The 59,380-nt window shown below is 38.4% G+C and overlaps 3 protein-coding genes, 1 long non-coding RNA gene and 1 pseudogene across 4 annotated transcripts; 2 read left to right on the forward strand and 3 right to left on the reverse strand.

Moving 5' to 3' along the window:
* The first annotated feature begins 7,098 nt into the window (after window positions 1–7,098).
* LOC143850634 (protein FAR1-RELATED SEQUENCE 7-like) lies at window positions 7,099–8,666 on the forward strand. The gene is made up of 3 exons (XM_077359858.1): window positions 7,099–7,707; window positions 7,819–8,129; window positions 8,249–8,666. The coding sequence occupies exons 1-3, from the start codon at window positions 7,099–7,101 to the stop codon at window positions 8,664–8,666; spliced, it is 1,338 nt and encodes a 445-aa protein (XP_077215973.1).
* Window positions 8,667–15,103: 6,437 nt separating this feature from the next.
* Window positions 15,104–17,878, forward strand: LOC143851891 (uncharacterized). The gene is made up of 3 exons (XR_013236545.1): window positions 15,104–15,576; window positions 15,776–16,024; window positions 17,420–17,878. It is a non-coding gene; the product is annotated as an uncharacterized LOC143851891 (long non-coding RNA).
* Window positions 17,879–19,681: 1,803 nt separating this feature from the next.
* Window positions 19,682–21,549, reverse strand: LOC143850635 (protein FAR1-RELATED SEQUENCE 5-like). The gene is made up of 3 exons (XM_077359859.1): window positions 20,574–21,549; window positions 20,071–20,463; window positions 19,682–19,797 (listed from the first exon to the last, which is right to left on the reverse strand). Exons 1-3 carry the CDS (start codon window positions 21,547–21,549, stop codon window positions 19,682–19,684), a joined length of 1,485 nt encoding a protein of 494 aa, XP_077215974.1.
* A 16,201-nt stretch (window positions 21,550–37,750) lies between these two features.
* On the reverse strand, window positions 37,751–41,621 carry LOC143850637 (uncharacterized; annotated as a pseudogene).
* Window positions 41,622–54,074: 12,453 nt separating this feature from the next.
* LOC143849316 (uncharacterized) lies at window positions 54,075–54,864 on the reverse strand. Its single transcript, XM_077358303.1, has 2 exons — window positions 54,638–54,864; window positions 54,075–54,554 (listed from the first exon to the last, which is right to left on the reverse strand). Exons 1-2 carry the CDS (start codon window positions 54,765–54,767, stop codon window positions 54,085–54,087), a joined length of 600 nt encoding a protein of 199 aa, XP_077214418.1. The 5' UTR covers window positions 54,768–54,864; the 3' UTR covers window positions 54,075–54,084.
* Window positions 54,865–59,380: the final 4,516 nt, after the last annotated feature.

Below are 59,380 nucleotides of genomic sequence, written 5' to 3' on the forward strand. Positions count from 1 at the left end.
GAAAATGAGGTGGGAAGAAGGCAAATGAGATAAAAAAAAGGGCGCTGATATTTCCCCTCCCATCTTGGAGACTATTCCCCCCTTGATGGTTGCAACACTGTAAATAGTGGTTAGTGTTTATAAGGAGTTGTTCAAACTCTCCCCACACTGGTTCAGGGTTGTCCAAATGTTGTTCAATGGATTGGATTCCATCTGGTTCATATTGAGTCATTGGATTGGATTTCATGTACGTTACTAGTGGTCGAGGATTGTTGGAATAGTGGGTCAAATTGTGTAATTATTGGTTGAAAGAGTATCAATAGTAGTTGCAACACTGTCAATAGTGGTTGCAACGCTGTCAATAGTGGTTGAGGATTGTTGGAATAGTGGTTAAAGTTGTGTCATTACTGGTTGAAAGGGTATCAATAGTGGTTGCAACACTGTGATAGTAGTTAATGTGTGTCAGGAGTTGTTCAAACCCTTTCCACACTGGTTCAGGGTTGTCCAAATGTTCTTCATTTGATTGGTTTCCAACTATTCATATTTTGTCATTGGATTTCATCTGCTTAATAGTGGTTCATAGTATTTGAATAGTGTTTCGTAGTTCTAAAGTGATGGTATAAAGCGGCTTTTCATCCCGCAAAGACTGTGCAAATGGTAGGGGCAAAGGCTTCTTTTATCTACTTGAAGGATGCTGTGTCATTCAAATATGTTGGGGGGACGAAGATGTGTTTAATTGTGAATCGCGAAATAAATTTCTTAGAATTTCAGTCTCTAATACACAAAAAAATTGGGACCAAAACAACCAAGGTTTCGTTATCTTTAAAATGACAATATGTTGTAGATCAATATTAGATTCAATATGACCTTTCGGTTTCCAATTTTTTTTTTCTTAAAATTGCTAATGTCTTTAAACTTACTGTTTAACTTAGAGTCGACTCTCAACCTACTGTTTATGTTAAAGTCAACTCCGGAGTCGACTTTGGCTCTACTGTTTCAAAAAAAAAAATCAAAGTCGACTCCAGAGTCAACTTTGACTCTACTGTTTCAAAAAATAAATTACACTTTTAAATTGTGTCCGGATTACATTATACAAAGCGATTCGTTTACAAGGTCGTCTACAATCAGTTACAAAATTTCAAGCCCATTTCAACTAATAAGTACAGAGTACAAATTTCAACTACTATTTCAACCAATTTCAACCAATTTCAACCACTATTTCGACCAATTTTAACCACTAAAACAGATTTCAACCACTATTTCAACACATTTCAACCACTAGAATAGTTTTCAACCATAAATGGGGTTCTTCTCCGTCGAAGGGGATCCACCGGCGTGGTGAAATGGGGTTTTCTTCTCCGTCGAATGGGATATAATTTTCGTAGGTTGATCCCAGCTCTCCGATCTAAATAGAAACTGCATATTATGCAACATCTATAGATTGGAGGGTTGCGATCATCCTATGGAAATGATATTTTAGGGCACAACCTATTTACATTGTGGCCCATCAAATGGATGGTTTGGATCATCCTATGGTGACGGTCGTACATTAACATTAAGGCCCAATTTTAGGCCCCACCAGTGGAAATGATATTTTGGGGTGCAACTCGCCGCAACCTTCCATTCTATAAAGGTTGCATAATATGTAGTTTCTATTTAGATTGAAGGGCTAGGATCAGCCTATGGAAATGATATTTTGGGATGCAAACTTTGTGGCCCATCAAATGGACGGTTTGGATCATCCTATGGTTGTTCATTGTAAAAAGTATGGGTAGGGTTCAAATGATGGGCCCACCAAAGGTTGCTGTTAGGAGAGAGAGAGAGAGAGAGAGAGAGAGAGAGAGAGAGAGAGAGAGTTGGGAAACGTGTATACTTTCCCCCTAAAAGGATGGTTTTTAATAGGTGAAAAGATGTGTGTAAGAGGGAATGTGCATGAGGGGTAATTCGGTCCTTAACAAAATGTGAACAGTGAAAGCACTTCTTTTTTGTCGTTTTCAACTTCCCACTGCTTTTTAAATAATAGTCCAAAAAACAGCTTTTTTGTCATTTTCCCTATATATATATATATATATACATATGAGAAAACATTTCCCACACACTTGTGTAGGTAAGTTACCTACACACTAGCTTAAAATACAGTGGGGGCCCACATTGTTTGGGTGATCCAAACCATTCATTTGAATGGTCCTCACATAGATAGGGTGTCCACAAAAAATCAGATCCATAGGATCATTCCAACCATTCAAACTATGGAGGCAAAAAATGGACTAATTTGTGAAGGTTTATACACGTCCATTTTACCTCCACAAATCGTAGGGTTGGAATGATCCTATGGATCTGATTTTTTGTGGACACTCTATCTATGTGAGGACCATTCAAATGAATGGTTTGGATCACCCAAACAATGTGGGCCCCCACTGTATTTTAAGCTAGTGTGTAGGTAACTTACCTACACAAGTGTGTATGAAATATTTTCTATATATATATATATATATATATATATATATATATATATATATATGAGAAAATGGTTCCTACACATATGTGTAGAGAGTTCTCTACACACTAGCTTAAAATACAGTGGGGGCCCACATTGTTTGGGTGATCCAAGCCATCCATTTTAAAGGCCCTCACATAGATAGGGTGTCTAAAAAAAATCAGATCCATAGGATCATCCCAACCCTACGATTTGTGGAGGTAAAATGGATGTCTTTAAACCTTCGCAAATTAGTCCATTTTTTGCCTCCACAGTTCGAATGGTTAGGATGATCCTATGGATCTGATTTTTTATGGACACCCTATCTATGTGAGGGCCTTAAAAATGAATGGTTTGGATCACCCAAATAATGTGGCCCCCACTGTATTTTAAGCTAGTGTGTAGATAACTTATCTACACATATGTGTAGGAACCGTTTTCTCTCTCTCTCTCTCTCTCTATATATATATATATATATATATTTAGGGAAAAAGGTTTTTTGAGGTATCGCTCACCGTGAGCAGCCCTCTAGATACGCCATTTCCCATAGTTGGTTGAGTCATCCAACCCATTGGTTATGTAGGTTATAGTTAGGGTTAGGGTTATCGGTTAGGGTTAGGGTTATGGGTTATGGTTATGGTTATGATTAGTGGAGGTTTTCAAATGGATGGCTGCAGATTAAACTCCTATAAATCGAATGGTTAGGATTATGGGATGGAGGAGGTTTCTTAGGGACACCCTATCTATGTGAGGTCCTATAGAATGAATGGGTAGGATGAGTCAAACAACCTGCAGGTGGTGTTTTATAGAGGGCTGCTCACGGTGAGCGATACCTCAGAAAACTTTTGCCTATATATATATATATAATAGAGAAGCTTCTCTAGTCCGCCGACCAAAAAACACAGTGGTCCCACATTATTTGGATAATCCAAAACATTTATTTGATAGGCCCTAGCATAGATGGGGTGTGCCCAAAAAATCAGCTGCATAGGATCATCCTAAACCTTTGATTTGTGGAGGTTAAAAATGGACAGATTTGTGGAGTTTATAAGCGTCCATTTTAACCTCCATAAATCGAAGGGTTAGGATGATCCTATAGAGATGGTTTTTTAGGCACATCCTATCTAAGCCAGAGCCCATCAAATGAATGCTTTGGATCATCAAAACAACGTGGGCTCACTGTGTTTTTAACCTCCACTGTCCATTTTTAACCTCCACAAATCGAAGGGTTACGATGATCCTATGGAGCTGAGATTTTGGGCACACCCTATCTATGCCAGGGCCCATCAAATGAATGCTTTGGATTATCCAAACAACATGGGCCCACTGTGTTTTTGGTCGCCGGACTAGAGAAGATTCTCTCGTCGGCCGACTAGAAAAACTTTCCTCATATATATATATATATATATATATATATATATATATATATATATAGAGAGAACATTTCCTACACACTTGTGTAGGTAAGTTACCTACACACTACCTTAAAATACAGCGGGGGCCCACATTGTTTGGGTGATCCAAACCATTCATTTGAATGATCCTCACATAGATAGGGTGTCCACAAAAAATGAGATCCATAGGATCATCCTAACCATTCAAACTATGGAGGCAAAAAATGGACTAATTTGTGAAGGTTTATACACGTCCATTTTACCTCCACAAATCGTAGGGTTGGGATGATCCTATGGATCTGATTTTTTGTGGACACCCTATCTATGTGAAGACCATTCAAATGAATTGTTTGGATCACCCAAACAATGTGGGCCCCCACTGTATTTTAAGGTAGTGTGTAGGTAACTTACCTACACAAGTGTGTAGGAAATGTTCTCTCATATATATATATATATATAGGGGAAAGTGATGGTGAGCGGTCGCTCATATAGCTTATATGCGCAGTCGTGTAATAACCGTTGATTAGAAACGATCCTGGCAATTCTCTCACCTTTTCAGAAACAAAAAAGAAAAACCCATTCGATGTTCTCTCTCATTCACTCATTCTCACCCAAAACCAGAGGCCATCTCCGACGGAGAAATCTCCCTCTCTCCGCACGGTGCCATCTCCGTAGCCATCGACGTTCTCCCTCTCTTTCTCGACAGATGCTATCCCCGCACGGTGCCATCTCCGTAGATGCGCCCAAAATCCGCCCTCCCCTTCCTTCTCGACGGTGAAATCTGCCATCTCCGCACGGTGTGGTCTCCTCCAACGAACCAGGCGTCGTTCTCCTCCCCAGGTAAGTTCTATATTTCATTTTTTCCCCTCTTCTAGGGGTTTCATTTAGGTTTTTTTTGTTTCTAGGTTTTTAACTGTTCCATTTTTTTTTTCTAGGGCAACAAAAACGGTGATGGATTTTTGACATTTTCTGGTTATTTTCTCCCTCTCTCTGTAAGTTCTACACAAGCTCACTTTCTTGTTGTTTTCTGTCTTCTTTGTCTAGTGTTTTTGGGTTGTGGATGAATAAATAAGTAGCCTTTAGAAGAATGGGTTTTATAGTTCTGTGTTTTCTGTCTTGTGTTTTTGGGATGTGGATGAATAAAAAAGGAGTATTTAGAAGAAGGGATTTTAATGCATTATCTTTCGTTGTGTATAAATGAATTATGGATGGATGGTCAGGTTTATAATGTTTGGATTTGATATTGGGTTTGAGTTTCAGTGTGATTCAGATGGGTACTTGATATGGGTCTCACGTGCATAGGCCCAATTATGGGCTGGGCCGAGTCTTGTAGTCTTCGAGTTTGTTAAGGTCTCTCTCTGAGATGAATGGGTTTTTCTTTTTTGTTTCTAGGTTTTTTTTTTGTTTCAGATCTTTGTTTTTATCTTATGCAAAGTATTATTCTTATGTAAAAAAATTGGGTGTTTTGTTTCTTATTATATTCTGCTTTTATTTGAAGGATTTTTCTTATTAAATTTATAACTACATATTTTGATGAGATTTGATGGTGGTTGCAAATTTACTTCATCTGCAGGACATTTTGTTCGGGGACATTCCAAACTTTAGGCAGATTCTAAGTGCATTTGAGTTGCTACCAATCTTAGAGGATAGTGCATATGTTGCTACCACTGTTAGAGGATAGTACATCTGTTAAGGTCTGTCAATTGAATTTTATCCAATTCCCAATTCTTTCAGACAACTGGTTCTGCTATCGATGGATGAATTGATGGCTTTATATTTTCTCTAGCAGGAGCTGAAAGGCTTCTTTGCAAACATGCCTTTGTTATCTGGTGGTGAAATCTGCCATCTCCGCACGGTGTGGTCTCCTCCAACGAACCAGGCGTCATTCTCCTCCCCAGGTAAGTTCTATATTTCATTTTTTATCTTTTTTTCCCTCTTCTAGGGGTTTCATTTAGGTTTTTTTTGTTTCTAGGTTTTTAACTGTTCCATTTTTTTTTATAGGGCAAATACGGTGATGGATTTTTGAGATTTTCTGGTTATTTTCCCCCTCTCTCTGAGATGAATGGTGTTGAATTTTTTGTCTGGTTTTGCTGTTTTGTTTTGTTTTTTTCTTGAGGAGAACGTGAATGTCGTGATTTTAATTAATTTTACAGTTATTATTTTTTTTCTTAAATGATCTGAAATGGGCTGAAACTATGCCATCTCATCCACGGTTTTTTGCTGTTTTTTCCTTCAAGTAGCTGAAGTTTCAATCTCTGCCATTTATTTTTTCCCTCTTCTAGGGGTTTCAGTTAGGTTTGTTTTTGTTTCTAGGTTTTTAACTGTTAGGGTTTTTCTGCTGTTCCTGTTGGTTATTTGGTGATTTGGATAGACCAAGCATTTCTATAGATTTGTGCTTATGTTTATGCTTCGTTTATTATTATGTAATTGACATTGATTTGGCTTACATTTTTTTTGTTTTATTTGATTGTCTTGAAGTGAAGGGATTGAAGAAGTGCACTCAAGTTAATGGATGATAGAGACTGTATAGATTTTAGTTTATCAATTGATGATATTGACGCTAATAGACTGATTATGGTTGGCGATATGTTAGGAAATGATGAAAGTGAGGTGGGATATATATCTGTTGATGAGGAGGTAGACCCAAATGAGGAGAGAGACCCAAATGAGGAGGGCGGTGTAGAATTTGTTGATATTGATGATGGTGGTGAGAGGAATCTGGGTAAGAAACCCTTTTTGGATCAGATATTTGATAGTGAAAATGATGCATACGAGTTTTATAATATGTATGGGTTGGCCACCGGTTTTGGAGTACGGAAATCATCAACTTATAAGTCGAAGATAACACAGAAAGTGATATTTAAGAGATTTGTTTGTGATAGAGCAGGGATCAAAAGCAGTAAAGCTAAAAATGTGGTGGTTGATAGAGTTGTGAAGCCACGTCGGACTGTCAGGGAGGGTTGTAAAGTGAAAATGGATATCTCATTAATTGATGGGAAGTGGAAAGTTAAAGCTTTTGACGATGTACATTGTCATGAGCTTACTTCTCCACTGAAACGACAAATGCATCATTCGCATAACAAATTTATCAAGACTCAGGTAGTTAAGAATTTGATGGACGACCTGAGTACAGCCTAAATCCATCCTGCTAATATTGCGAAGGCCATTAATGTTTCATATAAAGGATCAGGTAGTTATATAACGACAAATCAGGTGGTTTGCCATTTGAGAAAACAGAGGGTGAATAATATGGGGCAAGAAGGCGTTTTGGTAGCACAGAAATTCCAAGCGAAACAATCAGAGGACCCAAACTTTTTTTTCAAAATGGAGTTGGATATTAATGGTAACTTGCGATCAACGTTTTGGGCCGATTCACGAGCTAGAGATGCATATCTAACCTTTAGTGATGTCATTGTGTTTGATGTAACGTATAGGACGAACAGGTTTATAATGCCTTTTGCACCATTTACTGGAGGAAATCACCACAGGCAGAGCACCTTATTTGGATGTGCGCTAATAGCAGACGAAACAGAAGAGACATTTACATGGCTATTTGAGCAGTGGTTGGACTGCATGTTCGGGAGAGCTCCTGGTTGTATCATCACAGATATGGATGGGGCGATGCGAAATGCTATCAGAACCGTCTTTCCAAATACGCGTCACAGATTTTGCTCTTGGCACATCAGTAATCATTTACTTGAGCATGTTCCATTAATGCGAGATCCCACTAGTGAATTTCCCAAGGATTACATGAAATGGTTTTACACGAGACAAAAGGAAGACTGTGAGGTAGCATGGGAAAATTTGATTCAGAAATATCATATTGAGGAAAACAGATGGTTAGCAAAAATGTGGGATGTACGGACCCACTGGGTGCCAGCATATTTCAGGGACACATTCATTGCTGGCATGACATCCAGTGCGCGCAGTGAAAGCATCAATTCTTTCTTTGATTGATATGTCAATCAGAACACAAGCTTAAAAGAATTCGTAGAGCAATATGATAGGGCACTTATTGAACGTCGTAAAGCGGAGTCCCAAGAAGATTTCAAGTCTAAAACAACGAAGCCTGTACTTGTTTCAAGGAGCAAATTGGAAGAAGAAGCTAGTAAGTCTTATACGAAGACAATGTTTGACATATTTCAGGCAGAATTTAAGGATAGTATTGACTGTTATCATGAGAAGGTGGAAAAGAGTGGCATCGTGGCAGTATACAAAGTTGGATTAAGTGTTGATGAGAAGTGGAAATGGTGCAAAGTTGTGTACGATGAATCTGAAGGGTAAAGGCAACATGTGAGTGCGCGATGTTCGAGACGAAAGGAATTTTATGCAAACACATACTCCGCATTATGTCCAAGAAGCAATTGATGAGCATTCCCCAACAATATATCTTAAATAGATGGACAACTGGGGTTAGATATCGTGTGGATAGTGGAGTGTTTATGAGAGAGTTGGATAATAATGACGTATCTCCACTTCACAGATGGTGCCTAATAACAAAGTTTCAAACACTTCTAGATAGGTTTAAAGATAATAACACTCTTTTCAAGAAGGTGAATGAAACCCTTGATGCTTGGTTGTTGGACTCTGAGAAGGAGATGAGAGACAAGGAAGTTGATTTGGCAAACAGTGGGAGCGAAGTAGTAACCAACTTTGTTAGCCAAGGAGTTGAGATTTCTATTTGCGACCCCCAACCTATAAGAACCAAGGGCCGTCCAAAGGTTGCTACCCGGTTCAAATCCCCGATAGAAAAGTCCCAATCCCAACCAAAGCAGATACGAAGGTGTAAGAATGTGGAGAAATTGGCCATTACATGACAACATGTGGACAAGAAAATAAAAAGAAACAGAAGGTTTGGATTTCTTATGTCAACCTCTTCAATTTCTTATTCTTACTAATTGTCTTTATCAATGTTGTAATTTTTTCATTTTTCTTGCTTCGAAATAGATGACTTTAAGGGATGAGCAAGAGGATGACGAACATGAAGAGTCAATGCACGTGGATATTGCTTCGTGATTTTGCAGATTCGCGTAGGTATGTGGTAGCTTGTTTCGGTAATAGAATAATTGTTTATTGCTTCAATAGCCTATGTATATGAAATTTTGTTGATAAGGCAATGATAATTTGCAGGGAATTTTGTTGAGAAGGCAATGGTGAAGTTCACTTCCACATCGCATTAGTTATTGCCATCCTATTTTTTGTCTGTTTGAAGATGGGATCCTTTTTATCTTATCAAGATTGCTGGTCTGTATGCAAGTAAAAATCCTGCTGTGACAAGGGTGTGATAAATGGAAAAATTCACATGGTTGTGATATTTTGATGTTGATGGTTATTCTACTTGACTTTTGGTTGAGATGATTGATCCCACTTGTGTTGGCAAAGCCAGTACAGATGTTTAGAATTGGGTTTTTAATGCTCTTTCCTTTCTTAAAATTTCCAGTCTTTTTTATAGCTCTAGCAAGATCGGAACAGTTCTCACTCTGAATGGAATGAAAATCAGTTAATTGCCTTTTACACTGGAGGGCAGGGCTATCCCGAGTAAAAACGGGGATAGCCAATCGAGAGTCCCTAGGGATCACATTGTACCATTCCTTTGATACACCCTTAAATCTAATAAGAAGAGACTTGGCACCCAATCGAGCAAGAATCTCCATCAACATATCTTCACCGAAATTCATCTTCATGCTGCGAGGAGTAAAATTAACTATGTCAGTATCTAGAACATATATAATCTCGTTACAACACCAATTTGAACTAATGTTATTACTTATAATTTTGACTTCTATGTGAAACTGAGAACTTCTTAATACTTGATTCAATTATGTAAGAGTCTCTATTAACTTTTTTGGTTGTGAGTGAGGCTAAAGTTTCTATTAGCTACTAATAATATAAAGGGTTATGTAGGGTTTTTGGTTAAGCAAGAAACTACAAAAAACTGATGTAGTTTCGTTTAAGAAGAAACATACCACAGTTTGTGTGTAGTTTGGTTAAACTGAAACTTTCAAAACTAGTAAATCAGAAAACATGCGGCTGAAGGGTTGGAAAAACTAAGTACCTTAAACCAGATAACAATTAGATTTTGGCCACAAAGAAGATGAAAAACTAGAAACCCAATCTGTTTATGCTTGTGATACCAAAAAAGGATACCAAGACACAAGCACTGTTGTGTACAAACAGAATTTTATTCATCAAACGTCATTCTCTATTTGCAAACTTGAGTTTTTATATCCAAACTCTTAGACTAAAATTTCTAAAAAAAAATATACAAGTTCTAAACTTTAGGCCTTGGGCTAAAATTTCTCATGAAAACTTTCCTAAACAACAGTATCCTAGATCACTTACTAACGGATAGACACAAAAAGAAACAAGATAAACAACCCCACACCTCCAACTAAACAACACTGCCCTAGATCATTAAGTAACAGAGACACAAAAAGGATCAAGATAAACAACCCAACAACTGCAACTTTAATCCATTGAAGTTGGTTCTCAAAAACTTGGAAGCGTTTGCCTCCATGCACCTTCAATTCATTTGCATGCACCTTCAATCCGTCGAAGCGTTTGCCTGATTGCACCTTCAATTCGTATAATAAATTTACCAATGTGCCCATGTCATTCTTCAATTCGGCTATTTCATTCTTCAATTTGGCTATATCATCCCTATTCGAACCAACTTCATTGTCATCCATATCTTCTTTGCACCAACGGAAATAATTGCACTTCTTTGTACTTCCTTCCTGCGTGTTTTATAAGAGTTAGGAATTTGAAACTTCACATACTAGTAAAAATTAGAATTATTCACTGCTTACTTACACAGAAGAAGGCACAAGCGTAAAACAGGCGGCCTCTATTGCCATTCTCATTCGTCTGCGTTATTTGGATAGAAGCTTTCTTCTCACATTTACAATTTCTTGTAGCAATTCTGATACCACGTCTGCTAGAACTACTATTGCGAGAGGATGCCATTAATTGAGTCTCTCTGAATCTGCATAAAACCAATGGAAATATAATATGAACTACAAATAACATCAGACACAGACACAGAAGAAAAAAAATCACAAAATCCCACAAACCCTAAATCCCACAAAAAAAATCACTAAATCCCACAAATTCCTCATCACCATTGAAGCTGCTCGTATGGCCATTATTGTTTGAAGGAAAAATTATTAAAAAAATCAAACCTTCCTTTTTCCTTAAACCAAAGTAGTAATCATAAGAATGACAAGAAAAGGATGACATGGCATAGTTTCAGCCCATTTCAGATCATTTAAGAAAAATAATAATAACTGTAAAACTACTTAAAATCACCACATTCACATTTTCCTCAAAAGACAAAAAACAAAGAAAAAAAACAGAAAATTTGGACAAAAAATTCAACAGATCAATACCAAATCATCCAACAATTTTAAAAATATATACCAACCAAAAAAAAAGAAAAAAGAGAGAGATCAGAAATTGGTTATATATGATTACTCGATCGACCTTGTATTCCCCATGACGAAACTTCTCTTCCTTGCCATGGCCTAGTAACTTCCTCCAAGTCAAGGATATAAATAAAGAACCATTGCAAGAAGAGGTCTATAGAGCAGATACTACCCAATAGAAAATGAAAAGAGTACATCTAGTCAAACATGAAAGAAAACATTATAAAAAATTTCATAACAAAATAAATTTCTTCAAAAATTATATTACATCCAATTCAATCGGAGCCAGATAACAAAGGCCTGTTCGCAAAGAAGCCTTTCAGCTCCTGCTAGAGAAAATATAAAGTCATCAATTCATCCATCCATAGCAGAACCAGTTGTCTGAAAGAATTGGGAATTGGATAAAATTCAATTGACAGACCTTAACAAACTCGAAGACTACAAGACTCGGCCCAGCCCATTACTGGGCCTATGCACGTGAGACCCATATCAAGTACCCATCTGAATCACACTGAAACTCAAACCTAATATCAAATCCAAACATTATAAACCTGACCATCCATCCATAATTCATTTATACACAACGAAAGATAATGCATTAAAATTCCTTCTTCTAAATACTCCTATTTTATTCATCCACATCCCAAAAACACAAGACAGAAAACACAAAACTATAAAACCCATTCTTCTAAAGGCTACTTATTTATTCATCCACAACCCAAAAACACTAGACAAAGAAGACAGAAAACAACAAGAAAGTGAGCTTGTGTAGAACTTACAGAGAGAGGGGGGAAATAACCAGAAAATCTTAAAAATCCATCACCGTTTTTGTTGCCCTAGAAAAATAAATAAAAATGGAACAGTTAAAACCCTAGAAACAAAAAAAACCTAAATGAAACCCCTAGAAGAGGGAAAAAAAATGAAATATAGAACTTACCTGGGGAGGAGAACGACGCCTGGTTCGTTGGAGGAGACCACACCGTGCGGAGATGGCAGATTTCACCGTCGAGAAGGAAGGGGAGGGCGGATTTTGGGCGCGTCTACGGAGATGGCACCGTGCGGGGATAGCATCTGTCGAGAAAGAGAGGGAGAACGTCGATGGCTACGGAGATGGCACCGTGCGGAGAGAGGGAGATTTCTCCGTCGGAGATGGCCTCTGGTTTTGGGTGAGAATGAGCGAATGAGAGAGAACGTCGAATGGGTTTTTCTTTTTTGTTTCTGAAAAGGTGAGAGAATGGCCAGGATCGTTTCTAATCAACGGTTATTACGCGACTGCGCATAGAAGCTATATGAGCGACCGCTCACCATCACTTTCCCCATATATATATATATATAATGTGTGAGGAAAGTGAAGCTACACACTCGTGTAGCTAACTTAGCTACACCGACGGCTTAAAATACAGTGGGCCCACATTGTTTGGGTGATCCAAACCAGTCATTTGATAGGCCCTCACATTGATAGGGTGTGCCCAAAAAATTGGCTCCATAGTATCATCCCAACCCTTCAAACTGTGGAGGCAAAAATGGACAGATTTGTGAAGGTTTTTACACGTCCATTTTTTCCTTCACAAATCGTAGGGTTGGGATGATCCTATGGAGTTGATTATATGGGCACAAACTATCTATCTGAGGGGCCCTCAAATGAATGGTTTGCATCACCCAAACAATGTGGGCTCCACTGTATTTTAAGCACGAGTGTGTAGCTACACTTTTCTCTTTCTCTCTGTGTGTGTGTGTGTGTGTATATATATATATATATATATATATATATATAGGTTGATGTTTCTAGTCGGCCGACTAGAAAAGTTTTCTCGCCCGTCCGCCAAAAAATCAGTGTGGGCCCATAGTTTTTGTGTGATCCAAAGCATTCATTTAATAGGCCTTGACATGGATAGGGTGTGCCCAAAAAATCAGCTCCATAGGATCATCCCAACCCTACGATTTGTGGAGGTTAAAATGGATGGGTATAAAACTTCACTAATTTGTCCAAATTTTAGTTCCACAAATCGAAGGGTTAAGATGATCCTATGGAACTGATTTTTTGGGTACACTCTATCTATGTCAGGGCCTATCAAATGAATGCTTTGGATCATCCAAACATTGTGGGCCCACTGTGTTTTGGGTCGGCGGACTAGAGAAGGTTCTCTAGTCGGCTGACTAGAGACACTTTTCTCATATATATATATATATATACACACACACACACACACTAAGCAGCTAACTTTCCACTGTCATTCGCCTTTTTTTCAAGAATATTTTTTTGGAAAAGGTTTTCTCCTAGAAAGTCGGTTCTCAACCGCTAACTTTTAATCTCCCGCCTATTTGTCATCCCCTACTAATTCATCGGCTAACATTTATCCTTTACTAATTCAATTTTGATTTGAACAAATTTTGCCGATGATATGCTCCCTATTAATTCGGCTTTTCCAACTACCTAACGTTAGAGGGAAGAAATATTCCCACTAACAGTCACCCCCTACTAAATCGGGGCTATAATTTATCCCTTACTAATTCAATTTTGATTTTCAATTTCCTAAAGATTTTGCCGCCGACATGCCATTATCCTCTATTAATCTGGCTTTTCCAATAACATTCAACCATTTCAATAGCGCCTCCTCCGCTGGACGTTTTCCTTGAAGCAACAGGACAATGGTCCATGGGCCTAAGCTTGACCTGAAAAAGGTGTTCTATATTTTCTTTTGAGTTTGCCATTCACCTTTTTTTTTTCTTTCATGTATTATTTCTTCCTTTTGGATTTTCATTTCTTCGTAGATTTTATGGGTTTGCATTTTTTTAATAAGAATCCAATGATGGAAGACAGGAAGAGCGTGGAGGAAGGGGGTGGACAAAAGCGAAGGATGAGTTGCAGTTTTACAAGATAAAAAAAGGACGAAAATCCTCATAACCTTTCCTAATGAAAAGGATGGAGAATGCATAAACTCATGGGGCGATTCAAGTCCACGTGTGAGGAGACCGACGGATTAAGGGGAGAGAGTGTTTTGCACTTAGGTGAGACCCAAAGCCTATTTACAGAGGAGAACTCAACCTTCTAGGAGATTCCTAAGTTGCCCATGTCCTGCCATCCCAGTTCCTATATGATACACAAATTAAACATTTCCCATAAGGTGCACAAATTAAACATTTATTTTCCGTGGGGTGGCCGTTGCATGAGAGAGCAGCCACCTCAGATGAGTAAATGAATATGACAAAATCTGTTCCCACGTTGTGGGCCTCATTGTTTTACACCCATGCTATTCATGGGTGTAAAATAGTGGAACCCACGTCATCAAAAAATGTGATGCAAATTAGTGGGTCCTAACTAAGAATAATTTTAATTTTTTTTTAAAATCTATAAACTAAGTTTGTTGGGGTGGTTCCTATAGCATGGGCTCATAAACTAAGTTTCTTTTCCTGCAACATTTTTGACACATTTGTAATGAATCATTTACTTTTTGGTCGCCCCATGCATCGCATGGGTTGTCCCACTAGTATATATATATATATATATATATATATATATATATATATATATAGAGAGAGAGAAAAGTGAAGCTACCCGGTCGTGTAGCCAAGTTAGCTACACCACAACGCTTAGTTAGTGTGGGCCGTCCGATGAAACCTATCTCAGCCTTTAATTTAAAAATAAATAAAAGCGCTAGAAAACGAAGAGCAAGAGGAAAACCCAAACCCACCCTTTTTTCTCCACCGTACGACAGAAATAACGAAGGAGAAAACGAAGAGCAAGAGGAAAACCCAAACCCACCCTTTTTTCTCCACCGTCCGACAGAAATAACGAAAGAGAAACCGAAGAGCAAGAGGAAAACCCAAACCCACCATTTTTTCTCCACCGTCCGACAGAAATAACGAAGGAGAAAACGAAGAGCAAGAGGAAAACTCAAACCCATCCTTTTTTCTCCACCGTCTGACAGAAATAACGAAGGAGAAAGCTTCAGAGAGGTAGAAAAACCCAAACCCACCATTTCTTCTCCACCGTCCGATAGAAAGAACGAAGGAGAAAGCTTCAGAGAGGTAGAAAAACCCAAACCCACCCTTTTTTCTCCACCAACAGAAAGGGCAAGGGGTTTGGGTTTTTTTGCTTCTTTTGTGTAAGAGGAAAACGAAGAGCAAGAGGAAAACGAAGAAACCCATCTTAGCCTTTCATTTAAAAACCCTTTTTTCTCCACCGACAGAAAGAGCAAGGGGTTTGGGTTTTTTTGCTTCTTCTGTGTAAGAGGAAAACGAAGAGCAAGAGGAAAACGAAGAAAACCTCCAACGAAAGAGGAGAAAACCTCCAAAGAAGAAGGTACGGTCCTCACTTTTCTACCTTTTTTAAGCTTTCTCCTTGGGGTTTTTTTTTTTCTTAGGGTTTTCTTTCAATAAATGTATTATTCTATATCTCTGAAGCATTTTTACCCCAATATTTTTTTGCTTCTTCTGTGTAGCAAAGCAAATTTTTTTTTTTTGTGGTTTTGTATCTTAAACAAAACCTTAAAAGGCTTCAGATCCAGTAGAAAATGGGGAGTAAATGGAGGAAAGCAAAAATTGCTCTAGGGCTAAATCTGTGTGTTTATGTTCCTGGAACAATTGTTGATGCTTTGCCGGAATCTGACGCCGCCGGGAGATTTTCCGACGACACTACGGTTTTTCCGGTGACCGGAAACTCAAATTCCAATCCATCAATGCCGACTACGCTGATTCCGTCATCGTCCGGCCTCCGGTTATCGAAAGCTGGTAGCAGATCATCCTCAAAGGTACGCCATTTTAGGGTTAGGTCATTTCATAAAAAAAATATGAACATAGGGTTAGGCCGGGGTTTGATTTTCTAGTTATTTTTTTGCTGTATTTGTGTTTTTGACGTGATTTTTCCAATCATTTCATTTTAGGGTTTCTCTATTTAACTCTGATGTTTGTTATTTTTGTATCATATACACGAGAAACTACTATGGGATTTTTTCTAATGATTTTAGATTTTGGAAAATGATAGAGATTTTCCCCAAATTTTTTTTGCTTCTTCTGTGTAGCAAAGCATTTTTTCCCAATTTTTGGTTAATTTTTTTTTTTTTTTGCTTCTTGCTGCTCATGAGAGGGATTGCATTATTGGCGTGGATTTTAGATTATAAGAGAACCAAAGCAAAGCCTATCAAGTGAACAGTTCAGATCAGTCAAAGGTGGGATATACTGTTGTATTACAATAAGGTCAGGCCTTAGCAAAGCACTCCTCTCTAATCCTCTTATTTATGGGGATTTTCTTGATGAAAATGTAATGCACGTCCTAATGTACTCTTATTCGAGAAGCTGAACACAAGGTGCTTTGAGCAAGACACCTAATAGGTATAAATTAATTAGTGCATTTGTGGGCCCAAGATTTAAACATTTCCTGGTATATTATCTGGCTAAAGAGCACTCTCAAAAGATATGGTAGATCTATTAACTTAATAAATAAGGTTAGAACTATATGGTAGATGATACCCTAAATCTGGGAGTGATACCCTAAATCTGGGAGTTTCTTGGTTGCATTTCGAAACCCTAAACCTGTTATTGAAAAAAAATTGTGTGTGAACCTGTTGTTGGTAAAAAAATTTGTGTGATACTCTAAAGCTGAGGGTTTCAATAATCTTTTTGTTTAGTTGGTGCCAAAAAATTTCTTTAGTTATTAGTAACATATGAACTTCCACACACCGTTTGGATGGGTTTTTTGGGTTAAAAGTATCTTTGACCACTGGGGTTGTTACGTGCCTGTCGGCCCACATGGCTTTCTCCTCAACGCCGAATGGCATACCCCAAAATTGGTGTTTTTTTGTGGAAATGGAATGGGAGCGGCATTTGAAATGACTCAAGATTCCCATTCAACTGCCCGAGGCATTGGAGAGGATGTTTCAGGGCAGAAAAATAGTAAATGTGAAAAAAAAAACAACCATGGCCACAATCACCATCGTCTCTCGCGAGAACTCCTCCCCCTTCCCCTCAACAACGAAGCCGACAAGCAGAAAGAGGAAGGCCAGCCCGGTAAGTTTGGTTTTTCAGTTTTAAGAGGATGGCTGTTATTCTGTATATGTGGACTTTATGGATGCAGTAGTGTTGCTTTCCGTACTATTGTTGTTGAGCCTTTCTCAGTTATGTAGTTATTTTTAATTGTATTTGTGCAGGTTAATGGCGAAAAAAAAGTTCTATGTGGTTTTTAAGGGAAGGCAGGTAGGTGTATATGACACTTGGCAACACTGTCTTGTTCAAATTAATGGGTTTAGTGGAGCGTGCTTTCGTTCCTATACGAGTAGGGAGGAGGCAGAAGCTGACCTTAATGCGTTTTTCCACTGCATTAGTGGGCTTAGCAAAGATAGGAAAGAAGAGACCAACATTCCCGGCGATTCTCAAGCCTCAACAAGTTCTGCTGTGACCAGTTCCTCTTCCACTTAGGTTTTACTGTGATGTTTGTTACTATGCTTTCCAATTACCGCAGTTTACAGTGGAGGAACATCGCCTTTGAAGGACTGCTTTGTTCTTGCATCAGCTGGGTGTAGCATGTTTATTTCTCTGATCTTAGGTATTGTATTGGCTTGGTTTATGTACATTTAAACTTTCTGATCGTAGTCACGGATCTTATTTTGCATCGTGGGTTGTAATTGATGAATGTAATCAAACAGTAGGATGTGCTTTTTGTTCTTAGTATGTTTTGTAATCAAACTCTCGAGGAGTATAAGTGCATCTGAATGAACTAGATCAAATAGGTCAGTTGATCTTTCATCTGAATAAGAGTAATCATAGGGTCTGATATTTAGGATCACCCTGTGGAGGCCGATTTATACTGCGGCCCAACAAATGAACGGTTTGGATCTTCGAACAAAGTGGATTCAAGTGATTTCTTCCTTGAAATATACATCACATGAATAAACATGCTGAAGTCATTGTGTTCTCAATTCAAATACATGTGAACTGTTATCATAAAACAGCAAAAGCTGATCGCCAACAAATATGCCCCGATTAAATTAACACAGAAAGTAAACATTAACTTAATGTGTAATCAAGACCGTTGATCATATAGATACATCAGGAGAAGACTCACATGGTATAGATCGCATGCCAGATTGGCATCTTATACGTACGATAAAGAAGTAAAAAAACAACGGTGTGGATAGGATCATCTAATCAACGTGTTCCCAATGGAAATTACAGTCTCCGTCAGATCAACGGACCTGATCAGCTGATGGAAGCAACAAATAATTGGTTTTATTGATAATTAAAGGATATAGGTATTAGATTAATTATGATTAAAGAAAGCCTCTTATCTTAGTCTTATGAATTAAATTAGGGAAAGCTGATGGAAGCAACAAATATTTGGTTTTATTGATACGAATAGGTTTTAGAGACTATTCTTTATCATTAATAAATCATTACCATTTGACAAAAAAATAAGGTTTTAGAGTCTAAAATTCAATATTTCGTGATTTGAAGATTTCTAGGAATGGCATCAACGATTTTGATACTGACACTACTCACTTGGTTTTACACTTTTTAATACATGTTTTTGGCCCCTTTTCCTAAGTTTTGCTCTTGGTTCATGCATATAGAGTTTTAGCTTTTTGTGTATTGTCACTCTATATCAGGTACCATAGTTGTCAGAGGTTTTGATTTGGGTTTTATCATGAAGAATAGACTGGAGCAAGGCTTTTGCTTTAATGAAAGAGACGACACATAGTTTTGAAATTTCTCATCACTTACCTGTTAAAAGGCAAAGACAAGATAAAGGTCAATGGGACTTTACATGTGTAAACCCTTCCAAGTTGAACAGATTCTGTATATGCTAGAGTTGAAAAATCATTGAAGATTCGTGTGGTGACCATGGGAAATGATTTGTATACCACATACACAGCCTTGCTTTTGAAGGTGTGTCCCCTCTTCTCTGGGCTCCTTTGTTTGTTTGCTCTTACATCTCATTCGAAACTTTAACAGACTATGAGAAAGGTTCTGAACGAGAAGGGGTGCACCAAGCTAAACGGGGTGGTGTGATAAAATTAGAGGCATTCGCTCCCCCTCCTCTTTGGGGACTTTGGGAGAGAGCTATGAGTCCATTTCCTCACTCCCACTAGACTAGAACATTGACAACTTAATCTCGGATAAGGATTAAATAACTAACTCTAACAGCTTAAGCTTTGAAGTAATTGGATCTTAATATCAATTCCAAACCCATGTGATTGAAACAACCAATTACTCCAAAAGCTTAAGTTGTCAAAGGCATGTAACACCAAAAATCTGTATCAACAGAGCCATGTAACGCCAAAAATATGTATCAACAGAAGCACTACTACCAGAAGCATTACATAGTTGTTGTATCAACAAAACAATTTAATTGTTCTATCAAAAGAACCATTTCGTTGAACACTTCAAACAATGTAATTCTACTACCAGAAGCATTACAGAAAGCCCATTTCATAAAATCTCAATAGAACCATAATAGCACAACAACTATAACAGCGGATAATTCCAGACAGCTGAACTGATTGGACGACCTCCGCTTTTACACCATCACCTGCATGAGATAAAAGTGTGATTAAGAATAATGAATATATGAAAATAAGAAATTAAAACAAAAATAACAAGTTCTACTTGAACATCTGATACAATCCTATCCTTCAATTTTTTCGAATACTATCAGTTATCAGAATAAGAAATGAAGAAGTTGTATTATTACCAGGAAATTGAATGATTGATTAAGAAACATTCTCCTCCCCTTCCTCATGCTCCTCCTCTCCCTCTCCTTGTTTGCAAGTAGTAATATAATGCCCTTTTCCTCCACATTTACCACACGTTCGTTGCCTCGGCATCTCTTTAGACTTCTCAACACCAGATTTAAACCGTGTGGCAGTCTTAGGCCGACCCTTGGTTCTCACAACCATGGGGTCGCGAATAGAGATCGCACTTGATTCTCTCACAAAATTCGACTGTACTTGGCTACTAGTGTTTGGCAAAACAATTGGGTTCTCTCTCTCATCCTCTTCACCTTCTTCACCTTCCGCACACCATAAATCTAAACTTTCATCCACCTTCTTGCTAAGGCTCTTTTTTTTTTGAAGTTTATCTAACACTCTGTGAAACTTCGCTACTCGGTACCATCTCTGAAGAGGACTTCCTTCATCATCATCATCACCTCCTTGGCCTGTAGCCACCCCACCACCCAAATGATGTCTTGCTCTAACTGTCCATCTATATAAGATGTATCGCTCGGGAAAAGTAAACGTTTCTCTCTCATAATGCGTAGGATGTGTTTGCATAAAATGCCTTCGGTCTCAAACATCGCACACTGACATGTAGCCTTCACACCTTCCGATTCAGATTCCTCATAGACAACCTTGCACCATTTCCACCTATTCTCATCGCTCAATCTTACAAGATACTCTGAAACGGTGTCATTCTTACCCAACTCCTCATCCCAACAGTCGGTGCTATCTTTAAATTGTGCCTGGAATATGTTAAATATTGTACTGGTATAAACTTTTGATGCCTGTGATTCCAGAGTGCTCCTTGTTTTCAATACAGCACTTGAAGTTTTAGACTTGAAATCTACTTCAGATTCCTTATCACGCCGATCTGTAAGTGAGTTATCGTATTGTTCCACGAACTCTTGTAATGTAGTGTTCTGGTTCACAAAACCATCAAAGAAAGCATTCATGCTTTCGCTACGTGAACTCAAAGTCATGCCGGCAGTGAACGTATCTCTAAAATAAGCCGGCACCCAGTGTCTTCGTAGCTCCCACATTTTTCCTAGCCAACTTTTTCCATCAACATGATGTTTATGCACTAACTTCTCCCATTCTGTCAAACAATCTTCTATCTGTCTCCTGTAAAACCAATGATTGTACTCCTTAAAGAATTCATTAGTGGAATCTCGCATGGCAGGAACATGCTCGATTAGGTGCTTATTAATATGCCAAGAGCAAAACCGATGCCAGGTGTTTGGGAAAACAGTTGTAATTGCGTTTCTCATCGCAACATCCATATCGGTAATAATACAACCTGGAGCTTTTCCAAACATGCAATCCAACCATTGCTTAAATAGCCAAGTGAATGTCTCATCTTTCTCATCGGCTAGAAGAGCACATCCGAATAAGGTAGACTGCCTATGGTGGTTAACACCAGTGAATGGTGCAAATGGCATCCTATACCTATTCGTCTTGTATGTAACATCAAATACTATCACATTACAGAATTTTAAGTAAGCTTCCCTTGCCCGTGAGTCAGCCCAAAACATCGATCTTAAGTTTCCATCAACATCCAACTCCATTTTAAAGAAGAAGTTTGGATCTTTTTATTGTTTCTGGTGGAATTTTGTGGCTATTTCGACTGCTTCTCTTCCCATATTGTTAGCCCTCTGTGCTCTCAAATGAGTGACCACCTGATTTGTAGTGAGAGCACTACCTGATCCATCACATGTAACGTTAATTGCCCTTTTAATTTGACTAGGCCCCAGTCCAATCTTATCGAGATCGGTCATCAAATTTTTACATGTGGCATTCTTATGAAATTTGTTGTGCGAATGATGCAAACGTCTCCTCGGTGGAGAGGTAAGTTCGTGAGTATGATCCTCTACAAAATTGCTAACTTCCCACTTCCCATTTTTCAGTTTGATTTCCATCTTTGCTTTACAATCTTCTCTTACAATGCGACGCCTTTTAACTTCCCTACCCTCCTTTCTCTTATCTTTATCGTATCTCTTTCCGTCTTTATCACACACAAATCTTCTCCATATCATTTCTCCTGTTTTCTTCGACTTGATGATCCTACATTTCCGTATTCCAAAGCCGGTAGACAACCCATATGAATTGTAAAAATCGTATGGAGCGTCCTCACTATCAAACTGCTGTTTGTCCACCGGTTTATGAGGTACATTGCTCCCACTCTCAATCAGAATGTCCTCCTCAACACAAGCCACAACACCCTCATTGGGATTTTCCACATCCTCCTCAACACCAACCAAAGAACAATCATTATGAATTTCATCCTCCTCAACAGAAACCAAACCACCATCAACTTTATCATTTAATAAGCCACTGGGTTGCGACAAAGAATCATCCATAAATAATCTGTTGGCGTCAACCTCATCAATAGATAACCCCCAAACATTCGACAACGAATCATCCATTACACTGAAAGTCCAAACAATAATAGTTCAGCAACATTAATTCAAACTAATAAGAGAATTTTTCCATCTTTTTATCACCAAACACACACAGAGAGACATTTAAGATGAAATTTTCCGGAAAACCGCAAGAGTAACTACACAATAACATGATGCACAAGATGCATGCACTATAATTGTAAACCAAATTAAATTTGTAGATCTAGAGCTTTGGCAACTCAAATTATGATGTAGATCTAGAGCATGCACTGTAAAAAGGGCATTTCATCCAAGGCCAAACAGTGAAATACAAGAAAAAAGCAGTAACATACAAGAAAAGACTTTATTACACATCCACAGAGTGTAAATGCTTCAGAGATGAAAAATGCTTAAGGGATGAAAAATGCTTTAGAGAATGTTAATGCTTCAGACATGGAAAATTCTTCAGAGACTTCATTTGCTTGGACAAATTGCTTGTAAAAAAGACTTCATTTACACAATGAGATAAAAAAGCTCCAGAGATGAAAAATTGCTTCGCAAATAGACTTCATAGATGAGAAATGCTTCAAAGATCGTGAGATACACAGACAGTAAATTAGATTAAGAGACACTTGATTATGAGATACACATCTGGAAGGCCCTACCAAAATTATAGACTAAATTACAGCCCTCCAAAAATCATAGAGTAAAAATTATAAATGCCTCAGAAAACCTGAAAATATTAGATTCAGAGAGTAAAAATTTCAGCTTACGATTACGGTTTCACGAAACCTAAGGCCTGACCTTATTGTAATACAACAGTATATCTCACCTTTGACTGATCTGAACTGTTCACTTGATAGGCTATGCTTTGGTTCTCTTATAATCTAAAATCCACGCCAATAATGCAATCCCTCGCATGGGCAGCTCGGCCTATCAAATAGAAGGTTCCAATTAACCAAAAATTGGGAAAAAATGCTTTGCTACACAGAAGAAGCAAAAAAAAATTGGGGAAAAAATGCTTCAGAGATGTAGAATAATACATTTATTGAAAGAAAACCCTAAGAAGAAAAAAAAACCCCAGCATTGATGGATTGGAATCTGAGTTTCCGGTCACCGGAAAAACCGTAGTGTCGTCGGAAAACCTCCCGGCGGCGTCAGATTCCGGCAAAGCATCAGCAATTGTTCCAAGAACATAAACACAGAGATTTAGCCCTAGAGCAATTTTTGCTTTCCTCCATTTACTTCCCATTTTCTACTAGATCTGAAGCCTTTTAAGGTTTAAGATACAAAACTAGAAAAAAATAAAATTTGCTTGGCTACACAGAAGAAGCAAAAAAATATTGGGGAAAAATGCTTCAGAGATGTAGAGTAATACATTTATTGAAAGAAAACCCTAAGAAGAAAAAAAAACCCCAAGGAGAAAGCTTAAAAAAGGTAGAAAAGTGATGATCGTACCTTCTTCTTTGGAGGTTTTCTCCTCTTTCGTTGGAGGTTTTCTTCGTTTTCCTCTTGCTCTTCGTTTTCCTCTTACACAGAAGAAGCAAAAAAACCCAAACCCCTTGCTCTTTCTGTCGGTGGAGAAAAAAGGGTTTTAAAATGAAAGGCTGAGATGGGTTTCTTCGTTTTCCTCTTACACAGAAGAAGCAAAAAAACCCAAACCCCTTGCCCTTTCTGTCGGTGGAGAAAAAAGGGTGGGTTTGGGTTTTTTCTAACGATTTTATTCTTTTTAAAATTAAAGGCTGAGCCTTGCTCTTTCTGTCGGACGGTGGAGAAAAAAGGGTGGGTTTGGGTTTTTCTAACTCTCTGAAGCTTTCTCCTTCGTTCTTTCTGTCGGACGGTGGAGAAGAAATGGTGGGTTTGGGTTTTTCTACCTCTCTGAAGCTTTCTCCTTCGTTATTTCTGTCGGATGGTGGAGAAAAAAGGATGGGTTTGAGGTATCCTCTTGCTCTTCGTTTTCTCCTTCGTTATTTCTGTCGGACGGTGGAGAAAAAAGGGTGGGTTTGGGTTTTCCTCTTGCTCTTCGGTTTCTCCTTCGTTATTTCTGTCGGACGGTGGAGAAAAAAGGGTGGGTTTGGGTTTTCCTCTTGCTTGGGTTTTCCTCTTGCTCTTCGTTTTCTCCTTCGTTATTTTTGTCGGACGGTGGAGAAAAAAGGGTGGGTTTGGGTTTTCCTCTTGCTCTTCGTTTTCTCCTTCGTTACTTCTGTCGGACGGTGGAGAAAAAAGGGTGGGTTTGGGTTTTCCTCTTGTTCTTCGTTTTCTAGCGCTTTTATTTTTTAAAAAATTAAAGGCTGAGATGGGTTTCATCGAACGGCCCACACTATCGGACGGTGGAGAAAAAAGGGTGGGTTTGGGTTTTCCTCTTGCTCTTCGTTTTCTAGCGCTTTTATTTTTTTTTTAAATTAAAGGCTGAGATGGGTTTCATCGGACGGCCCACACTAACTAAGCGTTGTGGTGTAGCTAACTTGGCTACATAACTGGGTAGCTTCACTTTTCTCATATATATATATGGGCTCATAAACAACAGTCCGAAAAATCCGTCGCATGATTTCTTGTACCATCATTATTGGATGGTTCCAAACTATGATTCTACACAATGAAAAAATTGCTTGGCCATAACTATCGCTGTCAGAAGGACTCCATTACGAAAAATAATTTGGCAAAAAAAAAAAAACAAAAAAAAGGTTGTAGTGTTTCGCTAAGTCTAGGTAAAAGGTATAAGTGAAAGCGAAAACAATAAAATCATTAAGATCCGTGTTTTGGGGAAAAAATGCTTCAGAGATGTAGAATAATACATTTATTGAAAAAAAACCCTAAGAAGAAAAAATAACCCCAAGGAGAAAGCTTAAAAAAGGTAGAAAAGTGAGGACCGTACCTTCTTCTTTGGAGGTTTTCTCCTCTTTCGTTGGAGGTTTTCTTCGTTTTCCTCTTGCTCTTCGTTTTCCTCTAACACAGAAGAAGCAAAAAAACCAAACCCCTTGCTCTTTCTGTCGGTGGAGAAAAAATGGTTTTAAAATGAAAGGCTGAGATGAGTTTCTTCGTTTTCCTCTTCCTCTTCGTTTTCCTCTTGCACAGAAGAAGCAAAAAAACCCAAACCCCTTGCCCTTTCTGTCGGTGGAGAAAAAAGGGTGGGTTTGGGTTTTTCTAATGCTTTTATTCTTTTTAAAATTAAAGGCTGAGCCTTGCTCTTTCTGTCGGACGGTGGAGAAAAAAGGGTGGGTTTGGGTTTTTCTACCTCTCTGAAGCTTTCTCCTTCGTTCTTTCTGTCGGACGGTGGAGAAGAAATGGTGGGTTTGGGTTTTTCTACCTCTTTGAAGCTTTCTCCTTCGTTATTTCTGTCGGACGGTGGAGAAAAAAGGATGGGTTTGAGTTTTCCTCTTGCTCTTCGTTTTCTCCTTCGTTATTTCTGTCGGACGATGGAGAAAAAAGGGTGGGTTTGGGTTTTCCTCTTGCTCTTCGGTTTCTCCTTCGTTATTTCTGTCGGACGGTGGAGAAAAAAGGGTGGGTTTGGGTTTTCCTCTTGCTCTTCGTTTTCTCCTTCGTTATTTCTGTCGGACGGTGGAGAAAAAAGGGTGGGTTTGGGTTTTCCTCTTGCTCTTCGTTTTCTAGCGCTTTTATTTTTTTAAAAATTAAAGGCTGAGATGGGTTTCATCGAACGGCCCACACTATCGGACGGTGGAGAAAAAAGGGTGGGTTTGGGTTTTCCTCTTGCTCTTCGTTTTCTAGCGCTTTTATTTTTTTTAAAATTAAAGGCTGAGATGGGTTTCATCGGACGACCCACACTAACTAAGCGTTGTGGTGTAGCTAACTTGGCTACACGGCCGGGTAGCTTCACTTTTCTCATATATATATATATATATATATATATATGGGCTCATAAACAACAGTCCGAAAAATTCGTTGCATGATTTCTTGTACCATCATTATTGGATGGCTCCAAACTATGATTCTACACAATGAAAAAATTGCATGGCCATAGCGGTGAGAGAAACCTCTTATGAGGATTAGATAAACAATGTAAGCATAACAAGTCCCCCTCAACATATGCATAAGATAAATTTAATAAGCTTTGGCATACATGTACATGGATTATGGACAATCTAATCAATTTCATACTTCTCCCCCTTTTGGCGTAAGCAAAAAGGAATGATACACAATTAAGCACAATATCAAGGCATCAAAGATTTCAATCAAACTAGATGCTCTCCCTAGGTTCTTATCATGAATACAAGATAAACAATGCATATCATACAGGACAAGAGCACAACAACATAGAAACAAGATATCAAATATCCATTTAGTCTATGTTGGGAAAATTCAACGAGAGTTGACATTTTAGCACAATTTTGGGTGTGATAATACATAAAATATGAAAAATATTCATATACACCCAAGACCCAATCAAACATGAATAATATGGCATTATAAGGCTTATAATATACTTATCTTGAAGGAAATAATCAAAATTTGAAGTTTAGCATAATAAGCCCCAAATTATTTGAATTCCTATTAGAATCTTATCATGAGGTCATGTGTAGTTATAGACTCATCATGATAAGCAAGAATAGATATAATAAAAGTGAAGAACCCCCCCTTTTGAATTGTCATGCATATGGTTAACTTTTAGCACATTTCATGACATGACAGTGAGGTATATCATCGGTACATGAGTGAAAAGGTAAAAGCACACATGATAACCACTCAACTTCATACAAATTAGGATGAGCAAGTGTAATATACTTTTATGAATGAGGATCAACAATGATATTAAGGTTTTAGCACAAACCTCAAAAAGTTGATCATGAAACCCTTTTTTATATATTAAAGATATGCAAGTTAAAGCACAAAATATGTGGAGAAAATTAAAATGGACAATGCACACAAGTCATTATGGTCCATATGATTATAAATATAACACTGGTAAGCTTTCCCCCTTTATCTTTGTCATTGGCCTTAGGTGATACCTATATTGCAAGGCATGACCTGACACAATAGGCCAAAGGTATGAAAATGAATACATGGCCAACAAAGAAACTTATCATGATTATATATACTAAATAACTTTAGAAATACATGATAAGGATGTCTAATTATAGAAAATAAGATAAACAATTCTAAGAAAGATCCTATGAAAGAGATTCCAGGGAATACACAAGGTATACTACTAGAATGGAAACTTATCATTGGAATGACAATTACCACATATTGATATCAAAATGATACCAAATGAAATCAAATAGATGATCCAAGGTAAGTATGAAGCCTAATAGGATATGACTTTAAAATCTAGGTTATGAGCTTACTTGTATTAAACTCAAAATACACAAACAAGCACAAGACAATGCCAAACAACCCATATGGAGCAAAAATGCTCCAAGTGAGTAAACTTTATCATATGAGGAATGATATATACATTTAGAATCATATCATAAGACATAAAGAACAAGATTAACTTTAAAGCTCCCCCTTTGAGAACGAATCATGCAATGCATGAATCCAAAGGGTTGTCCTTACATATAGACTCCAAGAGATTTTAGATATAGTTTTCAAAGATACCAAGTTAGACTCAACCCTTGGGCTACAAAGACACTCTACTCTCTAAGTGTCGGTTTATCATGAATAAAATTATAGCCATAGTCTAGCTCATAATGATAAACAAGTTTAGCACAAAGGATTTTTAATTTTTGGCTCATGCTCCCCCTAAGTGTGATATTATTTGTATAAGTTCATTTTTTTGCTTCCCTTGAGTATATATCATATATACTAGATAGGAAGATCACATAACAACATATACCTATCCATGTTTGAGATGATGGCACAAGGCCATATGATTAAGTGTTTTAATTAGATGAAGGTACCGTCTCCATCTTAGGAACTAAGAAGGATAAGGGTACCAATTGAGTAGCTTTTAAGGTTAATGTTTGACATCTCATACATGCGGGTGCCACACAAAACAAGGGGTGATAACTATAGAATATATATATATATATATATATATATATATAAGACTCAATTCTATAGAACTTAGACATAGAGGATGGACTATAAGTTCTAATATCTAAGAGAGACATCCATGGCTCATGAAGGTGAGAGTAAACCTCATGAGAGAGATAAGATGCATATCAAAGCATCCATGGGTAGTCCACAATGTTTGGACAAGATAATCATGACAAATGATGTGCAAGGTCCAAATATCTACATCCTATATCCACAACCACCCATGTAATGACAGCATTAAGCACAAAGTGCATAATCCTATAGGAAAACCAAAATGTGTGGGAGACACATGTTCCCATCACAAAGTATAGGGTATCAACACCAAGGTGAAATATGTCCAAATAAGATACTAGATTCATAAGATGTTTTTAATTTTACTTAAATACATTGAATCTAGACCATTTTTAATTTTTCTTACAAAATATATTCTATAAGAATCTAGGGATGGATCCAAGGATTCTAAGGATAAATATCAAGTGAATAAACTACCTTGGACACATGCATTCCAAAAAGAATTTTCAAGATTATATGCTCCAAGTGAGTAAACTTATCATATGAAGAATGATATACACATTTAGAATCATATGATAAGACATAAAGAACAAGATTAACTTTAAAGCTCCCCCTTTGAGAAAGAATCATGCAATGCATGAATCCAAATGGTTGTCCTTACATATAGACTCCAAGAGATTTTAGATATATTTTTCAAAGGATACCAAGTTAGACTCAACCCTTGGGCTACAAAGACACTCTACTCTCTAAGTGTCTGTTTATCATGAATAAAATTATAGCCATAGTTTAGCTCATAATGATAAACAAGTATAGCACAAAGGATTTTTTATTTTTGGCTCATGCTCCCCCTAAGTGTGATATTATTTCTATAAGTTCAATTTTTTGCTTCCCTTAAGTATATATCATATATACTAGATAGGAAGATCACATAACAACATATACCTATCCATGTTTGAGATGATGGCACAAGGCCATATGATTAAGTATTTTAATTAGATGAAGGTACCGTCTCCATCTTAGGAACTAAGAAGGATAAGAGTACCAATTGAGTAGCTTTTAAGGTTAAGGTTTGATATCTCATACATGCGGGTGCCACACAAAACAAGGGGTGATAACTATAGAATATATATATATATATATATATATATATATATATATATATATGAATACTAATAAGACTCAATTCTATAGAACTTAGACATAGAGGATGGACTATAAGTTCTAATGTCTAAGAGAGACATCCATGGCTCATGAAGGTGAGAGTAAACCTCATGAGAGAGATATAATGCATATCAAAGCATTCATGAGTAGTCCACAATGTTTGGACAAGATAATCATAACAAATGATGTGCAAGGTCCAAATATCTACATCATACATCCACAACCACTCATGTAATGACGGCATTAAGCACAAAGTGCATAATCCTATAGGAAAACCAAAATGTGTGGAAGACACATGTTCCCATCACAAAGTATAGGGTATCAACCACCAAGGTGAAATATGTCTAAATAAGATACTAGATTCACAAGATGTTTTCAAGTTTACTTAAATACATTGAATCTAGACCATTTTTAATTTTTCCTACAAAATATATTCTATAAGAATCTAGGGATGGATCCAAGGATTCTAAGGATAAATATCAAGTGAACAAACTACCTTGGACACATGCATTCCAAAAAGAATTTTTAAGACTATATGAATAATTTATATTACTTGTAAAGAGCAAGCTTCACATTAGTCATGAAAAAATATCCAATTAAAACCTTTGGAAATACATATACTTACAACTCATCAAAGGCTTTACATATAATAATAACCATTTAGGTATAATAGGAAAGTCTAGTGATAGTGTAAAGGATAACTAGGTGCACAAAGATTTTCAAATACATTTTCTCACCTAGGACATAAAAAGTTGTCTAAGAAAGGATTTAAAACAATTTTTCTAGACATGACATTTAAGCACATAATTTTGCTAGAAGAAATAAATAAATCAATTCAAGTATATACTAATCTAGCAAATGCCATTTTTATCCAAATTAAAGTTCAAATATGAAAGATATACTCTGATGGGTTTAACTTAAACTCATGGGCAATGAATATGTTGATATGCATGTAAGATCAATCATAGTTTTCACATAAGTGTTCTATTGTGGTTTTACATGTGGATGAGTACTAAGTGAAAAATGATCTAAGTCTTAGTGAGTGCACTTAGAGTAGTATATATAGATACACAAGAATCAAACAATATAAGTTTATTGTATCTATAAGTTGTTTCTTTAAAAAAAAATTGATCTTTAAAACACATATGAGGGTAGATGCAAGGAAATAATAATGTGACATCTAACACCCAAATAAACTCATGGGATAAGGCATTTAAGTTCAAGATTAACTAGATACATGGGAATCAAGCATTTTACATCTAGAAGTATACATTCCATAGAATTTGACAATTTTAGCTCAAACATAAACTAGACATCAAGTGAGATATCTAAGGAACATTTTCCAATAGATATAACAATTTAGTGCGATGTGTAAAAGTCTAATACAAATCAAGTTTTAAGCATATAGACTTTGGATTTTCAAAAGATAAACATTCAAGCATAAAATATGGATACATGGCATTCATGCAAGATAGACATTTTTGTATCCAGACAACCATTTTCATATGATATAAATATTGAAGCACATCCCTACATTTACTGAGTTATAAATAGATCAAGTAGGGGGTTTTGGAACCCAAACCATCTTGGGTCCATGCAAGTTTATTTTATGAAGAAAATCATCTTTTCTAATCCACACATACTTGCAAGATTTCACAAACCTAAGTCTACACATAGATTTGTGATGACCTAATCTACCACAATAATCACATGAATCATAAGAATAGGTAGATGATGATCTAGATGAACAACTACAAGAATGCATAGGTACACAAACATGTTTAGCATTCATTTCTTGTAGGGATTTGTTTTTCAACTCTAGACTTTCTTTTTCTAATTTTATCTCTTCAATTTCTTCTTTTAGAATATTTAGTTCATGCGATGTGTTTATCCATAGTTTCTCTTCTTTTGTTTTTAATTCCTCTATTTCATTTTCTAATTTTTTGTTGTTTTCAATTAACTTCCTTCTTCTTTAAGCAAATTTTGATAGTCATTTTCAATTTTCAAATTCCTTAGAAATTGAGTTGAGAGGGTTTCTAAGTTTTTGATTTTTGGAGACTTCAAGATTTAAGGCATCATTTAGTTTCTCACATCCATCAAGAAGTTCATCAATTGTAAGAGACTCATCCTTATCATTATCTTCTTCATTGTTGTTTTCTAATGTCATAAAATATTTTACATTAAAAATATTTTCAAGTGAGGTCCATATTTCTTTGGCATTTTTACAATTAGTTATTTTATCAAACATATGAGAAGGTAAGGCACAACATATGGCATTCATAGCTTTTGAGTTCAAGCAATATAATCTTTTATCATATTCACTAATTCTCTTAGATTTGAAGTTTAATACAAAGTCATTTTCAATTACTTTTAATAATTCACTATCTAGACTCTTAAGATAAGACCTCATACAGATCGACCAAGATCCATAGTCGGTTCCATCAAAACAAGGAAGTCTAGAAGCCATTAGGTTGCCAATATAGATATTTTCTCTTCAAGAAATTTGAAAGTTCAAAAAATCTATATAAGAGCCTTTAGCTGTAATACTAAGTGAAATTTCAATAGGCAACCCAAGAGGGGGGTGAATTGGGTGTCTTTAAAAAAAATTATCCTCTTTAAAAGCTTTTGCAAGATTGGTTAGTTTTCAAAAGCTTAAGTGGATATTTTCTCTTTGACCTTTTTAATAAACACTTGTTAGGTGACTTTTGAATACCCTAGTTGATTATTTACTTTTTAATCTTTTTATCAAAATAATTGGTGGATGATTAAAGATTACAAATATAATGTAAATCCCAGAACAAGATAAATGAATAAGATGAATGGTTTCTTTTTAGCCTTTTATCAAACACTTAGTAGAAGGTTTATACAAACTTAATTAACAAGATTAAATGGGCTAATTAGCAAGGTACTAGAGAAGAAAGTTAATTACCAATGCTAACTACTCACTCAATTCTAAGTGTATAAATGCAAGCACAAATAAGAGTGAGGGTGAGAGACAGACAAATACCACACAAGAGACACGAAGATTTATAGTGGTTCGGTCTTAACCCCAAGACCTACTCCACTCTTCTCAAGATTTGTCTCCTTGAGGAATCCACTATCTTCCAAGGAACTTATATACGGTGTTCCTTTCGCCAAGTACAATCTGAGCGTCCAAGCTCCAAGGGTCTTAAATACGGCGCCCTTTGTTGCCAAGTTTACAATGAAGAAGAAGATAGAAGCACACTCTTTAGCCTCTTGAAGGATTTATACAATGTAAAGCTCACAAGAATCTCTAAAAAATAATTACAACTAAAGCCTAATCCAATCTCAAAAGAATTCCTCAAGATCAAAGCACAAGTGAGATGGAGAGAGATTTTACCCAAAAATAATGGCCAAATGATTTTCAAGAGTTTAATTGAGTTGGAGAATGTTCATCTTTTATGGACCCTTTGAATGGGTATATATGAAGTCCCAACTCTATATGACCGTTTCAGGGGCAAAATAGTTATTTTCGGGTCAAACAGTCAACTAGCCGTTGGACCTCTAACGGCTATTTTTTTTAGTCCAGGGGCTGTGGACCCCGATCCGAGAGAGGCGGGGGACGACCCCCACAAGAAGTCTCTCTGGAATCATCCACGTGAATGGAGAGCTCTACCAAGGAACTCTTGAAAGAATGTGCCTCTCACAGCATTAGTGGCGATGTAAGGTGAGATACCTCTCGATTCGGGGACTAGCCCAGATTCGAGACATACCTTAAACAAAGAAGAGTCGTCATTCAAGGAAGTGGGCCCTGGATCCCATACTATGCTATGTTGCAATGGATAACCAGAGATATAAAAGAAGGTTCGTGCCTGGTTACGAATTTGGAAGGTCCGAAGAGCACCTCATCCGCCCAAGTGCAAACACCTGGTCTCTTATGCCATTTACTTATTAATTTTGAAGAGTTTTGGGCGAAAGTCATGTGAAATGGGAACATATATCTCTGAGAAGACGTCTATCTAATCATGCATGTCTCAAAGATGGTTAATAAGCACACACGAAAGAAATAAAAGAAGTGTCACATGTGACCCCAAATTTCACCCTAGGCCAGCTTAGGGTCTCACCAAGGTCCTTGCAAAATTTTGTCAAAATCCGAGCACGTTTGCCTAGCGAACGAGCTAAGACAGTGTCGTGGTGCAAGTTCAGAAGGGGGGTGAATGTATCCAGGAAGAGGGGCGAATTTATCCTGCGAGAGCCGAATCAAGGCTATAATGAGACACGATTTGTAGTGCGCCTACCAAATTTTTACGCATTGGGGCGCCTATCAATTGGTAGTGTGGATATCGCAACCCTCTTTTGCTATAAATATTCACTTAAGCTATCATTTAAAAAAAATAAAAAAGGAAAGGTTTCTCTAATCTAATTAGAAAAAGAGAGAGAGAGAAAGAGAAAAAGTTTTCCCCAAATTCCAAATTCCAAACCCTAATTCCCACTTTCTTTTCTCTGATCACATTCCACCTGAGCCTTCTTCTCCGGTGAAAGCTACCGGAATCCGGCCCAATCTTCATCAATATCATCATTTGCCTAGCTCCGGCCTATCTCTTTTCCTCCGATTAAAGATCGGTTGGAGGAGATTTTATCTGAAATTCAAGTTTAGAGCACATCAGAGCTGGAATTTTAAAGAAGAAGCTAAATCGCATAGGTGTGGATCTTCTCTTAAAAGAGTGATAGTTCTTCACAATATTGGTTCAGGTAGACATTTTTCCTAAAATATTCATTTCAATGCTCAAATCTCTTGTTAATGATGTTGAATATGCTGATAAATTTGTGTTAGCATAGATCTTTGTACATGAGAATGTATGAAAGATTATTTGCAGTTAATGATTTTGATCTTTGTGGAGTCGTTGTTTAGAAAAGATGATAGGTTGGAAATTAAGATTGTTTTAATTTTCCATATAGCTTTAGTGAGATGTTATGATACTCAGATTTTAAAAAAAAGAAAGAAAAAGTCATTTGAAAACTCTTAGATCTAAGAAATATGAAAAAGTTTTGATCTAATTTCTGATTCTATTGGCGAATGAATCATTGATTTCGAGCTTAGCATAGTTGTTTGGAGGAGATCCTGTTAATTGAAAAAAGTACTCTTCGGGTATTTTTGTTAATTTGTTTCTTTGCTTAATCTTAAGTTTTCTCTTGAATCTTTTGGGCCTCTGTTTGTTTTATGATTTCCTTTAGCCTCAACAAGATTACAAAAATGAATTTAAAATTTCTTTGATAAAGATTTGCAAAGTGATAATTGAAAGTTTTTTTTTCGAATTATCCTCTTTAATATAATTCTGTTGATAACGTGGATGATCTGCTTCATCTGATTGGAATCATTTTTTTTTAGTCTCAGAGAAGCTATGCAATTTTGAATCATTATGATTGTATGTAGATCAAGAAAAACTCTTTAAGTGTTTGCAGGCTTGAACATTTTTTTTTTCATATGGTTGATGTTTGGACTGATTCGAGAAGATTTGATTTGAATTTTGAGCATTTAAAATTCGTCAAGTGATTCGGATTTAAAATAGATCCTAAGTTCAGTGATCTCTAAGTTTCTTTCAATTTATCTCTCGAAATTCAGATTTCAAGTTTTGTGCATAGTGTTTTATGATTCAATTTCTTTTTATTTGCTTGCTTGTGTTCATAATGAGACTGGATGTATGATCTGTACAGATTTATGATCTCCGTTTGAAATTCGTTAGTAATCATCTTTTGAGTTGTGGCCAGTTCATAAATTGTAATTTTGATAGTAGAGATTGACCTTTAAAATGTGTCCGTATATATATATATATATGCCTTTGTACATGACTGCGTGTATGTATGTGCAGGTATATATGTGTGTGAATATGCGTGTATGTGTTAGTGGCTGTGTGTATACTTGCAAATGTGTATGAGTGGGTATTAACACTGCAAGTTGTGTAAATTTAGTTTTTCTTTTAACTGTTGTATTACCATTTGTATAGTTCAGTTTTCCTCTTAACTGTTTGCATTATTAAGTGTAATAGTTCAGTTTTTCACTTCACCTTTGGCATTGCAGGTTACACAAAATTCACTCCACACTCTGTGTTAATATTAGCCCATTCACTTACACTTTATATCTCAGTCCATGTTCTGTGTTAATAGTTCAGCCCCTGTTTTTTAGCATAATTCAGTCCCAGTTTTAGCACAAAACAGCCCCTGTGTTTTAGCATAATTCCGTCCCAGTTTTAGCACAAAACAGCCCCTGTTTTTTAGCACAATTCAGTCCCAGTTTAGCACAAAACAGCCCCTGTTTTTTGGCACAATTTAGCCCCGGTTTTAGCACAAAACAGCCCCTGTTTTGGCACAGTTTAATCCCTATTTAGTGCCTTGTTTCTATCCCTCTCTTTAATTAATGAGTTTACTATCTACTGTCATAGAGGGGGTTGTTGAAGATTCTTTAGGATTGCAAATTACTTGGTCAACATTATATTTTATAAAAAAATTGATTGAGTTCAAGGAGCATAATGATTCTTAAAGCATGGTGGAAATGATTTTTAGAGAGGATTATTCCTCATTAGCTCAAAAAAAAAAAATCATCAGACATCATTTCCAAGTGACACAGACCTCATACCATCAGTCCTACTTGAGAACAAACCTGTCTCCTTGATTTGATAGGGTCCTAACTCACTGATTTGATGGGGTTTTACACAAACACGGGAGGCTTAGGGCACGGTCAAAATGGGGTGTCTACAGGGTGCTTTCTCGGAGTTCCGAGAAAATGTCTCAGAATTCCGAAACTGAATTTCCAGTAGGATTTTTCGATTTTGTAAAATTCATATCTCCTTCGTTTCTTATCGGATTTCGACGTTCTTATACTCTAAGGATATGAAAAAAATGAGAGCTATCTGTTAAAAATATTTTTTAAAATATTTGAAATTTTTTTAAATAAGTTTTGATAGGATTTAGTTGCTGGTCCAGGTTGTTTCTTCGAAACTCTGTTTTGTTCAATGTTGTGTTGAATGCCATATGGGTCCCAACATGTTGGTACACCACTATGGCCATTCACTTATTCATTTAAGTCCTTAAAGGGTGTGGTAGTCTCTTTGAAAAATATATTTTAAGGGGTTTTAAGATGTGCCTTGATCAAGAGAAAACACAAGGGAGAATGGTGATACATACTACTATTCTAAGTACTCTTTTGAACTTCTCTTGAGCCAATCTTCATTTGATCTTCAATGAAGTGTTGGGATTACTTTGGGATCTTCAAAGGTGAGCTTTGCTTTGACTTCTCCAGTTGTGGTACAAGCTCCTTGGTCCTTTGCATTGGTTCTTGATCCTTTTGGCCTTTATGATCTTCTCTGTATGTTCAATGTTGATGTGGATGATGTTGAGCTTCTTCTTGGTTGATCCTCCAAGGTGTGTGATGCAAGCCTCTCCTAGGCTTCTTGGACTAAGGATCGGGAGAGTGACAGACACACACTCAAATGCTCAAGAATTCGGATTCAAGAAAAACAAACTTGCGCAAGTTCGGTAAAATGAGCGTATCTCCCTCGATATAGGTCGGAATGACTTGATTCAAAAGCCAAAATTTTAAGGACTCAAAGATCTACAACTTTCCTGACAAAAGTTTGCTCAGAAAAATACTGGAAAGGTCTTTAAATGGTGATAGAAGTGGATGAATGCGAATGGACAGGTTTCTGAAAATAGAGCGGGGCAAAATAGAGAAAGATAACTTCAATGGCTACTCTTCTAGGTTGCCAAGGAAGATAGGTAACATCAATTCTTCTAGATTGATGGTTGCAACTCTTCAAGGATGCAAACAATAGGGGAAAGCTCCTACTCTTCAAAAAAGGAGTGAAACTCTTCTAGGTTTCAAGGAAGAACTCTTCAAGGTTCAAGGGAAAATGCACTAAGCAAATTTTTCATTCAAATATTCAACTAACCCCATTACATATGTTTGATACTCTTTAAATAGATAAATACATGAGAAAATTCGTTCAAACTAGTCCACTAACTAGTTTAGGGACTCACATACATCATTAATAGTTTTAGGAACTCTAAACACATTAACTAGTCAAAGCTAGCAAACATAGTCTACCAAAATAGCCATAACTCTTCAACCATTGAGCCAAATTAGGACCATGAATATCTGTTGGAAAGATAATTCAAAGACCTACAACTTCCTAGTTAAGCATTTGCTCTGATTCGTCCATCTAGAGGTCCAAAAACGAACTCCAAAAAGTGGTCAGACTCATTAATGCGGGACTCCAGCTCGATAAGCGTGTCCATGGTGGTCTTTATGCTTAATGGATTCAAGTTGGACATAGACCTTGTGTTGGGCTTGGATGCGAGCTGACCTTCTCACTTGCGTAGGATGGTTCATCTGGGCTTCAAACTTGTCAACCTCATGGGTTTGGGTTGCATCATTCCCCCATTGTTTGAAAGAATTCGTCTCTGAACTCGAGGTATCATCATCAGTGGAATCTCCCATATAAGGTGTCAAATGGCGGACGTTAAACACATCATGTATCTTCATATGGGAAGGAAGCTTGAGACGATACGCATTGGGATTGATGCGTTCAAGTACTTCAAGTGGACCAAGCTTTCTATCACTAAGCTTGTTGTAGCTTCCAACGGGGTGACGTTCTGGTGGCAAGTAAGCCCAAACAAAATCTCCGGGTTCAAATATGACTTCACGACGCCTCTTATCAACAGCCTTCTTATAGGTCTCAGATTTACTTTCCAGCTTACGATGAACATCTTCATGTATAAGCTTCATTTGAGATACAAAATCTTCAACTTGGACAATGGGCTTTTCAGCAAATAGAATAGGTGCAAGATCTAGTGCTGACTTGGGTTGTCGCCCATAGATAACCAAGAAAGGGCTGCAACCTGTAGAACGGTTCATCGAACTGTTGTAAGCAAATTCTCCAAGTGATAGGCGGTCTTCCCAAGAACGAGGATTGTCATCAATCAAGGTTCTCAACAAATTTCCCAATGATCGGTTTACAACTTCGGTTTGCCCATCAGTTTGAGGGTGGAACACAGTGCTATACTATAGTGTGGTCCCAATACTCTTCCATAATTGACGCCAAAAGTGACTAAGGAACTTCGTGTCTCGGTCTGAAGTGATGGTATTTGGTACTCCATGCATTCTGAAGATTTCTTTGAAAAATAAGCTAGCAATGCGTGAGGCATCCATAGTCTTTCGGCAAGGTATGAAATGTGCCATTTTGGAAAATCTATCAACGACCACAAATATGGAATCCATTCCTCGGTGTGTCCGTGGCAATCCAAGGACAAAATCCATGGATATATCCTCCCATGGTGCATGTGGTATAGGCAAAGGCAAATAGAGACCGGCATTTGTAGTTTGTCCCTTACCAATTTGACAATTTCGGCATCTCATAACATAACGATGTACATCCCGTTTCTGATGTGGCCAAAAGTACTTTGCTGAAACAAGTTGGAGAGTTTTGTCACGACCGAAATTACCTTCATTATGTATCTCACCAATCACCTTTTGCCGAAGAGAGCAATCCGGTACACATAAGCGATTTCATTTGAAGAGAAAACCATCACATAAGGTGAAATCAGCAAGCTTCTCATCTTGAGCATATGATATGAGTTTGGAGAAGTATTCATCCTCCATGTATAGCTATTGGAATGAGTCAAAGCCGAGCACAGTAGTGCGCATGGTATTGATCAAGCTTTTCTTTCGGCTGAGAGCATCGGCAACCTGATTTTGTACACCCGCCTTGTGCTTGATGTTGAAGGTGAAATCTTGAAGATATTCCGCCCATTTTGCACGCCGAGAATTTAGCTTTTGTTGACCTGAAATGTACTTCAATGCTTCATGGTCAGTGTACAAAATAAATTCTCTATGGATTAGGTACTGCCTCCAATGCTCAAGTGTGCGAAACAAGGCATAAAACTCCAAATCATAAGTACTATATTTGAGTTTGGCACCATTCAACTTCTCACTGAAGAATGCAATGGGACGTCCTCCTTGACTTAGAACTCCTCCTATGCCGGTTCCGGATGCATCACAATGAACCTCAAAAATGAGGTCGAAGTTGGGAAGCGCAAGTACCGGGGCTGTACATAACTTTTCCTTGAGTTATTCAAAGCTTCTTTGGGCTTCAATGGTCCACTCAAAAACACCTTTCTTCATACAAGAAGTGAGTGGGGCAGCAATAGAACTGAAGTGTGCAATGAATCGTCTGTAGAAGGAAGCTAGGCCATGGAAACTTCGAACTTCATGCCCGTTTATTGGGGTTGGCCATTCTTGGATCACCTTGATCTTGGCATCATCAACTGAAATCCCTTCTCTTGAAATGTTAAATCCAAGGAATAGGATTTGTGACACCATAAAGTAACACTTTTCAGGGGCTGCAAATAAGCGTGCTTGCCTTAGCAAGCGTAACACATCTTGAAGGTGCTGCAAGTGCTCATTAGTAGTCTTACTAAAAATCAAAATATCATCAAAATAAACAACCACAAAACGTCCAAGATACGGCTTTAGAACCTGTGTCATGAACCTCATGAAGGTGGAAGGTGCATTAGACAATCCAAATGGCATGACTAGCCACTCAAATAGTCCATCTTTGGTCTTGAACGCCGTCTTCCATTCATCTCCGGGCTTGATTCGGATTTGATGATATCCACTCTTTAAGTCTAACTTTGAGAAGATGGTGGCACCGGAAAGTTGGTCCAAGAGATCTTCAAGACGAGGGATCGGAAAGCGGTATTTGATGGTGATTTTTTGATGGCTCTACTATCAACACACATTCTCCAAGTGCCATTTTTCTTCGGCACCAAAAGGGCTGGAACGGCACATGAGCTGAGGCTCTCCCTTATGAAACCTTTGTTCAATAGTTCCATGATTTGCCGTTGTAGTTCTTCATGCTCCACTAGACTCATCCGATAGTGAGCTAGGTTGGGTAAAGATGCACCGGGCAGCAAGTCAATTTGGTGCTGAATGTCTCTCATGGGGGGAGGCCAGAGGGAAGGTCTAATGGAAATATATCTTTAAATTCGTCCAAAAGAGGCTTGACTTGGTTCGGAATGATTGGTGCAACCACATATCCAATATCGGACTTGTTAAGTAAGATGTATATAACACTAACCCCTTCCATAGCACTCTTTACATCTTTCATCACAAGAAAATTAGAGGATGGGGAGTTTTCAACCAAAGGAGTTTGAATTGGTTCTTTACTAGGTGCTAAAGTAATCTTCTTTCCTTCATAGTCAAAAGAGTAAGTGTTGCGATACCCGTCATGGATTGTTTTCTTATCAAATTGCCATGGACGGCCAAGGATGATATGACTACAATCCATAGGTATAACATCACACCATATCTTGTCAAAGTAGATGGAAGCAATAGAAAGATTGACAAGACAACGTTTGGAAACGGTTACCTCCATGCCTCGCTTTAACCAAGACATCTTGTAAGGGGTTGGATGTTCTTTCAACTCCAATTTCAACTTGCTTGCCGCCGCCTCAGAAATTACATTTTCACAACATCCGGAATCAATGATTAATTGACATACCTTTTCAGAAACGGTGCATGCCGAGTGAAAAATGTTGTTGCGCAACCAACGATTTCCAGCTTCTTGTTTTGGAGTTAGAAAAATTTTCCGCATCATAAGGAACTCACCGGTATCGGCATTAAGCACTTGCTCATCCTCCAAGTTACTCTCATCATCCTTTGGGTCAATATCAGTTTCTTCACCCGGATCATCAGATTCATTTTCCACAAGTAATGCTTTACCCGCTTGTCGCTTCCGACAATTGCTAGCACGATGTCCTATCTCACCACATGAATAACAACGCATACCGGTTGTAGAACTTTGACCGGTAGGAGGGGGTTGATTAGAACCCTTGGGCGGGGCAGAGGCTTTGTTGATGCTATTGGTGTGTGCACTTGTGTTTCCGGCTTTGGTGGTGCCAACCGAACCTTGAATTGCTCGATTTGTGAAGGATGTGGCTTGTTGCTTTCGAGAGCGCGAATGCTCCACCTTGAAAGCTCTTTGGTGTGCATCTCCCAAATCCCAGATGTCAAGAACATCAAGGGTATCTTGGATATGAATTTGAAGGCCTCCCAAATACTTGTTCACGAGCATCTCCTCCGGATCTTGAATATTGTTGCGAATTACCAACTCATTGAATTCATTGGTGTATTGTTCCACCGATCACGTACTTTGCCTCAAATTTTGGTACCGTTGGTACAAATCCCTCTTATAACCTTTGGGAAGGAAGTACTTGCGGATCTTGTCCTCCATCTTTCTCCATCGAGTGATAGGATCTTTACCGGCGGAGTGGCGGGTTTGCTTCTCACGTCTCCACCAAGCTATGGCCTTGCCTCAGAATCGCATGGCAATGATGCCAACACGACGCTCTTCCGGGACATTTCTATGATCAAAAACTTCATTCACAAGTGTTAACCAATCAATGATTTCATCAGGGGAATCAGTTCCTAGAAATTCTGGAATGTCTCTCTTGATTTCCTTTTCCCAATCCGGTTCTCGAACACCTTGTGTGTGGGGTTGAGGGCGCCTACCTTGTCGCAAAGATTGAACACTTTCTGAAGAAGAAGAATCACCATTGGTTCTTCCGGATCTGGAATGGGGTGAAGGATTGTTTGCTTCAGCACGAAGACGTTCAACTTCTCGAGTCAAATCATTGATTTGTTGTTGCATATGCTGCTGCAAGTTTTCAGCAAGTGTGTGTACTTCATCCAAGGGGATTGTTCGACCACCTCGACGTCGGGCTTGTCTTGGAGGCATTGTCGTCTCCTCTAAAGCTTTGATACCAAAATGATGCAAGCCTCTCCTAGGCTTCTTGGACTAAGGATCGGGAGAGTGACAGACACACACTTAAATGCTCAAGAATTCGGATTCAAGAAAAACAGATTTGCGCAAGTTCGGTAAAATGAGCGTATCTCCCTCGATATAGGTCGGAATGACTTGATTCAAAAGCCAAAATTTTAAGGACTCAAAGATCTACAACTTTGCTGCAAAAGTTTGCTCAGAAAAATACTGGAAAGGGCTTGAAATGGTGATGGAAGTGGATGAATGCGAATGGACAGGTTTCTGAAAATAGAGCGGGGCAAAATAGAGAAAGATAACTTCAATGGTTACTCTTCTAGGTTGCCAAGGAAGATAGGTAACATCAATTCTTCTAGATTGATGGTTGCAACTCTTCAAGGATGCAAACAATAGGGGAAAGCTCCTACTCTTCAAAGAAGGAGTGAAACTCTTCTAGGTTTCAAGGAAGAACTCTTCAAGGTTCAAGGGAAAATGCACTAAGCAAATTTTTCATTCAAATATTCAACTAATCCCATTACATATGTTTGATACTCTTTAAATAGATAAATACATAAGAAAATTCGTTCAAACTAGTCCACTAACTAGTTTAGGGACTCACATACATCATTAATAGTTTTAGGAACTCTGAACACATTAACTAGTCAAAGCTAGCAAACACAGTCTACCAAAATAGCCATAACTCTTTAACCATTGAGCCAAATTAGGACCGTGAATATCTGTTGGAAAGATAATTCAAAGACCTACAACTTCCTAGTTAAGCATTTGCTCTGATTCGTCCATCTAGAGGTCCAAAAATGGACTCCAAAAAGTGGTCAGACTCATTAATGCGGGACTCTAGCTCGATAAGCGTGTCCATGGTGGTCTTTATGCTTAATGGATTCAAGTTGGACATGGGCCTTGTGTTGGGCTTGGATGCGAGCTGACCTTCTCACTTGCTTAGGATGGTTCATTTGGGCTTCAAACTTGTCAACCTCATGGGTTTGGGTTGCATCAGTGTGTTTTGTCCAAGTGTGCTTTAGCTCATTTGTCCATTGGTTGGTTCAGCTTCAAGTAAAGGCCATCTGTGTGTGTTGGTGCTATCATGGATTAACCTATAAGTTTCCTGTCCATAGCACAACACTCAAGGCAAACAATTAGTCCATAAACGACTAATCAATTTGAGTTTATTAATCATCAAAACAAGGTGATTGAATGAACCCATGTGAACCCTTGGGCTAATAACAACCCCTACTGAACGAGGTAGTGGACCGATCTATCATGGCTACATACGAGTTTCAAAACCCTCGCTGGCAGATTTAATGGGATACCTTAACATAGCTAAGCTAGGGCACACGTGAGCAATTCACATCACCACATTCCAATTGGACCGAATTATTTCGATGGAAACTTCATAATGCTACAACCATGCATAAAAATGGCCTACCAATGCTTGATCCATGATTTTTTAACAATAAAAACATTTTAAAAATGCCTCAAGATAATCCATGTACATCTACATGATTTCAAAATATGTTACAACTCTTCAATTAAGAATGAGTCCATAAGCATGATTCAAAAAACATGGATAATGCGCAAGTATAGAAAACATGAGAAAGGAACACTGGTATATGATGCCAAGTTACTTACCTAGATGTTGATCAAAGTTTCCCCATTGTGCTAAATCTCAAGGTCGCCACAAAATATCACCTAAATCAAGATTATTCCAAAGGACAATGTTTTGTGTACTTAAACAAGTCATTTGGAGCAAAACTATGCCCTAAAAATCCCGGAAACAAAAACCCTAATTTTAGGTTTTAGTTTGTAAAATTAGAGATTTTGTCTCATAACTGGAGATACTAGTTTCGGGGATTTTGTGTCCTGATTTTTAGTAACTTCACCCTCATCTCCGGTCGGAGATGCCGATTTATCACGAAAAAAGAAATACTGGCTGCCAAACTTGCCCTTAAGGCTTTTACAATCCTAGATTATACAATTCATGTAAGGGTTTTGTCTATGTCCAACATGAGACACTCCAATGGACCCACATTTATCTGTCTGTCTCCAAGGTGGGTCCTAGAAATTTCAGCCTTGCTGAATGGATTTCCATTGAAGAAAAGATGGGATTGGTCATGTTTTCCTCGAAACCGTTTGTGTGAATACAGTCATGAATTCACGACTCATAGTGTGATTGCTATCATTGATCCATTACCCTTTCAAACTACCAAAGTAAACCACAATCTGCCTAACCCTTATCATGAATCTTCTGACTTCAAAAAAGTTCATTTCCAAGGCCTATATCCAAGGCGAGCATTTCATTTTTTTTATTTGAAAAAGACCAATTTTCAACTAAAATTCGAGTCCAGAGAACAGCAAAGAAAGCTAATTCCATTGTGATCTGAAATTCAAGAAAAAAATTATGGGTGTGTGGATGTACACCCAAAATGCAACGTGGGACCTTTTAGTCCATAATTTTTAATTATTATTATTATTACTAGTTGTTATCCTCTCCTGGAAAAAAATGATATGGAGACCAAGATTAGGACCTAGCAGAGGACCTGCAATGAGAATATGCCATGTGTTCAATAAAAATTTACTTTTTCATGATTTGCCTAAAATTAAGGGCTGGGTCACGTCACTTGAGATGTTGTGGCATGAATCAATTTGCTACGTCCCCTTTTAGGTCCTATTCTCGGTTTCCCTAGTATTACTCCGCCTCGTTTGCCAACCATGAAAAAATATTCCATGCAATAATCGTGGGCCCAAGTGTGTGAGAAAGCAGAGGAGGGAGAGGGAGAGACTTGAGTTTTGGTGGTTTTTAGGAGCTCTTCGTGCTCTCCTCTCTCCCATCCTCTCAAGTATGTCGTCCCTCTCTCGCCCATCTCTCACAACTAGCTAGCCCCACAAATGTTCCATGGAATTATTTTCAAGGTTGCCAAACATGGCAGTAGAGATTTTTTATGCCATGATGGGTGCTCCATCAATTGCTGAGAAAACCGATAGGAAATCTATTGTAAATGGTGACTTGGTTTTTCGACTGCCGATGGACTACCTTTCGCCAGTCAAGTGCACCACTGATGTTGACATTGGTTGGCTTAGGTCAACCATTATGAAAACAAAGTTCCGTTTTAAAAGTGTTTTCCATATGATTATATGCATATAGTGTAGACTGTAGAGTATCCAAGAGTCCCTCATACACTCTTTAATGGAATGGCTATTCCAAGAAAGCAAAATGAATAGATCGAAACATGCCCCTTTTTCTCCCTTGGGCGACCCGCCTTGGAGTGTAGAAAGAGTAGTCGTAAACATGGTTTTAAATTTGAACTGAAATCCAAAATCTCGGACTGAAATTTGGATTTCGGTTGGGACCGAAACCGAAATTCAGCGAAAAAAAAAAATTTGATGGAATTTTTTTGAAATTTCTAGCAAAATTTCACTAAATTCAATTATTTTTAACAATATTGTATTTTTCCGAAATTTTGGCCGAAATTACCAAAATTATAGCTTGTTATGGTGTACCAGATTTTGTCGAAATTTCGTGATTTCAGTTTGGGTGAAGTCCGAAATACATACCGAAACCGAAATTTAAAACCATGGTCATAGATACATTTGAGCGGATGGCCTGGGGAAGAAAAAGGGGGCAAATATATCATGAAATGAGTGAGAGAGAGAGAGAGACCCCAATTAAGTCTAAGTCAAAGATGGCGGAGAGAGAGAGACCCCAATTAAGTCTAAGTCAAAGATGGCGGGTTTTAATTTATCTTCATGGGGCAAAGAACAAAGAAAATGAGATAGGGAGAGATTCCAAGGCGTCAAAGATGGCGGCCTTATCTTCCACAAAAACAAAAGTAAAAGAGATTAGAAGGGTTAGTGTAGTCAGTGTCACATTGAATTAAGGACACTCCATTTTTATTCACTAGAACACTTTACAACCGTTGGATTTCTTGATGAACGAGCCTAGACCGTTCATCTTTCTTTTTGATTGTCTACCTAGGACCCGACCATGATCCCAAGACAGGCCAAACATAAATACTAAAGCACCCAACGAGAGAGTAGAAAACAAGAAGCACCAATGAAAATATAAAAAAGGCTACTGATATTGACACTACCTTATTTTGTTAATTGCACTTCTGAAGGCCTTTTTGGAAATTGTGATAACCTTTGAGTACTGATTAAATAGTAAAAGGCACGCACTTATCCAAACATGGTAGTGCTAATATCGGTCACCTAGAAAAGGTCAAAACATGTACACGGCTCCTTATATTAATTAAAACCTTATACATGTAAAGATTTTAAAACTATGCCAGTATATATTAGTGAATATTCACGAGGACCAATGTTGAAGTGGTATATGTAGAAGAGTTAGCATCACGGTACGTCTTGTGACTAGGTCTAGAGACATGCCACGAGCGTGTCGGGTGGCCATTCTCATGTGATGGAAGTCTTGCAAACATATACTTAAAATATTAATTAAGGGAGATGATTTCAACACTCTAATGTTTTGATAAGCTGCGTGCATCATGTTGTTGTTTAGTATTTAAAGGGCTTCTAAGAGCTTTTTAAGAACTGTAAAAATCCTTCCGACAGCCCTTTAAATGCTAGACGATAAGATGCTTCGCCCATCTTATCAAAACTTTGCAGTTTTGATATCATTTCCCTTAATTAATTACACTATATAACAAAAATAGATTAGTTAAAACCTTATAAATGTAATTTTCTCAAATAGAAACTAAATACTTATTAGTAAAAGAGGGAATGACAAAGGTTATGAAAAGTATTTTAGTTGCGAAAAAAAAAACTAACAGTAGGAAATGTATACAAGTAGTGGCAGAAATATTCTCCTCGTTAAAATTAAATAAAAAAACCCGTGCTAAAAATATATTGCAACGGATGGTAAAGAACCGTCTCAAATGTTTATAATTAGCGACGGAAATATTGATCAGTCACTAAAATTAAATATACCTGTGTTCAAAATGTTTTGCAACAGAGAGAACTATTGCTAATGAAGAGTTGTAGCGACACATCAATTTTTTCTTTAAAATTCAGTAAGAAAAAATCATTAATTTAGGTTATTAAACGATAAAATGTTTTCTTGTTCTTGAGGCGGACTATAAAAAAAAATGCCACTAATGAAGCTAGCGTTGTAGCGACAGATTCTGTCAATTGTCACTAGTTAAACATCTTTTGCAGACTGAACTTTTCTAACCGTCGCAATTATTTACTAATAACAACTAATATATTTTCCGTCGCTATATATAATTTTTAGTGACGGATTTATAGAGAAGGTTTTTCCCTGCCGCCAAAACTTGTTTTTCTTTAGGGTTTCGACGACTTTTACTATATAAGTTAAACCATGGTATAATAGAGTATATACTAATCTATAGTAATAGGAAAATGATATGCAGACCGAGAGTACCACCGATGGAGAGACCAACAATGAGAATGTGCCATGTGTGCAATAAAAAATTACTTTTTTGTTAATTTTCCTAAACCTAAGGCATGCTCACGTCACTTGTGGATTTTTTCTGGCGAGAAGCCATTTGTTTAGTCCCCTTCTCGGTGGTACTGCTGGTCTTCTTAAGGTATTTATTAAAGTTCTAACAATCTATAAGACATTTTCCTTCATAGAGAAAAGAAAAATGTGTACATTTATAAGGTTTTAATTGCTAACATGAGGAGGAGACATCCAAGTATAAACATTATACTATCTGTTTGGATATACATGCACACACATTATATAGTGTTAATGAACCCGGCCCTATCGAATGGTCAGTTCTTTGAATATCTTCCGCAAGAGAGATCAGTGTGTGGTCTTCACCTTTTTTCCCCATTTCATCCTGCTCTGAAATGGGTGGTTGGTGTTCAGATAATGGTGCAAACGGGCCCGCATGATCACTCGAGTCAAAAGCGCGCACTTAAAAAGTTTGGCATCCAACAAAACGTTAATCTTTTGTGTAAGATAATTTTAAGAGAATTAGATAAGACAAGTGGTGTAGATAAGACAAGTTATGTTGTTGGCAAATACCTAACTATATGAGAATCCAACTATATATCAATACCATTATGTACATGCATTCACATGATTACAAAGATGTAAGGTAGATGAGGATGGAGTTTGACCTCTGATATATTATAAAGTCTATTGGGGGCAATGGATCAACTTCAATTTTAATATCCTTCAAGGACTATATGAAATTATTTTAACAAGGGAAAATATATAGGGAGATGATATTTTCACCGCCCATTACGCATGTGCCCCCCTTCGCATGCGTAATGCTGGGGTGAAAATATCATCGCCCAATATATATCCCCCCTCTTTAGGGGTGGCCAACCGGTTCGGTGCTCGGTCCTTGGTAACTTTTTAGTTCGGTTCTCAGTTCCCGGTTCCCGGTTTCATGAACCGTAAGACGTACTGAACCGAACCTTAGTACATGGTAGGGCCGAACCGAACTGGACCAAACATAATCGGTTCGGTCTAGTCCGGTTCTCTGGTTCTAATGGCTAAAAACATATTAATTAATATAAATGATCTTCATGCAATATGGTTAGAACTTACAAATTCTACAGCCTGTGTGCACAATGACAATACTTTCAAATCACCAGATATCTTCAATAATACAACACCAACAAAAAAAATTATATATATATATATATATATATATATATATGAGAAAACTGTTGGTGAGCTGTTGGTGCGCTTAAGTTGCTATAACGCCTCCCATTGGTGCGCTTAAGCGGGACCCAGCGGGACCCAAACATTTAAACGAATGGGAGGCGTTATAACAACTTAAGCGCACCAAAAAAATGGTGAGCTTAAGCGCACCAACAGCTCTCTCTCTCTCTCTCTCTCTCTCTCTCTCTCTATATATATATATATATATATATATATATATATATATATATATATATATATAGAGAGAGAGAGAGAGAGAGTTTGGTCTTCGGTTCCAGAACTGAACCAAATGCATTATACTCGTACTCGAACCGAATAAGTTCGGTTCTTCATCAGTGGCACCGACCCATACGCAAAGTATTTTCTAAACAGTTCGGTTTGGGTTTTTTTACTCAGGTCTGGTTCGGTTCTTCGAGTCTGGTTTGGTTCTGGCCACCCCTACCCCTCTTTCTTATTCTGTTTGGTTGCCTCTTTAAAGATAAAGAAATTTGAAGCGTTCTTCTCTTTACATTACACTATTTCATAAACCCAAATTCTCAATCATATATATCAGTATGTAAAATACAGGATTTCCAATCCTACCAGGAAAATGAGGGGAACACATACTCAATTTAAAGTAAGTAAACATAATTCCATGTTTGGGGTTCATGGATACATATAGAATTGTATCGAAAGCCGTATTGGTTGGTGCCCCCCTAGGAGTGCAATATATATTGGTCTGGTTGATTTGAGCTTTTATCAGTATCGTGTATGAGACAAATGTATGAAGGGTCATATTCTATGGTTATGATTCTAATAGATATGTCTTTTTCATACAACTGAAAGAAATTACCGAGACAAAGATGGGTTGCTAAGAACATAAAGGAGGTAGGATGGGCAGTTGGTCAGATCTAGTATGGATTGTACATAGACGATAGTTGGAGTCGATGGCTGACCCGAGTTTATGGTAACAGCTCAACCCGAATTTCCAAAACTCAAACAGAGTTGCACCCCTGGTATTAACGACCATGTTTGGGCAATAAAACGTTGTAAGAAAGCCCATCTGATAAGATGTGAGCCCTAACTACGTTTGGATTATCAGAATTAGGATCAAAATCAACATCATATTATGATTCATATTCCGAACTCCCGATTTAGATTGCAAGAAAAACATTTCCGATTGAAAGATTTTTCTTTGCGATTTTTTTTCCTTTTTAGATTTAGAGGCAAATGATATGTATGGTTAATCTAGAGGGATATTATCATAAATTGAAGGTGTTGGAAAAAATTGAGGGTACTGTTGTTGATAGAAAATAGAAACTTGTTGCTTCAAGGCGTGATATCACTTTCCTTAAGACAAGATTCGCCCTCACTAGTAGTCTACAAAGGGGATCCACGAATCGCCTCCAAGATACAATGAAGCCTAGTAGGGAAGTCCTACTAATGTTTGATGACGCGTAGCACTAGCGGAATCAAACCCGAAATGCCCTTCCGAAATTTCAAGCCTTAGAGAAATTTCTAGATACCGTTTCTGCAGAAAAACAGTATGTAGAAATACTTGGGGATTTTGTAGGAGTGTAGAAGAGAGTGTAAAGTCTGTCAGAATTGCCAATTCGTTTTCCTATATGAAATGACTGAATTCTGCACATTTTGTAGACCACCCGGTGTCTTTTCAGTGTGAAAAACACCTCTACAGGGCACCTTTCCAGAATATTTGAAATTTGACCGTTAGATCGCAGCCATTGATATTGAACGGTCCTGATCGATCCTAGAGGTGACTGTTGGTTTGAGTAAAACCTCTCTCCAACCCAGTCATCGTTAGATCAACCATCTATGGTGTTGATCGCACCCTCTTGGCACTTGACCGTTGGGGGAAGGGACACAACCCATTTGATCACACTCTTTGACCGTTGGAGTTATGGGGCCGTTGGGCCGACCATTAGGCCCAAACCGAAGCCCAACCCAACCCAACCATTCGGCTTGATGGGCCTAGGAACCATTTGACCCACCCATCTGACTGGTCCACCTTCATCTTGTCCAATGGTGCAGATCAAATCTGGAAAAATTAAAGGCTCCAATCGCGAAGTGCAAAGTGCGCCTAAAAAAGCGCCACTATGCACCCTATAGCCAATTGTCCACGCCGCGCGCACCGTCCCACGGGTCCAACCATGGGTTCAGCCTAAAGGTGTCAATTTTGGCTCGGGCTCGGAGGCTCGCTCGAGCTCGGCTCTAAAAAAGCTCGGCTTGAGCTCGGCTCGAATCCTTAACGAGCCGAGCCGAGCCGAGCTGGCTCACCAGGCTCGTTAAGCTTAACGAGCCGAGCCTAATTTAGGCCAGGCTCGGCTCGTTAAGGCTCGTTAAGAATTTAATATATTTAAATATATATATTATATATTAATTTATACATTAAAAGGGTTGTCCAGGGAGTGAAAGGGGGGGGCAAAATATGTCACTTCATTTTTGGAACCCCATTTGTTACTAGGACCACCCCCCATAGTGTAAAAAAAGTAGTCAAATTACAATAGTAGGGCTGTCCAGGGAAGATGAGGGGTGTGAACATAATATAACCCGAGCTCGATAAGGCTCGCTAGCCTGGCCGAGCCTGACCGAGCCGAGCTTTTGAGCTTAACGAGCCGAGCCGAGCCTGGCCAAGCTCGTTTACACCCCTAGTTCAACCCAATGTGCAATCAACAAGTATTAGAAAAGTGTAGTGCTTTATAAGCTATTTTCTTTCCTTTCTCTCATCCGGTACGGGACTATCTTTTCAACTACACTTCTACATCATTTTGTAAAAGCAAATCTTTCTAAGAAAACATTTTCTTTTTCCCAAACGCTTTTGATAAAACATTTTCCAAAGCACTAAAACATGCAAAATACATGATTTTGAAAATCCAAAATCACTAACAGAAGGTCCCTCTAAGGTTAAAAAAAAAAAAAAAAAAAAAAAAAAGAAGGTTTGGTTCTTGTGTAAAAAAAAGTAAGAAAATTTAGAAATGGTTTTCCTTCTTAAACTTTTCCAAAAAACTCCCGCAGTCTACGGATATGATGTCTTTATGTCTTTTTCCAAACGTGTCACTATCTCATGCCCCCTTCATCTAAGAAAGCTCATCACTATTTACTTACCAAGCATCTTTCTATTTTTTATGCAAAAAATAAACTAAGGCGGCCACCAACCCAAAGCACATGATTCCTGGTGTCATGCATATTAAAGAACTAAAATACGAAGTTTTTTTTATTAGTCGTTGTGTCCAAGGGACCCTTGAAGGAGTTTAAATAAATAAAATAGGAGGTAACTGTCAAAATTACTATTCTAATCCTATTGAAAACATTATGGCATTTCTAAATAAGGGTGTTCAGGCAAAGAAAATTGCAGATGTATCATTTTCCTAACAAATATTCTAATTCTCTTCATTTTCTATTATGTACATTACAACTATCATAATACCATAAACCTGTGCGGGGTTGGCACGTTAGCTGGCGTCGTGGCTTTGCTCCCTACCCACGCGAGTTTGGCTCCCCTGGGTATCCGATTTGCGTGGGTTACGGGTGATCGTGTAGGGATTAGTCCCTGCCCTAAAAATGAGGGTGAGGATACCCTATGTCATAAAAAAAACCTATCTTAATACCATCATTAGAGGTACAATTTAATTGGTCAGGTTGAGATTTTGCTAAAACATGAATTGGAATCAACCCGAACCCAACCTGATTTTATCGTAAAAGCTCAACCAGAATTCCCAAAAGTGACCTGAGTGCAATCATGTCTCCTATAAAAGAGCTTGCGAGTGAATACGAAATGTGAGCCATTGATCTTGAGAAATGGATGGTGAAGATCGATATCGTTGTCCATCATGTTGATTGGTGATCGTCGTTAGTTCAAAAAATCTCAGTCACATCCCATTCATGGTAGCCCGCAAGATCTGATTAGTCACATATGACATACCCTCACAAAGCATGTGACAAGATCAAATGGGAAGAAAATAAATTAGGATAACCTACGGTCACAATTATAATTTAATGAAGAGATACGTGGAAGTTGATGAAAAATAAATTTTATTAGAAGTTTGGAACAATAATATGCTTGAAAAGATACAGAACGACTATTAATTTGATGAGAAGTGATTATTCGCCCCCTTTTCTTTCCCATGCCACCCTCTAATGAATTATGATTTATGACAACTCCTTTTACACTAAAAGGGGGTGGCCTAATGAAGAAGAAGGGCAAATATAACATTTCCCTATTTTGGGTTGTTGTTTTCAAGAGACCGAGTTTAAATAGAAGCCTAAAAAATAACTTTAACAACTATTCATATCCTATTCAAATTTTATATAAATTTTTAACCATGACAACTATTCTACAGGAAATGATATAATCGACCCGCTTTCTTCCCCGGGCCACCCCTTGAAGTGTAAAAGATTAGTTATAAATGCAGTAGGAGGGGGTGGCCCGAGAAAAAGAAATGGAAGAATATTTCACTTCCCTAATATATTCGACTGCGTTTCTTCTCTGGGCCACCTCTTGTAGTGTAAATGATTAGTCATAAATACACTAGAAGGGGGTGGCTCCACAAAGAAAGTTGGGCGAACATGTCACTTCCCTATTTTAATCCGGGATTTGCTAGCGTCCATTGCATAAGGCATTTCGTGGATGGCCTGCTGCACCTGAGAACAGAGCCATACTTTTCAGCAGATTTTGTCTTTATTCATGATGTGGCTGCTCTCACATGCAACAGGCCATCCGCGTAATGCCTTTTGTGGGACATAGGCTAGCAAATTCCTTTTAATTCTCTTTAGGGTGTGTTTGGCGTACCGTTTGAAATAGCGTTTGAAACGGCGTTTTGCCAAACGGCGTTTTGGTGTTTGGTTGGCCAGATCAAAACGGCGTTTTAAACGGCAAACGGAGGTATTGTGTGTTTGGTTACAAATGCCCCAAATCGGAGTTTTAGTGGTAAAATGACCAAAAAGGGTATTGTTTGGTTGGCCTCAATGTAACTCAACTACTCTCTCATTAGGCCCAATATTAGAAGGTCATTAGGATCTCATTCAACACAATTAAAATTAAACATCATTGTCATAAATAGTTATACTATTGGTCACAAAAAAATAAATTTAAAAAGTGGCACAATGAGTAATTTATATAGAACATAATTCATCACGAATGCGGTCCCGAACCGAACCCATGAAAGCATCATCATGTGCATAGTCAAATGTATCATTCTGATCCATAGCATGATCATAACCCAAACCAACATTAACAGTAGGCATATATGTATCATCATGGTCAGCTCTATCGAACTCCTCATCACGACTTGCATGCTTTCTGATGTAGTTGTGCAGTGACATTGATGCTACAATTAGTTGTATCTGGGTTTTTAAATCGAATTTAGGCATTCTGGATAGCAAGGCCCATCTATTTTTCCATACACCAAATGTGCGCTTTATAATGTTCCTAAGAGAGGCGTGTGCTTGATTAAATTGCTCATTTGAACCACTTATTGGTTGAGTACCATGTCGAAAAGCTGGAACATGTGACCTTTCTCCCTTGTACGGGGCCAAGTATCCCTTCATATTGGGGTAGCCGGCATCAACCACATAATATTTATCTACATCAAAATTTGAAAAGAAAGTTATGTAAGATATTATATATTATATTATATTAAATTTATAGTATTATTTGTGTACTTACCTCCCCTTGGGTGAGGAAAATTAAGATCCGGCGTACGCAGTGCCTCTGAAAAAATCCTTGTGTCATGAGCAGCACCTTCCCATCCTGCCCATGTAAAGGTGAAGCACATGTCAAAGTCACAGCATGCCATGACATTTGTTGAGGTGTAACCTTTCCTTCCTCGATATGGAATTTGCTCTGCTTGAGGCACAATCACTTGAATGTGGGTGCCATCAATAGCTCCAATACAATCTTTGAAGTATAAATTAAAATTTTGCTCTATTTTGGATGTATACAGGAATAATATCATTGTAATTAGGCTCTGGCTTAATCATATCAGACGAAAATCGCATTGCACAAGTTAAGATTTTATGAAATTGCCGGCTAATTGTCTCTCCAGAATGTTGGAACCGCTCCTGCATATACCTATTAGAAACGCCATGTCCTAATGTCATCAGAAACATTGCCATTATCTCCTCAATAGACATTGCTTTCGTTGGTGTTAACCCATATCTTGTTTTGAATAAATTACACAAGTTCCTAAATACATGTTTCTCCATACGAAGTTGCTCATAGCATCGGTTTGGTGCACCATCTAATAGGTCCATGATAAATTTATGCCCAGTGTATTTACTTGTTCGGCAAGGTGTCTTGCAAAAATACATAGAATAATACCTAATTGCATCTTGCACACCTTCAACAACCATGGCCATCAAATCTTCATCATCATAATCTTCGTCACTGTCAATTGATTCAATTGATGCATCTGACCCATCTCCTGAATCCATATTCCCTGCAAATAAAAAACCAACAAGTAGCATATTCAAATCCCGTATGGCACACCAAGGGAAGATGTTACTGGTATGTTCCAGGCCTCTGTAGTGTAAAAACAGTTCAAAATAAATTGTATACGAATGAAAAAGTTATACATTGTCTTGAGCTTGTTCAACTAACATATAAAAACCAACCAGTTCAAAATAAAAGTAACAACCAACAAGTTGCAATACCCAAAAAACTATCAGAAGTTCACAACCATCGATCACAAGATAAAAAATAACGTCACTTGTCAACATCCAAGTAACACAAGTTCACAACCAACAGATAGAAAACTAATCAATGGGCTGGGGATAGTAAACATCGTCATCATCGAATGACGGTTGCAATGGGACTCCCAACTCATAATGTAGCCAACCAATCTTTGTTTTGTCATCTCCCATAGCCACCCACAATGCACGATTCTCTTTCACCTTGAACAATTTGCAAGCGGCATAAAAATTTAGTGACCCCCTCTCATAACCTGGCAACAAGGCTAATTGCCTCACGATTTTAGTCATGTCAGCATCAAACTTCTCCATACGGACAGATGTAGTCGTGCTCCTGCTTTCCACTGCAGTCGCGAGACGCTCTAAGTTTTTGGAAATATGATTTGCAACCGATCTTCTTTTTGCAACCCTTTCTTTTACTTTAGGCTCTTTCTTCCTTGCTACTACATCTGGTTCCGTCTCATCTTCAGCATAAACAGGCTCATTCGAAGATACTGGTGTGCCTACATCTTCATCTCCCTCTTCCTCTATATCAAATGGGGTAGATGGTTTGCTATTTTGCGTCTCAACATGGCTTGCAGAAGGAGAAAATGCATCTCTTCCAGTTGCAGAAACATCTAAGAACAACTCCTCAAGATCCCAGCACCTTTCCAAGGCTCGACTCCTAAAGCACGCATATTTTTTATTTCTCTACACAAAACAAAAAAAGAAACATTATCATTTTACTGAAATGGAAAAAAACTTATAATAAAAATAAATTAAGTTTAAGTTTATTGATTACCTTAATTTGAGTATCCCACCAATCGTCTGATGCATCTATGCAATGCTTCGCATGATTAAAACCCAAACCAGTTGCACTGGTCAACAAAGAATGCCACAACTGCCACTCCTTTTTAGTCGAGTCCCAATGATTTTTCATTTGTTCCTTAGTGAATCCCTTGCCCGTCTTCTCATTAAAACCATCAGTTGCTAGCGCCCACCCTTCCTTACTCAAGTGTGAACCGGGTCTAAATCCCCTCCTAACTAAGTCCTTACATATTTCAATCCAAGCATAATGGCTATCAGTGTCCCATTGAGCTTTCTTAATAATCTCTTTTCCATTTGCCTTCCCTTTTATAGTCTGGGAAGATTTTTTTGCTTGATCACTTTCCATCTAAAAAATTCAAAGCGTAAGCAAGAAATTCTCTACGCAACTCTACAAGGTCAAGCAACAATAGAGAGTATAAACACAAAAAGCTAAATATAGCAGGTATCCTGGATTTGTTATTTTTGTTGGCTAGTGCTAATAGTTAGACACATTGAGATTACTTATAAGCAATGATATCGCATAGTATCCATTTTGGCCATAGGCATGAACTTGGGGTGGTTATCTATTACAGAAGTTGTCAAGGAGAGAAATGCAATGCCATTTTATTCAGTGTATATGATGTCTACTTGTGATTAATCTTTCAAAATCATTGCTTCTTACACACAAAAGTAGTATGTAGACTGTGGCTTAGTATGTGGGGTTGTGTGTGGACTGTGGCTTAGTATGACAGGTTTTAGGTGCAGTGAACCTGCGACAGTCAAGAAGGGTTGGTCGATGGGTTTCTAAGGGGATTAGGGACTGGTGTAGGGGAGTAGGAGCAGGGCAGACGTGGAGGGATGGTTTTAAAACAGGTTTTTGGGGTCTGTAATAGGCCAAGAAAGGTACTGGCGTATGGGTTATAATCTCTGGGCAGTTGGGTATTCGAAGGATGCATTAGGGTATATGGAGGGGTTTAGGACAGGTTAACCCGTAGCATGTCAAGAATGTGGGTTAGTGTTAGGATTTAAACTTGGTAATGTTGCAAGGCTATAGCTGGTTGTTGAAATAGAGTGGAGTTTCAAGGATGCAGGCCGGAGTTTTGAGAACAGATCTTGAATCTGTAACAGATTTAGGGCAGTTCAAACTAGGAAATTGTAGGGTAGGCTGACGGTAGTATGGGTTTATGAAAAGTGGGTTGTGGAGGGGGTAAGGGGTGGCAGGTTAGGGAACAAAGGTTCAATCTTGGGATGTATTTCTTGATGGGGCACAAATACGGCTGCACGAGCAAATATCGCCACGTGTCATCCATGCACGAGCAGAGCCCAACCATCATGAAGAAGGGTGTTGGAAAAGGGCAAAGACCACACATTCATGCCACGTGTCGCCCCCTCACCACCCAGGCCTCATCATCACAAATTAGGGAAGGAAATGGCCGCCAAAGCCACGCGCGCCGGCGAGGCAGAGGGACGGCCCAATCCTGCAAAGGAAGTTTTTTCCTCCATAATGATGAAAAAGGCCGCACACCCCCCTTTAAAAGGGGAGGGAAAGGAAGAAGAAAGGAGGCCTTTTTTTCTTTTGACCCCGGAAAGCAGGAATTCACCCATCCTCCACCCCGCAACATCGAAAAAAGAGGCGAGGCAACAACAGAGGAGGCTAGGAATCCCATCCTGCCCTCCCTGCTAGTCTCCTCCGACTCACTCACACACGCACCCAGAAATGTCCCCGCGCATCGGCCCTGGTAACCATGGCCAAAACCCCCTCCCTTTCTAGCTGTTCTTTATATTGACTGGTCGAAGGATCTGACTTGGGTGTCGAAGTGGTCGTCCGGGACCCACCCCGGACCCCCTGACCCCCTTTTGTTTGTGATTGCAGACCCCGCGGAGGCCCTCTACCGACCGCGCGATCGCAGACCCGGATCCAGACGCCATCATATTGGCGCCATCCGTGGGACTCGTCGAGTAACTGAACGCCTTATGGCGATGAGAAACCACACCCAACAGCCAGAAACAGGGGTAATAACCAGGAGTCAGGCCCAGCGCGCACAAGCCAGCTCCTCAAGCTCCCAAGAGCGAAACTCACCGCCTTCGGACCAACCCCCACCCTCCTCCAGCACGCCGCAGATGGTCCCCACCATGGAGATGTTCAACGAACTTCGCAACGAACTACTCCAACGTTTGCCTCTCCCAGCTTCGAAAAAGCCCGGGACAACACAGGACCGGACAGAAGCCTACGACGAAGGCAATGAGGAACAGTCAGGGGAACGACATCCCCGGCGAAAGCGAGCACCGACTCACAGAACGCCGTCCCCATCAACAAATAGCCCCTTGCCCCACGCAGCCGGGGGACATCAGCGAGGCAGCAGGGGACAGGTTACTAACAGCCGCGCCCCCCTTGTCCAAGATACCCATCTCCAGGAACCGCCCTTGGCTCGGGCAGAAGAAGTTGCAACCTCGGCACAACCGCCCAGCTTGGATCCAATAGCGGACCTACAAAGGCAGATCCGAGAGGTAAAACTAGAAATGAAAAAACCCTACGCCCACGGCATCCTCGATGAGTGGGAAAGGGAAACGGCATCCCCGTTCACCTCAGAGGTCTTAAAGACCCCCGCAGAAGCAGGCATAGACCTCTCCCGCTTCGGTCTATACGACGGGAGCACGGACCCCCTCGAGTTCCTCCAGACTTTCAAGAGAGTAATGACGCTTTGAGGCGCGTCGGATGGATTCATGTGCAGAGCCTTTGCATCCCTACTAAGAAAAACCGCCAACGACTGATACATGAGATTGGAGCCCGACTCCATCGCATCCTTCCACGAATTCGGGCGAAAGTTCAGCACAAGGTTCGCCAACAACCGCCTCCGCCATGATCCTGCGGACGCCCTCCTAGCCCTCCGCCAAGGTAGAAACGAGACCCTAAGAGACTTCATGTTGAAGTTCA

This window comes from Tasmannia lanceolata, unplaced genomic scaffold (assembly GCF_043159265.1).
Source record: "Tasmannia lanceolata isolate RefF3 unplaced genomic scaffold, GAP_Taslan_0.1 ptg000018l, whole genome shotgun sequence".
NCBI classification, from domain to species: Eukaryota; Viridiplantae; Streptophyta; class Magnoliopsida; order Canellales; family Winteraceae; genus Tasmannia; species Tasmannia lanceolata.

Excerpts from the sequence above, each read along its gene's own strand:
- LOC143850634 (XM_077359858.1), top strand. The coding sequence starts at position 7,099 with ATGGGGCAAGAAGGCGTTTTGGTAGCACAGAAATTCCAAGCGAAACAA. Across the intron at positions 7,708-7,818 it reads GGTTAGCAAAAATGTGGGAT|AACACAAGCTTAAAAGAATT; the intron begins GTACGGACCCAC and ends TATGTCAATCAG. Across the intron at positions 8,130-8,248 it reads GTGTACGATGAATCTGAAGG|ATGGACAACTGGGGTTAGAT; the intron begins GTAAAGGCAACA and ends TATCTTAAATAG.
- LOC143850635 (XM_077359859.1), bottom strand. The coding sequence starts at position 21,549 with ATGGAGTTGGATGTTGATGGAAACTTAAGATCGATGTTTTGGGCTGAC. Across the intron at positions 20,464-20,573 it reads GGAAGGTGTGAAGGCTACAT|TTAGAGCAAGACATCATTTG; the intron begins GTCAGTGTGCGA and ends ATAGATGGACAG. Across the intron at positions 19,798-20,070 it reads GCCGAGGCAACGAACGTGTG|GTGATGGTGTAAAAGCGGAG; the intron begins GTAAATGTGGAG and ends TATCTCATGCAG.
- LOC143849316 (XM_077358303.1), bottom strand. The coding sequence starts at position 54,767 with ATGGCATGCTGTGACTTTGACATGTGCTTCACCTTTACATGGGCAGGA. Across the intron at positions 54,555-54,637 it reads TTTTCCTCACCCAAGGGGAG|ATAAATATTATGTGGTTGAT; the intron begins GTAAGTACACAA and ends ATTTTGATGTAG.